Source organism: Balaenoptera physalus (assembly GCF_965194825.1).
Source record: "Balaenoptera physalus genome assembly, chromosome: 1".
Taxonomy (NCBI): domain Eukaryota; kingdom Metazoa; phylum Chordata; class Mammalia; order Artiodactyla; family Balaenopteridae; genus Balaenoptera; species Balaenoptera physalus.
The window spans coordinates 144,808,830-144,880,918 of NC_138882.1; the positions used below are offsets into that span (position 1 = coordinate 144,808,830).

Genomic DNA, 72,089 nt, shown 5'->3' on the forward strand with positions numbered 1-72,089 from the left:
TAAAAGAATTTATCTTATGTAATAATTTTGAACATAGGGAGTTTCTAGGGTTTATTAAATTCAGTAGCTCAATGATCTCACCAAAGACTCATGCTGGCTTTTGTCCTCAGCTGTCTCTCTATGATTTCAGGTCCACAGCAGGTTCAAGCACTACCATGTCCCTCAGCAGCCAGAGGCACAGACAGATAGCTTCTCTTCATCCACTCATTTTAATTTCAAGAGCAAATAATCTTTCCCCGAAGTTCTTTCTCCTGAACTCATCTTTTTTTTAAAACATAATTTTACTTTACATTGATTTTTCTAGGAAATGCAACTATCTTTTACATTGAAAAAAGTATACTTTGGTTTTCCAGAAATGTACCGATATTTTATCACCATTTTTGGAAAACACTGTCATTGATGACAACAGCACTTATGGAATCTGAGTTACCAATATAACATGTGTGTTAGTTTGCACTTACACCTGCTGCATTCACTGTGAAACTAGGCACAGATATAAGCAAATGGCTACTTTATTATATAGTCAGAGGTAGTCATGCTGAGAAGCAATTCTATATTGAAATACATATTATTTTATTATAAATTACTTTTATTCCTCCCTTATATTATGGTCAAGACTCTATTGAATATTGAATTTATGAATATAAATTTACATAAGATATATAATATAAATATAATAGGTATATGTACATAAATAAATATATGCATACATCTGGAGTAGGTTATAATAACTATGTATTTTATTTCAGAGTAATAAAGAGGAGCTACAAAATATTTGTTAGAAAAAGAGAGGCTTTGAAAGGATTAAAAATGACTGCCATAACTCTTCATACAGTTTACCATTTCAAGAATATATTGCATTTCTTCAAGTCTCTGGGACTTTACAGAAATGTTCCTTCTGTCTAGAAAAAAATCCTTTCCTGCTTGTCTGCATGATATACTCTTTCTTGTTCATCTATTGAGAAGGATTCACATCCTTCCTTGACTGTGCTCTAACATAACTGGGTACCTAATTACATCATAGGGCCCATCACATAGCATCATAATAATACGTGAATATATGCGAATATGTGAATATCTACCTCTGTGTTTATTTCCTATGGCTGCTGTAACAAATGACAAAAACCTTACTGGCTTAAAACCACACATACTTATTATCTCACAGTTCTGTGGTTGAGAAGTCTGACATGAATCTCACTAAGCTAAAATCAAGACCTAACAGTTCTGTATCCTTTCTGGAGGCTCTAGGTTAGAAGAATCCATTTCCTCTCCTTGCTTTCAAGTGCAACCTTCCACAAAACACTAGAACATGAACACAATTTAGCCAAGTTCTTTGCCACTTCATAATAAGGATCACCTTTCATCCAGTTTCCAATAACATGTTCCTTGTTTCTGTCAGAGACCTCACCAGAATGGCCTATAATGCCCATATTCTACCAACACCTTACTCATGATTTTCATACATTCTCAGAAGTTGGAAGCTTTCTCTCCAGCTCTTTTCTTTCTGAGCTCTCACCAGAATCACCCTTAACATCCATATTTTTAGCACACACCTCAAAACTGCTCCAGCTTTTACCTGTTACTCCTTTCCAAAGCTGCTTCTACATTTTAGGTATCTGTTACACCCGCACCCTACTTCTTAGTATCAAAATCTGTTTTAACTCAGGTTACCATAGAAAAATATTACAGACTAAGTAGCTTAAACAACAGATATTTATTTTCTCACAGTTCTAGAGGCCAAAAGTCCATAATGAAGGTGTCAGTAAATTCAGATGAGAGCTCTCTTCCTGGCTTTCAGACAGCCTACTTTCTTGCTGTCTGTGTTTGGAGGGTTGGGGCATGAGTTCTCTCCTTCTCATAAGGCCACTAACCCATCAGAAGGGTCCATGCTCATGACCTAATCTAAACCTAATTACCTCCCAAAGGCCCTGTCTCCAAATACAATCACATTGGAGGTTAGAGCTTAAACAAAGTATAATTTTTTAGGGAACACATTCAGTCTGTAACTGGTAATATGCGATAAAGCCAGTATAGGAAAATGTTAATTGTAGAATTTAAACGGCAGAAATATGAGTGTTCACAGTAAATTTTGTCAAATTTAATGTGTGTTTAAAACTTTTAATAAGATGTTAGGGAAAAATGTTAATGTAGGCCTCAGCATACCAAACTATCTCTATAAATAGTTGTTGAGAGATGGGTAAATTTAGTGGAATTCTGCTTGCCAGTTAGCTCTGAGGTTAAGACGAAGATCAGGACAATCTGTCCTTTTCATATTTCTGATGCACTGATCCTTTTCTGGAAAGCATTATGCAATACAATCAACACCCCATTTGGAGGTGCTTATGTGCTGGAGGCGCAGTTGCTGCAACAAGCTTGGTGATTAGAAGCCTGTGTAGCTGGTTATAGCAATCTGGGCTATTGTTGAACGTGAGCTGTAAAGCAGCAGGTGTCTTGTTGTCTGAAGAAGTCTTCTGGGATCCCTAAGGTTACTGTGTGTTACAGAGGATGGATTTTATCCAGTTATGTATATGATACTCAGATGGAAAGAGAATGAGTGGGAGTTTGGTTCAGTGATTTTCAAGTCCAATTACAAACATTAAATTATATGGTTTGTTTATGACCATATCTAAGAAAGTGAATAAACTCTTTGGCAGGGAATAAGCCAGTAATTACTTCATTTAGTCATTTAACAAGCATTGTCTGAACACCTACTATGGGCCAGGCCCTGGGTTAGGTGCTGTGATATATGTAGAGATAAATCAGTGATAGGCCTTGGTGTGGATCACCCTCTCTAACCTCTAGGGAGACCTCCAGGCCTATAGCTGCCCTCTACTTTTCCCCCACCACTGGCCACCATCACTGTCTTAGGTAAGAGGAGCTGTTATGTTTCAAGAACAAAACAGATATTTAAAGCTTGAACAATGGAATCACCATAGGCAGTAGTGCACCTTCCAACAGAAGCATATTTAAACTTGGATCCACTCTCTCAGACTAAGGTCATGGTAAGATGAGGTGTACTAGTGGTATACTGGGAACAGCCTTTGCCCTTGGAAGGACAAATATAACAAGGGGAGTCCCAGCTAGAAGACTGCCTGGAGTGGATATTTAGACCAGTTCTGCTTGAGATGATAGAGGGGCAAGATATAAAAAGGAATGAAAAGGGTTTCAGTTATTTAACCCAGCATTGCACAGTAGAGGAACCACCTAGGTATTTAGGCTGAGGATGGTGATAATAATAAAAAGGGAGTGAGAGAGTGGCATGGACATATATACACTACCAAATGTAAAATAGATAGCTAGTGGGAAGCAGCTGCATAGCACAGGGAGATTAGCTCGGTGCTTTGTGACCACCTAGAGGGATGGGATAGGGAGGATGGGAGGGAGACGCAAGAGGGAGGAGATATGGGGATATATGTATATGTATAGCTGATTTGCTTTGTTATAAAGCAGAAACTAACACACCATTGTAAAGCAATTATACCCCAATAAAGATGTTAAAAAAAAAAAAAGGGAGTTTTTTTTCTGGAGTATCCAGAAAAAAGGTATGTATTCCTGAGAGACTAAACTAGAGTCTCTGTAGAGATAAGCATCTCATCAAGACTCAAATCTCTACCCATGTTTTCTCAGGAGACATATCTTACACTTAGCTCAAATAGCTTAAGTTTTAAAAGGGGAAATAAGATGTGCACGCCCATAATCACTGATCATGTTAATTAAACCTTATTGTAATCATAGTAAGTATTATTTTGCATTCCTGTTTCCTTTACCAGTTTTTGAACTATTAAGATCAGGAACTATATTTATTCATCTTACTATTCCCAGCACGTAGTATAGTGGTGCATTGTTGCTTAATAAATATTTTTGAATTAATTAAAAAGAATAATTAGTAGGTACTTGTGGGCTGAATGTTTGTGTCCTCCCAAATTTCATATGTTGAAGCCTTAGCCCCCAGTGTGGCTGTATTTAGAGATGGGGCCGCTAAGGCAGTAGTTAAGGTTAAATGAGGTCATAAGGGTGGGGCTCTGATCTGATGGGATTAGTGTCTTTATAAGAAGAGACTCCAAACACCTTGCTCTCTCTTTGCACACACCTACTGAGGAAAGGGACATGTGAAGACACAGTGAGAAGGCTGCTGTCTGCAAACGAGGAAGAGAGCTCTCAAGAGAAACTGAATCAGCCAGAACCCTGATCTTTGACTTCTAATCTCTACAACTGTGAGAAAAAATTTCTGTTGCTTATGGTATCCAGTCTATTGTATTTTGTTATGGCAGCTCGAGCTGACTAGTAGTCCTACAAAAGTGTGAAAAATGCTAGAGCATTTAAAAGGATAAAGACATCAGTTCCAGCTGAGGGAAGGTAGAACATGTCACTGAGGAAGTAGCATCAGAGAACCTTGAAACATAACAGATGTTTTTTCCAGTAAGGGGGAGCATGATGAACAAAGCAGATGGAGGGAAAAGGATAGGAAATATCTTGTCTGAAAATGGGGTTTGTGAATGTCAATACTGGGGGATAATTTTACATCCAGTTAGGGGCTTTGAATTTATTTTCATAAGCATCAGAGAATGATCAAAGTTTGGGCAGAGATACTAATGTGGTCAGAGCAATGCTTTGAGAGGAACTGTTTCTGTGTTCAGGTTTCCTGTCTGAGGGTAAATGACATTAGGCATGACTTCACCATTGATGGTCCCAACAGGATAATCCTATCTTGTATATAGTACATCAGCCTCCAAACTTGTATGTGATAATCACATAGTTGCAGGGGAGTCATTGCTTACATCACTGCTAATACAAAGGTTAGTTTGGGGTCAGCTCTTATCCAAGCAACTTATCCACCAGGGTCACAAGGAATCCATTTCAGGAGAAAACAGTAGCTCAGGAACCTCTTTAAATTTACCACTGGATTTATTTCCAATTCTTTTGTAATCTCTTCCTTAGAGCAGTAAATTCTGAGCTCACGGGGCTTTGCATTTAATTCCAGTATTTGGATTGTGAGAGCTTTTAATACCTGTGGACTTGGCAGTTGCAGAGAGTAAAATGCATCCCCATTAATCAGAACTGGACTGAGTCATATTACACAAACCATAGATTTCTACAAGAAAATTAAAAGGCAATATCATTTCACTTCTGCTAAATGCTTTCTTATGATTCAGAGGAAGAAATGGGACACTCTATATTGTGTCCAGTGACGCTGCCAAAAATATATCACCAAGAGACACGACAAATGAATGTATAAATAAGAATTGCTCAGAAGGGGTTAGTCATAAATCACTGAATGAGCCAGAACCATGCTTCTTTTTTTTTGTGTTGCTTAACATGTGAAACGTTACTGGTGACTTCTAGAAAAACAATTTGATTTTTGCACAGTGGCATTAGAAGGTTGTGGAAAATAGGGAAGTATAATTTCCCTAGGTGAAATCAGAGGCAAGGTACAACATTTTCTGATGACTCTAGGAATGCATAAACTATTTTGAAAAAGGGAATGGAGTTTGTTAAATAACAGCAGTGGTATGGTTTCTACAATCATGAGTTTTCACTTTGAACATTTAAAAATCTGGGGTATGATGATGGACTGTCTTTGGGTCAAAAATGCACTATAATAAATTAGATTGAGGTAGCAGCAACAATTATGGGACTTTTCTGTTGGGGTCTTGTTATTCTTCTTTAATACTTACTCCTAAAAAAAACCTTTCTCCATATTTTAAAAGAAACTGCTTTCTGATGTCCTGAGTTGTAGTTCAATTATTTTTTCTTAAGGAAAAAAAAAGAAACCAAGTTTCTGTTTGTTTTAAAAATATTAAAGTGGAAACTGGAAAACTATGGCTAAAAGACACTAAGACCTTCACAGAAATGCTAAGCATTTTCATAAAACTGCAGATGTTGTTAATGTTAAACAGATAAAATTTTTCTTACATATAAAATTCCTATGACATTTCCTTTTGCTTAGGAGCACAGTGGTTGAGATTGCTACTTTTCACAAAATTTGTAAAAAGGCTCAGAGGGTAGTTAATTTGTTCAATCATCAAGCCTAACACATAATCCCTTAGAATACAGTCAGGATTTAGTGGAGACGGCATAAGGCATTGAATATGGTTCCCAAAGTGCTGTAACTTCCCAATGGCCTGATTTTGAGTTAGTTTTTCCTGTGTAATGAGCTATTCTGAAACTTGGTGGCTTAAAACACTCATCATTTATTAACTTGTGATTCTGTGGGGTTGGCAATTTGGTCTGAGCTCAGCTGGGTGGTTCTGCTGGTCCTATCTAGGCTCACTTATGTGGTTGTGGTCAGCTAGAGCAGCGGTCCCCAACCTTTTTGGCACCAGGGACCGGTTTCGTGGAAAACAACTTTTCCACAGACAGGGGTGGGGGAAGGTCCAGGTGGTAATGCGAGCGATGGGGAGCTGCAGATAAAACTTTGCTCTTGCCTGCCGCTCACCTCCTGCTGTGTGGCCCTGTTCCTAACAGGCCGCAGACTGGCACTGATCTGTGGCCCAGGAGTTGGGGACCCCTGAGCTAGAGGGCTGGTTGTAGTCAACTTGTTGGTCCCAGATGGCCTCACTCACATATCTGGAGTTTGGCTAGGGTAATAGAGGCCACTGGACCACCTGTTCTAACATCTACTAAGCTAGCCCTGGCTTCTTCCTTTGGTGGCTGTGTTCCAAAAGCACCATAAGGGTAAATTTTAGTGTGCAAGCACTTTTTAAGCATTGCTTTCATCATTTTTACTAATGTCCCATTGGTCAAATCAAGTCACATGGCAAGACCAGATTTGAGGAATAGAAAAATAGACTCCAACCCCAGTGTGGTTTGGCTTTTCCTCTTTATAGCTTTGCTGAAAATAATATTAGCAGTCTCGACCCCTGGGCTCTTGAAGAAAGGAGTTGCAACGTATTGTGGGTGTGTGTGTGTGTGTGTGTGTGTATATTGGTCAATCTATCTTATCCAACTTTTTCTTTAATGATATGATCCCAGTGATGGAAAGCTATCCAAGTTCTAATACTTACTAGATGTATGACTTTGGGAAATGTCCTTAGCCTCTCCATTCCCCAGCTTCCTCATTACCTCATGGGACTAAGAATAATATGTATCTCGTAGGTTTATTTTAAGAATTGAATGAGTTAGCAATTGTAAGGCTTGGAAAAATGCCTGGAGCACAGTGTGCACTCAGTAAATATTAGCTATTACCAATTTTGGTCTTGTGTCTCTGTATTAGTTTTCTATTGCTGATGTAACAAATTGCCACTGACTTAGTGGCTTAAAACAACACAAATTTATTATCTTACAGTTCTTGAGGTCACCACATGACCTCTGGGTTTCACTGCACTAAAATCAACATGTCGGCAGGTCTGTGTTAACATGTTTCCTTTCAGCTCTAGAGGTTGCATACATTCTTTGGCTCATGGGGTCTTCTTTGAAAGCCTTTATTTGCTGGTTGAGTCTTTCTCAAATCACCACCCTGACCTCTGCTTCCGTTGTCATATATTCTCTAACTGTCCTCTGCTCTCTTTCATTTATACGGACCCTTATATGGGGCTCACCTCAGGATAATCTCCCCATTTCAAAATCCTTAATTTAATCACACCTTCAAAGCCCCATTTTCCATGTAAGATAACATATACACAGGCTCCAGGTATTAGGAAAGGGACATCTTTGGTGGACCTTTATTCTGTCTGTCCCAATGTTCTCCATCCTGGGACTTGAATCATTTATCCATGAAGAAAAAGATGCTGGGAAGGCTTTGCTCAGCCATGGCTGTTTAGAGAATTGTCCTAGTACCAATGAAGAAATTCTGTCCTTTACAATGTTGAGAGTATCTTTTTCCACTCTAAACTGACACGAGGGAGAATGGATATTTTGAGTGAGTGATGAGACAAAAATGGTTATCCACCACCTATCAGTTACAGGGGTGTGATGGAGAAAATGCCCAATATTCACAAAACCTATTTACTTTTCCTCTGGCATTCAGCTTTATTATAATTCTATCCCTGTTGCTTCTAAGGGTGGTCATGAGGCAAATTCTCACCAAAGAAATGAAAATGGCAGTGATCACTGTCACATCTGAGATGAGGCAGTTAGGAGAGCTGTGCCTTCTCATGGTAACTTCCTTTTTGGGCGCCTGCACATAGGGGTTTCACCAGGGGACTCTGAGGCTCTAATGGTCAGGATACAAGATAGAAGGATCCTGGGTTCTCTGAGTGACTGTATGGTTCAGAGCCCCACCTGTTGTTAAGGCAAGGAGCGTTGCTTCCTTCAGCCTACTATGAGTAATACAAGCAGTTACCCACACACTGCTCTGCAGAAACATCCTCCGTTGTCATCCCTGAAGCCTTAGTGGACAGGGACATGCTTTGTTCTCCATCTTTACCTCATTCATTTCCTTCTCACTCCTGGACTTCAAGCAGAAACTTTAGATACATCAATAGACTATAATATAATTTGAATTAGAAAATACTAAAAAAGGGTAGTGGCTACTCACTTTATCATGTTTCTAGCCAGAGTGATCTTCACAGCATTACAGAATTTAAAGAGCCAGAAAGTCTGTTAGTAATCATCTCATCTTGTCTCCTTACTGAACAGATGAGGAAACTTAGGCCCATAAAATTTCAGTGATTTTTCTAAATTTTTATAGTGAAACTCAGCAGTAGAACTGGGATTTGAATCAAATATAGCACTGAGCTCAGCCCTCAGCCTAGTGCCTGGTATACCAGAAGATTTGTGAGTTGTTGTCAAATAAATGAATGGATGAATGATACACTCATTCTTCAATGTCCAGCTCAATGCCACCTTCTCCATGGAGCCTTTCTTAAAAGCCACCATTTCCAATTAACTTCCCCCATCCACTTTCTTCTTGAAAGATTATATTGATCCCCTGTATAGCATTTAATAAAGTCTGCCTCAGATGTTAATTTGCATGCATCTCTCCAACCCCAGGTGACAAATAGATTTTATTTCATGTGCCAAATTAGATTGATTGGTGGTAATGCCTGGATCACAATATTGAAATGGAGGATGAGATTTTTTTTTTTTTTCATTTTGGGGTTCTTTTCTTTTTAACATCTTTATTGGAGTATAATTGCCTTACAATCAAGAGGTGGAGAATGATATCTTGTCCAGCTCCGTACCATAAGTGATTAGTAATGTCTGTCATGGGAAAAGGATTAGAAAATAATGGAACATGTGCCATGTGTTTACCAATCCTAGTCTACTGTTGTATTAGAATAAAAACTCCTTTAGGGCAGAGGCACATGGCTTTTTTTCTCCCTTTTTATCTTGCATGGTACTGAGAAGAATATTTTGTATATAATAGACAGATGCCTAATATTTTTTGAATTAAACTCACATAATACTGGATCTATAGGTGTCTGTAAGCTTAAACCTTCCATCTATCCCTCTCCCACTTATTTTGCTTCTTCCTACATATTCTAAAATTTTTTTGAGGAGTTCTCTGAGTCTCTGGTTAGTTTCCATTTATCAATGAATCTCTTGGAAATATTTACTTGAAAATATTCACTAACTTTCTCTTTTCTAGTCTTTATATCACATAAGGGTATTCAAACTAGTATATCTTTCTACAAGAGTAGAATTAGTAACCTGGAGGATTACCGTGGTATATCAACAAGAAACTTGGCCAACCAAACCTACTTATTTAAAGCTGTATCTTCCTTAAAAAAAAAAAAAAGAAAGAAAAGAAAGGAAGTGGTACATATGAAATAGAGAAGGTAAAAATATTAACTAATGTTGCTTTAAACACGAATGAAGAACAACTTTAAAAAACAACAACAATAACAAAATCCGGGGAAGCCAGATGCACTATCTGATGTATTTTTAAAAATCAGAATAGATGAGTTTATGCTCTAGTATCCAATTTACATGCTTTTCTAGGGAAAATGCAAATTATTGGTCAGGGTATTCTGTCTAAATAATTACTTTACAAGGAAAGGAACTGACTTGGAGGCCCAGGGCTGTGTGGGAAATATGCTATAATATGTAAAGTATATACGGACTCTTCACTTAAAAGCAAGAGTAGAAGAAGCTGGAATGCATTATCCGGGGTGTTCAGGAATTTTAAATGGTGCTTAAGCACTGAGATTTTACTCTTATATCTATCTTTCTTTGAAGGTTAGATACATATGCCCATTTTTGTAATCCAAATTTAGTCCTCAGGGCATTTGAGAAAATGACAGTGTGGCTTTGGTCCTCCATTTGCAACAGCCTATTGAATACTTCTCCCTAGATGTACCACGGGATTTCAAATTTACCCTGCATAGCACAAAACTCATCGGTACCAGGAAATCTGTGACCCCACTTCTACTAAAGGGATGGTCAAGCTCTCAGTTATCTAGGGATAAATCTCATGACTCACCTTTGGCTCTTTTTTTTTCTTTTCTTTTTTAAAAGAAAAATGTTAAAATAATAAATTAATATTCTATTATATATCTATGTATATTTCTACTTTATTGAGGTATAATTGACAAAACAAACTGTAAAATATTTAAATTATACATTTTGGGTCTTCTTTCTTCCTCACACCCCTTTCAAAGCTCAGTAAGTCTTGTACATCCTACCTCCAAAGCATGAGAGCAGGATCTCTAGAGATGGTCAGATTCAAATTCAAGACCCATATCTGCCACTTAATAAGTGTGACCTTGTCTAAGGCACTCACTGTTCAAGGCCTTCGTTTTTAAATCTATTAAATGTGAGGAATACCTCATAAATTGGTTATCCAGGTTTTCAATTATTTAATTGATATAAAACACTGATACTATGCCTTTTACAAGTCTCAATAAAACCCAAATATGACTGATGATTGCTACCATGATTTCAACTTCTATTATTCATCCTGCCACCACCATCCTTCCTGTCCCATCTTTCTGCATTGCCACTCCTCTCAGCTAGGACCTCAGGACCTCTCACCTAGGATCTCAAACTTTGTTCCTCTCTGGTCCCCCGCCTCAAGGCTGATGCTCCAGTGCATTGTTTTGTATTGGTTTTATTCTTATCTTGCTGGTGTTTAACTCTGACCACATCACCTGCCATTTAAACACCTTCAGTGCTTCCCACTCTCATGTCCCCATTCCTCAGTTTATGCGGGTTCCCCAGAGTAGGAGAGGACATTCCACAGAAAGCTGTGCTTCTTTACTCTTCGTTCTGCCTCAGCAACTCCTACTAAGAAGACCTCAAATACTTGGAAAAATAAAAATCAGAGTTATAGTCTAAGTCAATCTTGGCTCCTTGAAAGGAATAGAGACAAGGGTCAAAGTCCAAATATAAAATGATGCACTTATATTAGGAGTGGAAATGTATGTGTGTATGTGTGTGTGTGTGTGTGTGTGTGTGTTGGGGAGTGGTAGTAATAAATTGCCCACAAACAAACAGTCTCTAGATATGGGATCCATTTATTATCCATTACCTCTGTGAGATCCCAAGGCTCAAGGCAGAAGAAATGGGTTAAATCTTAGGCAAGGTCTAAAAATGTCTTCAAACCTCACAACTTCAGCCTAAGTTACAAGGGCAGGTTTTGTAGGACAAAGCCGTATGGTAATTATTTGAATTTCACTGTGGTGCTCTGGACCTATTACATGTCTTTCAGGTGACTTCAGTGCTGGTAGCAACTAGTAAGTGATTCATGGTTTTGGAGTCCTAGTCAAGTGGCTTTCTAATTCATCACAAGCAACAAGGCACTTTCTTAATTCAGAGAATAGTCCTGGAACACTTCCCCTCTGGCAACCACAGCACATGGCCTGGGATATAAAGGTAAGTAAGGGTCAATCTTTGTCCTTGAAGCTTTAAAACTTATAGGAGAGACAGACACATAAATAATAAAGATACAGCATGAAGCATTCTATAAGAACATATAAATTTTTGTGGAAACATATATGAGAAAGCAATTAACTCTGTCTGTGAGGAAGGTTATATTTTCCAGGAAAATTAATCAGAATGCATGAAGACAGAGGAGTGAAAATGCAGCGTGTCTAAGAACATGAAGTTGGTCTGCATGTGGGGATGGGATACTTGGGGCCAGGCAGTGTGGGGAGAGAGTTTGACTAAAAATTAAGGAACGATGAGTTAACTAGACCAGATTGGTATGCATTGCATGCGAGTTTCTACTTTAGTCTGCAGATTTGTCTGGGCTATCCAGCCCTAGAGAACCCTGTCATTAACTATGGAAGTCTTAGATATTTTTTATGCAGGAGGTGATGTGGTCTTAGAAAGATAATATTTGTGGCAGAGTGGGCATGAACTGAGACTATGTAGGAGATTCTTGTACTAACTGAAAAGAGCTGATGAAAGCCAAGGAAAGGGAAGTACTAGTGAGCAGGAAGAGGAAAAATGATGTGAGAGAAGTTTCAGTGGTATCAGTGCAAAGACTTGATGGTTGATTGGCTGGGAGAAACACATCATGGACAACTGAGATTTTTAATGTTGACAGTTGGGGTACGGAGATGAAGATAATATAAACTAAATAGAAAAGGCAGAAAAATAAGCAACGTTTAGGAGGGAAGATGATGGTTTTGTACATACTGATTTCGAGCTTTTGTGTACCTTCTTATCAGAAATATCAGCTGGGCAGCTGGAAATGGGAAATGTGGAAATGGGTTAGGTCTTGGAATGTATATTTAACATAAAGGTTTAGCATAAAGGAGGCCTTTGAAAGGATAAGGTGATTGAATTGAGCTGAGAGAAAGAGTATGTATAGGAAGAAGAGAAGAAAGTTTGGGGCAGAATTCTGAGAAGCTCAGCATTTCAAAGGTGGGCATTCTTTCTCTGCTTCTTTAATTATTTCTTCCCTCAGCTGAGAACGTCACTCCTGGATTTTTGCACCTCTCCATTGACTTGGCATGCGTCTTGAATTTCATGCAATATTTTATTTCAAAAAAATGTTAGAGCTATTTTGTGAAAAGTCTGTAAAAAGCCTATTTCCCTGTCTCCTATGAAAAAAGCTGGTAAACTCTTATGTGGTAGATTTGGAACAAGACATAAATTGAGCCACGATTCCCAGCCAGGCACAAATCCACAGGCATCACTATTAAATATATGAAAATGGTGCCAGGTACAAAGAAGTGCACAGTGTGAACACACAAATGGCGATTCATTGGTTTGTGGCACATGAAGTACCATCATAAGGCAGCACTGCCATCTGCTCAGAGGTAGCTTGTCCACAAACCTACCCAGCACTGGAGAACAATGGAAGTGGTGGCAGTTGCTGGGCTGGTTTTTCCTTAGACAAAAGACTGATTCTTAAGACTGTGAAGGGCCATTTGCCCTCCAGCAAATGGCTGGGGAATGAGCTGGCCCCTTTATCTAGAGCTCAGGAAACCCCAAAGGACTGCAGAGAAGGTCGTCTTCACAACTGAGAAGAGGAAGTATCTTTAGGAGGGGAGGCATCTTCTGAGAATTTCACATCAGTGAAAGGAAAGCAAAGATAGCACCCATAATAATTCAAAATTTCATTATAAACATCTCCCTAGAGACCAGAATACCCCATCTCCCTGTGGCACTGGGCCTTAATCCTCACTCTGAAATGTTTTATTCTTTGGGGGTCTGAAACAAGCTGGTGCTCATTTGCAAGTGGATGGGATAGTTTGAAAAACAGACAAATATTGAATCCAAAGCAAGCAAACATCCACCCTTTCCTAATGGCGCTGAGCGGAGGCACAGAGGTGGGAGCTCCCTGCAGTGGTAATTCACGTGCCTCTTGCCAAAAGCCACAGGCTTTTCTTCTCATTTATTTTAAATCATCCTCTCCAAACTCACCTCATAGTTCAGATTGCCAAAGCCCTTAAGTTCTAGCAGTGTGCTTTCCTTTTCTCACACCCTTCTAAAACATTGTGGTGTTTGATCTAATGCCAAGACTGACCACTGGGGAAATTTAGAAATGGAGCCACTCGGTATTTTTGTAACCAGAAGGGGAGAGGGGGTATATATAATTTCAGCAGTGTTGCCTACCCAGACTATTCGTCTGGTTGTTGTGGAAACTCTGTACTTCCAGAGAAATACACAAAAGTAGAAAGGAAAAGAAAGAAAGCAGCATCCAAAAATCCCACCCATAACCCTATAAACCTGAAGCAACCATTGTTGTTGGTATCTAGTCCTATTTTCTTCCAGTCATTTTAAGTTTTCTTTCTAATGTGGTTCAGATTTGCTGGTTATTTCCTTGATTTATATACACTTTCCCAAAGGTTTAAACTAACTGTTTGCGTTTTATTCTCCCAATAGTTAGAGATCCCCATTTTGTAGATGGTTTCGTAGATGGGATCCAAGGAGGTTAGAAGACTCACTTAATGTCACACAGATAATGGAGAGTCAGGCTGGAATATGAACCCAGTTTCCCTGGCTTCGTATCTCCAATTCTTCTCACTACAAACAAAGCTGCAAAATTGTGTTGCTGGAGTTAGATGGTTAAGCTGTCTAAATTTCAACTGGCATGTTAGTGAATAATGTAGCCTGAACAGATTAAGATCCACAGGTGCTGAGCTTCAGTAATAAAGCTCTGGCTTCCTTGATGCCTGAAAACTTTGTTCCAGAATAGTATTCTAAGCTTTCTTAAAATTATTAATCTACCTTGCTCAAATACCCAATTTTCTACCAATGAGTTGTTGAAATGCTTTCATTGCATTCTGATGCAAACTGAATGAAAGATGACCCTTCATCTTGAAAATAGGTGGAAAATAGATAGCTAGTGGGTTTTATGAAGAGAAGTGTGTTGCCCTTGGCTTATGAACTCTAATTTATACCACCTTAGTTTTAGATTCTGTTGATTATTTTTTCAATCTGCAAGTATGGGTTGAGCTGTATTTGACAACTTGATCTTTGTTGCTGTTTCTTTGTTTGCTGAACACTATTTTCTTGGAATTAATGCAAAATTTAAAATGGATTCCAAAACCATAAATAAAATTTACTGATTTATTTTTCAGAGTAAAAGTGCTTCCAGAGCAAGACAGGATGTCCTGTTCCAAATTCTAGTCTAGTCTACATTTTTGTAATTGAGTTAAGACTCTACAATAGCTGAATTTTGTAATGCAAAACTCAGAAACCACCTTTCCATAACATATATCTTGCATATGTTGTTCAGAAAAATAGTTAATTACCTAGTTCCTCCATGGAATGTCATAGAGGTACTCACCATCCCTCATTAGAATTGTTGAAAACCACTGATGAGACCATAAGCACTTACAAACCCTTTTCCTGTTCTGGCTCAAAGTTTCTCCATTGAAGTTCGCAGTTGCAGCTGAAAATGTGCCTTCCATCATTCATCACCTAATTTGTGTCTACTAGAAAGGATTGTATCTCTTGATGACAAACTCTTTTGGACGGGATACACTGAGAAAGGGATATTGAGGTACTTTACCTTCTTACTTTATGTTCATTATGAACCCATAAACTAGGTTAGAAATTGTCCCAGTATCATTAGTTCATTCATATTCTGCTCCAGATAAAATAAATCAAACTTGTACCTATGGCTTGTAACCATTGTGTCTCACTTTTTAAACTTGACCCAACTTAGCTCTATGACCAAAATATTGCACATAAATTCATACATAACAAATCACATATATAAATTTAAAACAAAGCTTAATTAATTTGTCTAGTTATAAAAATAATAAGTTTAATTATAGATACCTGACAAATATAGAAAAATAAAAATAATCAATAATCCTAGCATCCATAAAAGACCTGCTAATAGTTTTGTGTACTTCTAGTTTTTATATGTGTTTGTATATATGTGTGCATATGTTTAAAACATCATATTGCGTATACATTTTCAGATAGTATCATATAAGCATTTTTATATCTTTAAAATGTTATAAACAATTGTTGATAGCTTAATCAAGTGCATTATTTACTTAGCTATTTTCTCCTATTATTGGCTAAGCTGTTTTTGGACATTTAACTATAATTGAGGTTTTGTTAATTTAGAACTAAATACAGAAATTGTTAGATATTTATGATCAGATTTGTTTATATCAATGAAAAGTCAGAGAATATTCACTGGTTTAGCAAAATGTAAGAAAACAAACACTGGATTAACGGAATCCTTTTGTTTTATGTTGTTTGGGTTACTGTCCCTCTCAGGAGACAAGGGTTTATAAATGGATTTGAAGTCAAAACTGTCTTGGATTCTGAGCTTGATTCAGATTTTTAAAGTTCTCCAAGTTTCTGAATCCTGTTTATGAAATAGAGTTAATAATACCTTTTCTATAGGAGAATTGTGATAATTGAGGAGATTACACATGTAATGAGGCTTAGCATTAGGAGCAGTGAGCAAGACAGATATAGAAGCAAAACAAAGCAGCAGCATCAGTGGTCAGGTAGGATGAGTACAGGGTCTTACAGGACTACACAAGAGAGGCACCTAACTCAGACAGGAAGGTCGGGGGCAGGGATCAGACCAGAAAAGTCTACTTGGTGGATATGTAGGGGGTAACCAGGAGTAATAATGGAATTTCGTGTTTTCCAAAGCCCAAAGAGAAGCAAGAAACAATTTTATAAGGAAAGGACTTAGGAAAAGATAAGACTGCTGTAACAAGTGTTTGGGGTCTGAGTTGAGTCAGGAGTGCCACAGGATTTAATAATCTCTAGGGATCAAGTCTCCAGAAGAAGGGATTAATAGCCATGTCTAATCTACTTGATGGAACGAACCATTTGGATCTCTTCCTATGCCTCCTGTAGAAAAATAGAGGAAAATTCTTACCTATAGTCCTAAGACCTGAATATAACTACTTTCATATTTTGATATTTGGGGGATACTTTTCCTATACATGGTTGTTTTGACATGGTATGATCATTCTGTGTCTGTAATTAACATCTTTTTATTCACAACTTCATGTTATACTGGAAACATCTTCCCATACTCTTATCAACTCTGTAGAAACATAATTTTTAATTTTTGCATAATAGTCAAATATATTTACCATAATATACTTAACCCTTCTCCTGTTTAAGTCTATTACAATTATTTTCTAGTATTAATAGTGTTATGGCAAGCATCTTTATCATCTTTATTCATATTTTACCATAACTCCTTAGGACAGATACTATGGACCCAGATTACTGTGTTAATGGGAAAGAAGATTGTACTCAGTTCTTCTGGGGCCCTGCCTCACATAACCTCTGCCAGATGTCTCACTACATCTGTGGCTGAAATGGTCTTTTCTGTGGATACTTCAACTCATTTTGTGCTGACAGTATCTCACCTTAAATGTACTGCACACTTTTGCTTTTCTTCCTTCAATTATAGGAGACTGGCATTTGACCTGTGTACATGTGAAGCTCAGCAGTGTTGGGGAAAGAGCACCCCCCAGGGCAACCTTTGACCAAAGATTTGCTCTAGGGTGATGTCATGATAGATACTGCTCCTAGAGCCTGGCTTTTCCTCTTTCTCTATCTCACTCTATCTAGTCCCTTATTCCTGTTCCCTGGAATCACTTTTCCACACATGAGCTCTTATCGAGCTCTGCTTTGAGGGAAACCTAAGCTAAGGCAAAGATTTCTAAGGATCATAATACATGCATGTTGTAAAGTTGCTTTCCAAAATATTCATCATTCCTCATAGCTTTATTCTAGTGAAATCTGATTAGCTTTCTCTGAGGGTGGAGCTCCTAAATTAAAACTAAACTTTGAGTAAGAGCTGAACAATAAATGCCTAAGTCCATCCAAGTACCAAAAATAATGATTTGTCCTTTTCAAGTAGAGTTTCATCTCAGCTCTAAAAGCAATTTGAGCCAGGACAAGTAATACATTAGGAGCTCTGCTCTACCAGTAGACCATATCTGCAAAGAGTTTGTTGCCATATGCCCAGAGCCCAGTGCCTGGAGGAAACAAAGCATAGTGCCTTTGCAAGCTTCGGGTCCCAACGACCTGACCTGCCATCTGCTTTGAATTTCTGAATTTTACATTCCACTCCTGGCCCTGCTTTAGTCCTGGAGGCTAGAATCCCACAGAAGACCAAACACAGTTCCGGGAGTTTTGCTCCTTTTATACATGGCCCACATGATTCTGGGGACTACCTCTGGCAGTATTCTGCTTCAGGGATTCCCAGAATTATTTCATCCATGTCTTCCTAATCCAGGATTTCTGCTCACTCCAAACTCAGGACCCCTTCTGTTATTGACTCCAGTTTGATTGGAATTGTAGTCATCTATATGAAATACAGTAACTAAGCACCACATTGGAAGACTATTTTAAAAGAAGTTTAGAGGATGTAAAACAGATGAAGATTGAATAGAGATATGAATCTGAGTGAAAAATTAAGTTCTGGGGAGTCTAGGAATGAAAATTCTAGGAACCCAGGCATGGAGTCCCTTTGATGTTCTTTTCATCAGGTAGATGTCAGGCTTTGTTCACCAAAGCCCATTTAGGTTTGAGGGTAAGAAGCACAAGCTCCATATTTCTAGGTGTGTCTAAAATGCCCTAGGTTAAGACAATTTCTGGAGGATAGCTAAAAATTACACGATATGCTTTACATTTTACTGAATAAAAGGCTGTACTTAGCTTACACATCACTGTACTCACCAAGATGAAAAATCTTAATTCTTTCACTCTTCCTTCATTTATTCACTCATTCATTTAAGAGATGTTCAGAAGAGTATAAAGAGGCCACATTCCTTATAGAGATGTCTCTCGTCTGATAATACTTTATGTAACTGCAGGCAGGTGACCTTGCTGGGATGGTGACACTGAACTATTCATCATCAGAACTTAAAACTCTTTCTTTATCTAGAAATCCAACGCTTGTTTTGCACAAAATACACTTGCACGTAACCTGCTTATGTACTTTAGAGACAACAATGTTATTTACTCTTCCAAAGTTACCTGGAGTCCATACCATTCATCACAGCTTGAAAATATATTTACTTTTTTCCTGATGGCTTTCATCTAATTTTTTTCCAGCTTCCTTTCCTCCAGTGAGTAATGAACTGGAAACAGAGACAGTTTCAGTTGTTATTCTGTACCGGGTAATCTCAAACCTGGGATGTTCTCTGCTGTCAGTGGCATTTGTACTATCATTAATTCATTTACTTAGTAAGTATTTATGGAATATTTTGCCAGGCAGAATACAACAGTGAAGAAAATAAAGGTGGTCCCTCTTTTCATAGAACTTATGGTCAGTTCTAGACATATCTAACCTTTGGGTTTAAGAGGGATATTAATCTAATTACTGGACCAAGTAGAAGTTGGGAGGGGGGTTTGGAATTAGTATTTAAACTTGGAAACCCAACAAGGGATGCTCATCCTCCTAAACCCATTGGCAAATTGTCGAGGGATTGATAGACTCCAGTGAGTTCCAGGAAGAATATGAGGGTTTTTAGTCATGCTGGGGAGAAAGAACAGCTTTTTCCTATTTCTGTGTCCTTGGCCAATCACTTCATCACCCTGAATCTCATTTTGTCTCAAGTGTAAAGTGAGGAAGATAATTCTTATTTCATAGAGTTGTGAATATTAAATGATTAAATACACGTAAAGCACTAGAATGGTGCATGGCACTTAACAAGCACTCAGAAATATTAGCTATGGTTGCTGTCATTGATGATGTAGCCTTGAGAAGTCAATACTTTGGATTTGGGATTCAGGTATGCAATTATCATTCATGAGTTTTGTTTAGAGGTAATATGATATTGGCTCTGTAGTTCAGCTAAAGGATAAGCAGAGTACTAATGAGAGAGGATGGGAGCCTGAATAGAAGCAGTTCAGGGGAATGGGGAAGGCAAGTGCTAGAAAGGTCCTGTGAGAAAAAGGCACTAATCCCAGAGTTGTTAAGTAAGACTTCCTAGAAGAGATGACATATAAATTGATTTCAGAGAATAAGGAGGATTTATCCATGAAGAGAGGGAGATTATAACTGTTAGGAAAAAGAGTAAGGTGTTTGAGGAACTGCAAATAATTTATTTTACTTGGGGTATAGGTGAGTAATGGTGAAAGAGGACACTAGAGAGGAGAACAAAGGCCATATATGGAGAAACTTCTTTGAAAATGACTAGTTAGGAAAGGCAACTAATGATAACTATCCCATAATGTTAATGGGTTAACCCAATAGAAGTTTACTTCTTGATAATTTAACAGTTTAATGCAGATATTCCATGAAAGATCTTCTATTCAGTGATCTGGGGATCCATAATCCCTCAATTTTCTTGCTTCATCATCTTAGATGCCTTAAGTATTGGAGTCTTCTGCTGAATTCTTGCATCTGGGGTGAAGACACAGGGTAGAGAGAGAAGGTCATGTGGAAGGTTTTTATTCCTAGGCCTGTAAGTAGTGAGGATCACTTGAAGTGACATTCCATTCACCAGAAGTTGGTCACATGGCCACATCTGATTTCGTGGGAGGCTGAGGACATAGTCATCCCATGTGTCCAAGAGGACAATGGACAGGTTTTGAGAAGTAGTCTCAGCCACACAGTGTATTTCTTTTAATTGGAAAATGACAGGGAGACTGAAAATGTATTAACTAGGAATGTGGGCTTTATAATCAGACAGAACCAGTCTTAAATCTTGCTTCTGCCATTTACCAAACCTCAAGTAAATTACTCAGTTTCTCTGGCTTTCAGTTTTTCCAACTATAGAGTTGAAATCACAGTAGTACCAATCTTATAAATGTATAGAATAAAAATGACTTAATGTAACTACCAGTTTATTGAATGTTTTCCATGTTTCATGCTCCAAGATGGGTCTTAGGGATATATTATATCACCTGTTCTGCTCATAAACCCATAGAATCAATATCTTTGGGGGCTCAAAGATGGAGCAATAATGTATTTCTGGGAGAGTGGTAGGAAGGAAGGATTTATAGAGGGACTACTTCAGTTCTTGCACATGAAGCCTGAGTGTAAGTAGTTAGACCTGCAGGGGTAATAGGGTCCTCCAGGTAGAAGGAAAGGCACATACACATTCATTAGTTTATTAGTTCAATTAAGCAAATATTAATTGAACACCAATCATGTGTCAGGCATGGTTCTAGACACTGGGTATTCAGCAGTAAACAAAATACACATTTGCCAATAGCATGAAGTTTATAGCCTAATGGGATAGATAAAAACATAAGCAAATAAATATATAATATCAACTACTACTAAGTGTTAAGAAAAAAAGAGAATATTTTGGATTTATCCGAATTGACACGGAGGAATGTCCATGATAGTTTTGAAGGAAAAAAAGCAAGTTACAGAGTAATATAAATAATATGGTCGTATTTAAAAAAAAAAAATCCTATAACTAAGGATACGTATTTGTTCATATGAGTGTGGAAAAAATTGTCAAGGAATGGGACTCCCCTGGTGACACAGTGGTTAAGAATCCACCTGCCAAAGCAGGGGACACGGGTTCAATCTCTGGTCCGGGAAGATCTCACATGTTGTGGAGCAAATAAGCCTGTGCGCCACAACTACTTAGCCTGCGCTGTAGAGCCTGAGAGCCACAACTACTGAAGCCTGCATGTCTAGAGCCTGTGCTCCGCAACAAAAGAAGCCACCGCAGTGACAAGCCCACGCACCGCAATGATGAGTAGCTCCCACTCGCTGCAACTAGAGAAAGCCCGCGTGCAGCAATGGAGACCCAAAACAGCCATAAATAATAAATAAATAAGTAAGTGAGTAAATAAATAAATAAATAAGATTGTCGAGGAAAACACACCAACCTGATAACATTAGTTATCTCAGGGGGCTGGAGCTGGTGAAGGAGAGAGGCATAGAGTATTAAGGTTTTAAAATATATTCTCAAGTAATTTAAGCAGTTGGTAAAATAAATCCAGTCATTAAAATCTATGCCTGTAATATTCATGGTCCATCTCAAACAAAATTGTGTCACCAATAGTCTTACAAGCAAAAGATGAGGGCATAGTATGGTTTAAGCCTGGGTCCTTGATGCACCCTCAGCACCATATCCATCAGCAGCTACACTGACCTGAGTGGGACCAGTCACACTAAAGGAGTAAGCTCTTTCGGAAGGTGAAAGTGAGTGGTTGGTGTCACTGAGTTCATCCTTTCCACTGCCCTCAGTAAGTCGGCCTGTTTTGTTACCTTAAGAGCCTGAAATCAGTAATGTGCAACTGAGTTTTTTCTTGTGACTTCTTTCATACTTGGATCTCAGCCCTTGATTTCAGAAACATTACAGTACACATAATAATTAACAAATCAAGGGCTCTGATTTCATTTAGAATAATATAATAGAAATATCTCAGATTTGGGGCTTACTCCATGACTCTTAGCAGCTTTGAGGACTTTAAAGGTGAAGTTTAAGAAAACACAATAGTACAAATCACAAAATGTAGTTGTGAGGGTAGAATGAAGTTATGTAAGGGCCAAGTGAGCATATAGCACACACTAATGACTGTTAACATTTATTGAGCACTTACTATGTGCCAGGTAATATGCTAAGTGCTTGACATGAGCCAGGTGTGCTTATTAAATAAGGCACAAATTGGTTAAGTAACTAGGATTCTAACTTATATAAGTGGTCAGACTATACTACACTATACTGACTCCCAGATAATTAGAAAGTCACTAAATACCTTGTTGTTTTTTAATTTTGGTGTTGTAATTGTTATTGCAGTGCTAGTCTGAATCTAATGCATCTGTTCTGCTTTGATCATGCAGATTTTGGTCTCTTTAGGGACTGTACTTGCTCCATCAACCATCCCTTTCTTTCACCTGTTATAGTGCAACCAATAACAGAGACAGCAAGCCTTGGAGCAACCTCCAAACCAGCATTATAACCTTATAAAATAAGGAAGGTTTTTCCATTTCTTAGAGAGGGCACTGTGGCTCAGAGAGTTCAGTCGCATGGCCAGTGTCACAGTGTCAATAATTATATCCCATTCTAATCCCCATTAGCTTTCCACTTCATCATAGACTTCTATTTTTAGAATGCCATTCCTAGGATTAAATACATTAAGCCTGCATTTCCCAAACTGTGTGCTGAGGCACCCCAGGGTGCTGCAGCTAATTCATAAAGGCCTTTTAAAAAATTTTCAAGAAAAACCCAGTGATACTCAACATCTTTCAGAGACCACATGAGTTACTAGCTCTGGACAGTTCAGAGTTTCAATATCAGATCACACTACATTCCTTCTGATGATGTCACATCTTTGCAAAGCTAGGATTTTTATTTAAAAACAAGTACTAGGTCTGTGGGAGGAGGAGCTATATGGGAACTCTCTGTATTTCCCACCCAATTTTGCCATGATCATGGCAGTCTAACAAATCTTCATGCTACAACTTAATCCAAAGAATCCAGAAGGATCCCAGGAAGTGTTTAAAGGCAATAAACTCTACCTGGAAGAAGTATTTCTTGTGGGATTATCTATTTCTCTTTGAAAAGTATCATAGCACCTCCTAAAAATATAATGAGAAATTGGAATATTCTGAGTGCAGCAAGGCCAGACAAGGGGTGTTAGTCAAGTCAATGCATCCTGCCTCTAGCACGGGGCCTAACACACCATGTCCACTCAACAAATGTTTCTATGATTGAAAGTATATCAATACATTCAGTAATGACTGTCTATTCCAGGGAAGAAGAATCCTTTATAGAAAGCATAGCATGTTTTCCTGAGATAGCCTGAAAGAGGCACGTTACCCATTTGAGTTTCTAACCCACTCTTTGGTTTCCAAATATGTTATTGGAATCTTCTTTTTCATTATTGTTTAATTACCATGGAACCTCTAATCCAAGCCAGAAATTCCTCATTGCCCACATTTCTTTCTACTTCAGAATGCATATCTAATAGCAACCAATTACTTTTCCTACTTTCTCACTTGGAATCTGGTGAGCTGGGAATTGCTATCTAGCAAAATCAGGAACATCTGTGAAGGGCAGCCTAGTGGGGAGAGTTAGCAGGGAGATTTTCTGCATGGTAACTCTCTTCTCCTCTGCAGGGATTGCTCTAGGACAGTTACTTGTAAGGCCTTCTCTGACTTTTCAAATGTCTTTCTATCCCTTCCTTCCCGCCCTTCTTCTCTTAGGGGGAAAAAAAGAGTTTTGTGTTTAAGAGGTCAAGTGACTTAAAGGAACCATTCCAGCCTTCTGAAAAGTTTCCATTTCAAACACATAATAATTCCAAAGGAACAACCTCAACTCTGTTTGGCTTCCAGGTATGGCTTTGATTTTCATGTTGGCTTGCACCGAACACTTACTATTTTAACTGGTCTTCCAAGAAGCCGGGCTCAGTGCCTGAACACTGGTACTTTTTCACATTTGGCCATAACAGAGCTGCTGCTGGAGCTGGAGCTTCAGAAGATTAGAAACCGCATTCATTCTTATACTCATCCTTAAGCCTCATGGCTATCAGTCTTCTATCATATTCAGAAACACAATTTTGTGCTTGGAAAACATATTCAACATGGAATGGTTTTGGATGATTTTAGGGAAACAAGGGAAAGGAAATGATCCTTTAAAATGTATTAAATACATTGTTTTGGATTCTTTTCCCTGTTTTTTTTTTTTTTTTGGAACAAAAATCTACTCTGTGTTCTTTGGCTCAACTGGTACCTTGATACATCTGCAATTTTCAGAAAAGGCAAGTTCAAGGGTGAGAGACATGGGCTTTTTTGGGGGGCAACTAATTTGTTGTTGTTGAACAGCCTCTCTGCTCTTTGAGCAGACAACAAAAGTGTCATGATCTGGTTTAGGGAGATAAATTATTCATACCACTAATGATGACTCTGAATCTTCCTGTGGAATGCTGTGACTTCATTTTCTTCTTTGTAAAAGACAAAAACACTTTTGTAGACATTGCTGGCCCACCTGCATGCTTGAGGCAATCAGTTGTGACGTATTCCTGACACACATCCCTTTCCTCCCATTCTCCAGGCTATGGTTGTTTTTTTTAAAAATTAATTAATTAATTTATTTATTTTTGGGTGTGTTGGGTCTTCGTTTCTGTGCGAGGGCTTTCTCTAGTTGCAGCAAGCAGGGCCCACTCTTCATAGCGGTGCGCAGGCCTCTCACTGTCGCGGCCTCTTGTTGCGGAGCACAGGCTCCAGATGCGCAGGCTCAGTAGTTGTGGCTCACAGGCCCATTTGCTCCGCGACATGTGGGATCTTCACAGACCAGGGCTCGAACCCGTGTTCCCTGCATTGGCAGGCAGATTCTCAACCACTGCGCCACCAGCGAAGCCCCAGGCTATGGCTTTAAAACAGAAACCTCTGCATATCTGACCTTCTTTTGTATGACAGACATAAGTTCTTAAATGAATTCACCAGGTTGAAGAAGTGGGAATTCCCCCATAAGCTCCTTATGATTAAGGATCTGACATCCTGGATCACATGAATATCTAAATTGCCAGGTGCAGGTGCGTATGCCTTTGAAACAGTAGAAATTTTAGAAGCTTAGGCAATATTAATAAGGAGACTAAGCTATTGAGGTGTGAAACTCTATGAATAGTCTTTATTGAGAGCTTACTCTATCCTAAGAATTTGGTACATATTATCTCATTTAACTCTTATAACAGTCTTATTTTGCTAATGAGGAAACTGAGTCTTAAATAGGTTAAGTAATTTTTTTCAGTGACACTCAGCTATTAAGTGGTAAAACTAAAAAGTGAATCAGGAATATTACTCCAAACCCCATGCTGTTAACCATACAGTTGTTTCTTAAGTCCTGTTATGTGGCAAGCAGGATGCTAAATGTTGGGAGTATAAAGGCATATAAGTCATTGCACTTATCCTCAGGTATTTTACATTTTAGACTCATATCCTTTGATTATATTATTTGTTCATTGGAATAGCATTAACTGAGTGTCCATCAGTAAGCAGTGCCAGCTTCTATTCTATGTTGTGCAATGTTTGGTGGCGTGACTCTATCTTCAGAAACAAAATCTAGGGCATGCCATCGACACGGAATCTGAATAATGAGTTGGGATATAATGGGATGGAATTTTTGAGTTGGGATGTTTTGCCACTGTGAAGAGGAAGAGAGAAAAGGAGAGGTGGGGTAGCCAGCTATCAAGAAAAGTGAAGCTTCTCTAAGTCTGTTAATCTGTTTCTGTTTTGTAAACAAGTTCATTTGAGAGAACGAACTTATGGTTACCAGGGTGGAAGGGTGGGGGGGGTAGTTATATTGATAGGGAGTTTGGGATTGACATGTACACGATGCTGTATTTAAAATGGATAACCAACAAGGACCTACTGTATAGCACAGGGAACTCTGCTCAATATTATGCAACAACCTAATTGGGAAAAGAATTTGAAGAAAAATAGGTACATGTATATGTATAACTGAATCACTTTGTTGTACAACTGAAACTAACACAACAATGTTAATCAACTATACTCCAATATATAATATTAAAGTTAAAAAATAAAAGACAAGAGAAGCTTTTAATATCTAAGGAATGACTGCCTTTGTGGTTTCCATTCTGAAGAAAAATAGGCCATGCCAAGATGAGATAGTTTTTGTCAGTTTCTGGCCACCTCACGGAGAAAAGAAAATCTTCATTTGGACTCAAGATTGGCAAGTAGAGAAGCTGGAGGACAGTAGAAGCCAAAGTTCTGCCAATGACTTTTGCTGCTGGAAACCGGGCACTTGGTGAGCAAGGAACTACGGAGGAGACAAGCACACAGATTCCCTTCTCCTCTGCCTGGAGCATCTGTGGAGTGGACTAACCCAGGACTGAAGCAGGGAGAGGTGTGATGTTAGGGCTTATGACAACCACCTCCTACTCCTTCCCATGCCTAGTGGCTAGAGATGGCAATATCTATGCCATTGAGGCATTGCATGTGATATTTTTAACAGGCAACATTTTTGTAGGAAAACTGTTTCTGCCATTTAATGGTAGGAAGTGTCACTTTCCTTCATCGTTAAGAATAAATTCTAGGTTCCAGTTTTTGATTCTGATTCTTAAAGAGCTTTTCTTGGAAGAGGAGGCCAAAGCTCTTCTTCAGTGAGAAGTCTTTTCTTTGTAGTCTCTGCTACCCAGTGTGTCGTTAAGCAAACTACTCTTTGCAACAGGATGTAGACAATTAGGAGGGAAATATTTCCCTCTGTCCTCAAGGAAGGAAGAGAAAATCGTGATAAAAAATTAGAAGCATTTGCCTAATACATCACAAGAGGCAATTGGAGGGGAGGCAAATTTGCTTCAACTCAAAGATAGGCAAATTCAGCCTGAGGTCTTCCTGGTGAGTCTAGGTCTTTGCAAGGAAATTAGTTCAACTCATTAGACTTTGATTGATCATCCACTCTGTTGGGCCCTGTGCAAGCTAACATGGGTGTCAATTAGGATAGACTAGGTTATGTGCAATAAGAAACAATCCTCAAATCTCAGTGGATTAAAACCAAATGGTTATTTCACACTCAAGGTATGTGTCCAATAGACGTTGACAGCAGAATCCTTGTAATCATTCAGGATCCATCTTGACACGAGCTTCCACAGTCACCACCACAGGAAAAGGAGATGTGGTGAGTTAGAACACTGGATCTTAAAGTGTCTGCCCACAGATGACACACATCTCTTCTGCTCCTATTGCCTGGATGAAGGAAGCCACCTGTAACTTCAAGGGGGCAGGGAAGTGAAATCCTATCGTGTGCTTGGAAGGAGAACCAGAAGTATTTGGTGAAAACTCTAAAGATCATCACAATAGGCAAACCTGATGATGTACCCCAGCCTCCGCTAATATAAAAAGCACATCAGATAGAGGATGAAGAAAGGGGAGGTATGCTTTGCTCCAGCTCACCTGCAAGAGGAGAAAACTGAAGCTGACTGAGGAGGGAGGAATGCGTGTAAAAAGTTGATGAACTGATTTTATCTTTCATTAGCTTTAGGAGAGCACTAATGAAATCCTCAATTTACTGCATATTCCTCATTTAGCTACCATGTATCATACAGTTACAACATAGACAAGAACTGTCCTAGAGGATTTACATGTATTATTTCATTTAATCCCCTCAAAGTCTTTATGTACAGTGTATTATTTTTATTTATATATCTTAACATCACTATGAACTAATGGATTCCTTTTTCATTCAGTTATTCATTTTTTGATGAGCAAATTATCTCAGATTTCACCAACTAATTCAGGCTAATTCCTGTTTTTTTTCAGTCAACTTTATTGAGATATAACTTATATACAATAAAATGTATCTATTTGAAGTAATCCTAGGACAGTTAAGCAAATTAAGAACATAATATTAGAATTTAATACTATGGGTAAGAATTTTATTCTTGTTTTTGAGCATGCCTAGAAACTTCAGCCATAGTAATGCAAAAATATCAAAACAGGTTTCAAGTATTTATCAGAAAATTTTTCGAAGGATAGGAGAAAACTTGAGATGTTCAGATTCTTTTGTTCCAGCAAAACAAATTTCTTGTCGTTTTACAATTCTAATCTGTCTTCTTTGGTTAACCATCTTCTGTCTGGCTTTACCCTATGATCCAGCTATTCTGTACACCTCATACCTCTGGGCCTTTGCACATACTATTCCTTTTGCTTGTGATGCCCAGTTTGCTTGTCTTCCTGGAAAAGTCCAACTTTTTTCTTTAAGACTTGGTTCAACCATCACTTTCTCTAGGAAACCTTCCCTGAACAGTTTTTCTCATATGCTGCTTTCACATATTTCCATCAGGACAATAATTATTCTCTGTCAAAATTCTTAGCCACTGAACTCTTACAGGGAAAGGCTGTATTTTTAATTTGTGTATCTTCAGTACCTTACAAATGGTCAGGGTCTCAATATTTGTTGAATAAGTTGAATGAATGCTTATGCTGATGTTATTACAGTACATTATTCTTTTTTAGGAGGGGTCCTCTGTAAATACAAGCTCTCTATCTCAAAAATTCTTCAATCAAAAAGAGCAGTTAGCCAATAGACTAAGGCAGATAAGGTCAAGGTATTTATATAAATGTAAATGTTCAGTCTGGCAGTAGAGTATGGATTCTCGGGACAGAGGCATGTCTTAGGAATCTAGTCCTGAAACTAAACGTGTTATCTTGGCTTAACTTCCTAATATTTTGAGGCTTAGTCCTTCCTCTTAAGATGGAGATGATAAGGCAGATATTTTTTGAGGAAGAAAAGTAATGTATATGCATATCCCAGCTCTCATGGGAAGTTCCTTTGCACTTTTAGAAGCTGTCCAAAGAAGCTGACCACTCTTTCCATCTTTATGGGCATTGTATGTACATTAAAGAATGACTTTTTATGCTTTGAAGAACTGGGCTGATGACCCTGTAGCTTAGTAAACACCGCACAAATGGGTAGATCATATGCGTATGAAGGGTATATGCATTTTCCCGTTTGGTTGGGCAAAAGGCACATCTCCCCACCCTTCCAGCTTTACAGAATGGATGAAGGATCCAACAGTGCTTCATTCCTTCTCTTCAAGCCTGACAGGGACTATGCCTGCCTTCATTGCTTTCAGAAATAATTACATGTTGAAAGCTCTGACTAGAAGGATTAGAGATATGAATAACAACTTGACAGATCAAATCAAATACATTCTGATTTGATTACATTACTAAGTCAGTTATTATTTCTTGTCACATTAATTATGGCAAGAGTTATAAAATGTGTCTTTCAATAATTCCCTAACTCAATCATAATGGCCACAGCCTTGTAGAGAATCTGTGTAACATCAAGGGTACCTATTTGTCTGACAGCGGAGGAGGGACTGGAAGGAGAGAAAGGTTTTTATATTAATTTATTTACTGAATATTTATTAAGCACCCACTCTGTGTTAGACACTGGACTTATTATAGATATTGGGGATACAAAAATAAAAAATTCAGCCCCTACTAGTCTCAAGGATCTCACAGCTCTGAGGGTGAGACAGTCCTACAAACAGATACACCCATTGTAAGTTGTAGGAGGAAAGTAAAAGGCTCAGTAAGAGGGTGGAAGAGGCTTAATTATGATGATATATTCAGAGAGGTCTTCACAGAGGATTTCCTATTTGGATCTCCTATTATCTTGCATTAATTCTACCCAGAAACTGGATAGTATATATTTTGCTGAACAAGATCATTGCTAGTAGAATAAATGACCCAGGAACATACTGAAAAGGTGCATCAAGGCCTAGCGAACAATCACATTATCACTCTGCCCCTAACAATACACATGCCCAAAGTTTTAAAATGAGACCAAGGGGTATTTAGTGTTGAATCAAAATATAAAGGGTTAAAAAATAAAAAGTAAATAAATAAATAAATATATACAGAGTTACTTTGGTGTATGATATGCACTTAAACATATACTTTAGCTTGAGGGTCCCTCCCATGAGCCAAGTACAAGGCTAAGCACATCCTACTACCTGAGCTCACTTAACTCTCTCATGCTCCTCTTGAAGCAGACAGTATTCTCAAGGATTTGCAGATAAGACATTGAGAGTTAGAGGGGTTGAGTAACCTACCATAATCACATGGCTAGCACACGGCAGCAGTAAGATTCAGACTTGGTTATCACTGATTTAAAAGAGCATTCCACTGTGATTATGGAGCAGTGTAAAATATACACACTATTTTTCCCAAGATGGGTCAGAACAAGTAAGAGAATTGCCCTAGATCATAACGCAATTTAGTGGCAGAGCTGGAATTTGGACTCCAGACACACAAGCTGACTCCAAGTAACTTTATTCTCTTTGCAAATGATATATTAAGCCACAGTGTGTATTCCTGGGCATCTTGTAACTACACACATTTGATATAAAGAAAGTGATGCAGAGCACACCCAAAGAAAAACAAACTGCTCTATCTAGAAGTTTTATAAGAATTCAACATGTCAAATTCCAGACTCTCACTAACTTTATTTTCTTGTTTAATGAAGAAAGGTGAGGGGAAGAGAAAGCGAATCAAGTAAGCACTCTGCTAAGAATAATAATAATAATTTACAGCAATAGTTGTCATGTACCTGGCATATTTTGTAAAGCTTTATAAGCATTTTATATGGATTAGTGTGTTTAAGCTTTATACAAACCCTAAGAAGTAGGTTCCATTATGATTTTCAGTCTATGGAAGTGGAAACTGAGGGGAGAGAAGTTAAATCTCTAGCCTAGGGCACAAAACTAATGATAATTGGATAGTCATCATTCCAATCCTCATGTTCATGCTTTACAAATGGTTTCTCATTTAACAGTGGATATATTCATATCAAATCTTTTTATTGCCATTTTCCAGATGATGAGCTGAGGCTCAGAGAAGGGAGAATGAAGTGCCCAAGTGGTCACCAAGAACATGAGGCAAAGAAAGAATTTTAAACCCATGACTCTGAGTTTGTTTTGAGCACTAGTAGACTGCCAGACCAGAAGTACATAGAAAAGTACACTAGGATATCAACAAGATCTTCATGAGATCCCTATAGCATGATGCAGACAGGAAGGGTGGCTTCTCTTGACTCTATTAGTCATAGGTTGAGTGAATCTTTTTGTCAGTTTCCTATTGTCCCCAGCTCCTTACAATTATGGACTGATGATTTCAATCATGGGGTAAGCCCCTCTGTTATCTGAATTATCCTTAACCAAAACAGACCACGTCATAGTAGGCTCACACTCACCAGCAGGTTAGAACTAGAATTTATCTTACTCATTTTAAGAGGCAGCTGTAGTATAAACAGTATGTGCAAGAACCTATAAAGTAGAACCTCTACAGCTAACTGAATGGGTTCAAATCTTGGCTTAGCTCATTTCTATCTGTGTGACCTTTGACAAACTATTGATCCTTTCTGGGATGCACCCTTTCCTGGTCCCATTATAGTTAAGGGCAATTTCCACCTCTAGCCATGGCCTCAGACCCTGCCTGATATGATCCCCAGACCACTCACAAGATTGTCACACACTGCCTAACCCTTTCTAGTACCCTCACAAACACTGCTTTCTATGTGCCTAGGACACTGGCTGGGACAGTGTCACAAAAAATTTCCTATCTGAGATCATGGTGAAACCAACTTTGTGACTTTAAGAATCTGCTCAGATTCTTGATTTCCATGGATATCACAATGAGAGAAGACAAAGCTGAGCTTTTATACCTCACTGACCATGTGACACTGACTCTTGTTGAATCCACTCAAAGAAGAATCCTGCCCTGTGCAGGACCACCTCAGCTCTGTGCTAACCTGGTTTCCTTCCCCTTCTCGGCACCTGCCCAAGGTACAAGTTACTTGCTGTTGAATGTATATGAGTTACCTATCACTTCAAGTATGTTGATAACCAGCCAAAGACAGTCCAGAGGAAGTTTTCTAGTGTTCTACCCTTGGACTTCTCTTAACCAGTATTTTAGATGAAACATTTCTATCTCTTGGTAAGATTATAAAAGGCATGATCCTAAGATTCCAGGAGATGTTTGAAGGTAAATTAATGTACTGGACAAAGATGGATGTGGATGGGAACTAAGATACCTCCTTATTTTAGGAACCCATTTTCTGTGATTCTACTCATTGGGGTTTTCTGGGAAGAAGTTAATTTATTCATAAAATAGAATTGTAAAACCTTACTGTTTGAAGTTAGGAGATCAGTAAAAACAATGTCTCAGGATTTCATCCAGTTCTAGGATGTACTATTATGGGACTGATAGTTTTAGTTTTGTGGTTTTTAATGACTGCTGTTGGCCCAACTTACTCCAGAATCCAAGATTATGCAGCTAATGTTTACTCACTTTTTAGTATTTATATAATTGGTCCCTAACAGAGTTAAATTTGCTCTAATTTGCCAGATTTTATACACTAATTATGTATTTTGCCAGAAGTTGAAGATTTTTCTAATAATCTGCACTCAAGAGGGAGGCAGACCTTTTATGCAGTGGCTGAAACAATTTGGCCCAAATGGTTGATGTCACAGGCAAAATATACAAAGATTGTTCACTTGAAAATTATGACTCTTTTTCAGGATTTTACGTTGCATTATTTGTTTTATGGACTATTCAGTATGCATTGCACCAACACTAATTACTGTACTAATAAGTCAGTGTGTTACCAAGATGTTTTGCCATTATAATTACAGCCACATGTTGTTGTCCTTCTCAGACAGTCCAGGCTTAATTGCATCATTTTTCAGGAGAATTTATGTGGTGCAACTTAATTCAAAATTAGCACATGAATATATGAAGTGCAAACTATTTTCTGCACTGACTCATATGCAGAATAAATGTTCTAGAGAGGGTAGCCAAACTTTCATGTTTCCAGTTGCCTGTGTAATTTCCATGATGAGCCTCCAGTGGTAATTCATGGAAGGGGGGCGTGTCACAAAATGGCAGAAGAATCTGGGTCAATATATAGAAAGAACATTGTGCAAAGTACTAGGAGCATGGGTTCTTGTCCCTGCCATTCATTTGTCATATGTCTCTTGGGGTTATTTTTCTTTACTGGGACCTCAATTTCCTCAACTAAAAATTTAGCAAGTTGTTCAAATGAGCTCTGGTTCTCTTTAGCTGTCTCTTCTAATAATGTTTTACTTTTATGAGTGTAGTTCTGTGAAGGTAATATTAAAAGTCTGCCTGTCCTTTAAAGAATGACTATTCTTTCCCATGCTTAAAATTAACAATGATGCCTAAGATGGAAATAACATAGATCATTTGAATTCTACATTCCATAAGCCACCCCCTTCCCAGTATTAGCCTATATAACTTCTTCCTTACCCTTTTATTACTTTGGGTTTTTTTCCTTCCATCTCTTCCTTTTTCCTTTCCTTCCTGGGTTCATGACCAGGTGTTCATGGATATGTACATATTGCTCTCCTGGTCTTTGGAAGTTGGGCTCCCACTGCTGATAGCTTTCTATATTTGTGTGGAAGAAAGGTCATCTTATGCCCCTGACCCTGCACGCTTAGATTGTTTTTTAGTTTGTGATGTTAAGTTCTAATACTTTAAACTAAATTCGACTGGCTTTCAGATGGTATAAAACTTGGCCCAGAAGGCAAGTTCTTCCCCTTTCTTGCATAGAACACTTGGGCTAAGCAATGAGCTGTGGTTGGATGAGGCAAAGAATACCGGTTCTTGTCCTAGAGTTCCTGTTAACCACTCATGTTTTATTTCTGCAAAGAACCTGGGTTTAAGAGAGATTTTTCTCAGAGAACTAAGTAGAGACTGGAAGGATAGGAAAAGAGAAATCAGTATCAAGAGCCATATGCTGTTGAAGCCTCAAATTGCATCCTGGCTCTGCCCCATTTGGGCAAATCTCTGAAACTTGGCTTCCTTATCTTTTAATTGGAGATAACCCTACTCACATGATTAAATGAATAACATATAAATCATGAGTCCTACAAAACCCCTAAAACATAATTATTTCCTATGTCCTTAAAGGCAACCCAATAAATACATGCAGTTGGTGATAAGAGCATTCCAGGTGGTGATAAATGTCTCTCAGGAGACACTGAGAGCCTTGGCCTGTGGAATTCTTTAACACCCAATGGTGGTGTGGAGCAAGGAGTGATGGATTCTTTCATTTCTTTCTTTCAAAACTATACTCCAAGGGCCTTTTAAGTGCCAGTCAGGATGTTAGGCACTGGAGGTACAGCAATAAAAATACATAGTCCTCGATCTTGATGAGCAGAGAGGCTACATTAAGACAGGATAAAATATCTTGATTGGTCACAAGTTTGCCCCATAATCTCAAGAACGATGACATGTATGGTGAGTATCTGACATTCTTGATTTAAAACAGTGGTTTTCAATCAGGGAGATTTTTCCCTTCTGGGGTCAGTTGGCAATGTCTGGAAAAATTTTTGGGTGTCATCACAGGGCAGGGGTAGGGGGAGGAGCGTTATTGGCATCTAGTGGATAAAAGCTAGGGATATTATTAAACTACCTATAAGGCACAGAACACCCCTCTCCTTACTCCTCAACAAGCTATTATTCAGTCCAAAATTTCAATAGTTCTAAGCTTGAGAAATCTTGGTCTAAGTAAATATTATCCATGCTACTGTAACAGTTCATATTCGAGATAACAGAGCATGAGATAAAGTTGCAGCAACAGCACTACATAAGAAAGGAACGTAAGAGGGAAAATGAGACCATAAAGAATAAGAAGAAAATTACTTAATTGATTGGAAATGGAGGTGAAGCAAGGGAGAAGAGTCAAGGATGGGTCTAAGAATTATAGGTTAATGACAAGAAGGATGGTGATAACATTGTTAGTTATATATTGGTTGTAGGGGAAGAAGAAATGATGGATTTGGTTTTCGATATGTTGGCAGTCAGATGGACACATCTAGGAAGAGTCGGAGTGAGGGCAGGGGCGGGGAAGGCAGTTTAGGCCACTGGAAACCCTAGGGTCTGGGAGGTATAGGAAGCGTACTTGAGGATGTGAGATTGAATTGCATCTTCAGACAGCCACTCTGCACATGACACATTCAATGAAAAGAAATGCCCCAGGGCTTCCCTGGTGGCGCAGTGGTTGCCACAACTACTGAGCCTGCGCGTCTGGAGCCTATGCTCCGCAACGATAGGCCGCGATAGTGAGAGGCCCGCGCACCGGGATGATGAGTGGCCCCCGCTTGCCGCAACTATAGAAAGCCCTCGCACAGAAACGAGGACCCAACACAGCCAAAAATAAATAAATTAATTAATTAAAAAAAAAAAAAAGAAATGCCCCATACGCTGTGGTTTTGGTGGCTGAAGAACTTGGACATTTCCCATCCCCCCACCCCTGCTCTCAAAGAACCACAACATCTTATGCCTTTCTGCACTCACATTTGCTTCCTTCCAGGCTAAATTCCTTTGAAGTTAATGGGTACAGTGGATGGGGAGATGTGGGGAAGGAGTGGAATCTGTCCCACACTTCTTCAATTTCCATTAAATTACATGGGTCTTGAAAGATAAAAGGAAAAGGTCTGGGGGCAAAACACATTTTAGGTTTCATTGAACCACATTTTGGGTTTCCTATTCCAGGGCTTGGGCATTGCATTCATTCAGCCAGACTGTGAAGCAAACCATTTCAAGGCTGGAATCAGTCGTGTAGAATCTGGGACCCACAAGACAAAAGTCAGGGATTGTGAGTCTCCCTTCATCACGGAGGAATGTGGCAATTGCATTTTATGAGTGTTTCCATTTTTATGAGATTAGAAATTTACCATCAATGAGATAGGAATAGAATTAAACCTGTCTGCCTGTCTTCTTTCTTTCCTTCCCTCCCTCCTTGCTTTGCTTTTCTTTCTTCAATAAACATTTATTAAATGGTGACGATAGAGCATTGTTTTAGGCTCAAAGATAGATGATGTTTTATAGTAGTCAAAGCAGTTTTGCATTTTACTGTTATCTGTTCCTCACAACCACTCTCCACAAGGCAGTCCAGGTATTGTTATCTTCACTTTTCAGACAGGAAACTTGGAATCAGAATAGTTGTATGTTGCTTAAAGTTATATAGCCAGTTAGTTATATACTTGAGACTAGAAGCCCAGTCTCCTGATTTACTAAACTTAGTGAGAGTAGCAAAGGGAATTTTGCAAAAATGATCTATATGCTTTAGGAAAAATTTACTACAAAGTCTAAGCATGTAATGAGGAGGAGATGATAGGCAAATAAGTCTTGTAACTGGATTGACCAGCTGTATGAGATTTCCCTGGGTTTGGTTTTTTCACCTGTAAAATGGGATTGCAAGATGAAATAAGTGGTTTTCAAACTTGTTTTTTTAACAGCTAAAACATATTTTCAAATGAAACCTTGATATGTAAAACAGATTAAAATGGGTCTGCTTTTATTGAAATGACAGCAAGGACCCCAAAAGAACCCTAATTGGTTCCTTGCCCTATTACCCTCATTTTACCTCCAGTGGCCATTTAGACACATGTGCATCTTAGGATTCTGCAGAGCACAGTATGAAATCCCCTGGGCTACATCTTCCTGACCTAAGGTTCTGTGTTTCTAGTTATGATCATCCCTTGTCTGGTATGCACATTGCTTTCAGATCCATAATTTCACGTTACAGTTGAGGAAACTGAGAGAATGAACAGTTAAGCAACTTTCCCAAGATGATTCAACTAACACAACAGGGCTCCAATACCTAGATCCTAGATTTCTTTGAGCTGGCTCCAATGAATCTGAAATTTCCTGCTACAGAAAGGTACTCCTGTACAGTAGCTGTGGTGCGTGGGGCCTAAGGCCTTAGGGAGTTGGTCAGCTTACCCTTTCTGCTCTGCAAAGGAAAAGGCTCTCTGTGTTATTCCCCGTGGAGCAGCATGCCATGCCAGCCTGTCCCATAACGCTATGTGAAGCATTATATATTGGGTTGGTCAAAAAGTTGGTTCAGGTTTTTCCCTACCATGAAAAACCTGAACGAACTTTTTGGCCAGCCCAATATAAATCAACAGAAAAAAGATTTGGACCCTTATATCAGGCTTGAACCACATGGTTATGACAGAGTAGAGAAGGTGGGATGGGGGGATTCATTCACTAATTCATTCCTTCATTTGTTCATTCAACAACATGCTTTGTGTTGGTTACTCAACTCTAGATACTGGCAATATGGAAGTAGGCACAAGAAATATGGTGCCTGCCTCAAGCTTACAGTCCAGTGGTAGAAATAAAGCATTAATAAAATTATTATTTGTGAGAGAATGAATCAGTAAGTGATAAGAAGGAAAGATACTGTTTCTGTGAGAATATAAAACACTTAAATATGAGAGATCAGAAAAAGCCTCCCTGAGGAGGTGGGATATGAGAAGAGATGCAAAGGAAGAGGGTGAATTAAGGATTGAGATAGAAAGTGGTACAGGAAGAGGAAACAGCAGGCATATGGAAGGAGATGAGTGTGGCTGGACTGGGCAACAAGCTGTGGATGGCATGAGATGAGCTGGGGAGACCGTCAGGGTCCAACCCACTGGGTGCCTGGCAGGCTATGTGAATTGTCTGGATTTCATACTCAATGTAGTGGGTACCACCAAAGGGTTATAAACAGGGGGTGAGAGGATCAGATCAGGTTTTTAAAATTTCACCATGGCTGCTGCATGGAGAATGGGGCACAGGCCTGAAATATTTTGGATCCTTCTTGCTTTAAAAATTATCAAAAACCACCAGGCAGTCAAATAGGATCTAATCTAAGATTTGATGAACACATAATGAAAGCAAACTTTTTGTACTTCAGGGGTTAACATATGTGTATGTAATTGAAAAAATAGACCCTATTTTAAATCTGGGTTCATTATCTGTGTGACATCAGACTAATTATTTCACTTCTCTGTACTTCAGTTTCTTCATCTGCCAAAAGGTAACGATATCTACTTTACAGAAGTGTTGTAATTTAAAAGCAATGTTTTAAAAGGGCAAGACTCCCCACACAGAATATTCATTCAATACATACTAGTGATTTACATATAATTTAAATTTTAGGTTGTAAGCTGACAATTCCTTAGTTTATAAATGAATTAAAGGGCTGCCTGACACCCAGATATTAACATAAGAAAACTAAACAGATGATTAAAAATTGCTTATTAACCTGAACAATGACAGTTGATATTACATATATTAACAGGTGCTTAATTGCCATTTCCTGCCCGAGAAACACGTTCCCAGAAGCAATCTGCTCCACTGGGTCCCTGAGGCTGTACAGGTGGAGCCCTCCTTGAATGCCTCACCTAGAAGGGCCAAGTACATATTTTGGCAATCTGAGCCCAAAGTGCCCCAACATTTTCAGCAAGCTTCAGAGCCAGAGCCTCTTTTGCAAAAACAACCAATTTAGTTTAAAGCTAGAAGCTGTGCTGACCCAGAGGAAAGACAGCCAATACTCATTTGGCAGCTGGAGTACACATCCAGTCAAAGCCAAAAGACTATAGCCCCATCCACAAAGAGGTGTAACCATTGCATCTTAGCTCCTCCAGGAAGGATGCTCTTAGTACCCTACCTGGGTCCCTTTACGAGGCCAACACAATCAACTGCTGGCTCTATGACTGTTTGCTAACAGCGCAGAGTTGACCCCTTCCCTGGAGAAATGCCCTTGGATCCTAGGACATTATGCCCCCTCATACCCTGGGGTACTACTACAGAAAATGAATGATTGACGTGGGGCTGCGGAAGGCTGGACCCTTGCCTGAAGATGGGGCTAACTCTGTAGTGTAATTCATGCTCCAGAGCTCACCATAGGATCAGGCTGAAGCTAGTTTTCAGTCGAGAGCACACCCTTGGCTCCCCACCCCTGCCCCCTGCCTACTTGGTCCTCACATTCCCTTTCTCCTGAGACTAAGCCCTTCAATAAATCATTTGCATGAGAATCTCCATATTAGACTGTTTCTAGGGAACCCAATCATGTTTAAAGCGTTGAATTGTTTCTTGGGAGCTTATCATGGAGTCATAGTTAAAAACAAGAGCTGCTGGGCAAGACAGATCTGAGTTTAGATCCAAACTCCATCACTGACTGGCTGTGTGAGCTCAGAATATTTCCTTACCTCTCTAAGTATCAATTTTCCCATGGGGAAAAATGAGACAAGTGGCTCTACCTCAAAGTACTATTGTAAGAGTAACAGTTTGAAAAGTGCTCGGCCTTTGAAATTCTCTATGATTGCCTTGTACACAATACAATTGCTCAGTAAATATTTGTTCATTCATTTATTTAATAAACTCTAACTTATCACTTGTTTTATGCCAGGAACTGTATTTGAACTGGAGACCAATTCTAGGTAGATCAAAAAATATTATGGGAACGTGAGGTGACACTGAGGAAGGGTGACCAACTATGCTTGGGGGACATGGGAATGATAGTTAAGAGGAAACCAGGTAAATATTTTTGTTTCTTCATGATCATATACTTTCTCAACAAAAACTTACTTGCGACCTGGGTAAAGGATGACTGACTAGCCACCATAAAATAGTGAGATAATCCAGAGAGTTGGAGGTTTATCTCAACTGGATCTAGTTGTTTAAGTTTCAAAGGAGGATACAACCAGGAACCATTTGGTTACATTCCAAAGGGTTGTAACAACTTTGAGACCTTTTCCAGAGAGTTATTTGTTTATACTAATAAAGTTTTCTCTCCCTCTCTCAAAAGAAAAGCAGGGAAACTGTGCAGTGGTTCCTATACGAGTTCTCAGATTCATAATTTTGGGATTCCTCTCTCTATACATGCAGTGTGACATTTGCTCTCATCACCTGGCCCTAAGGAGCAGAATGGGGCAAAAGGAACCAATACAGTTATTGCTGTAAATAATAGTAAGCCTAGTATTTGATCCACAAACCTAATGCTTGCTTTCAGAATAAAATAAATATGCATACTCAAAATTCATCAGTAGTATAAGTTATTAGATTACAAAATCACAAGTGGATTATTGATATAAGTCATGAAGAATGAACAGGTGAGAGTGAAGAAAGATATTCCAGGCAGAGGAAGCAAAATGAGCTAAAAGGCAGTTACATGAAAATAATATATAAGCATTTCAACTACTCATCATTTAGGATTTGTGTTTATTCCCCATTATGCACGACCCATCTCCCTTTTGCTCTTTTAAAGTAATAGTGTTTGGCCATCATTAGTGATGTCTCTATGGTATCCTATTTTAGAGAGAAAAATATTAAGCAAATATCAACATTATGTCTTGAGGTGATATGTTATAGAGGGCAGAATATTTTTTTCTTAAGTGTTGAAAGCAATGTGAATTGAAATAGAGAAGCTTTGCTTGCTCAGGGGGCATTAAAAGCCAGCAAGGTGCCAACCTGTACACATGCATGGACTGGAGCGAGTTGGTCCACACAGCCCCAATAGAGGGAGATTAGCATCTGTAGAAACAAAGAAAGTGATTCAGAGGAGAAAAATCAGGGAGCATGCAGAACGCAAGGATTGACGAAACCCCATTTCTGTCTGGTGTCATTTTTCTCCATTCCAGTCCTAATTGTAGCTGCCCAGGGCTAGGGATTATCAGGGGATATTTCTGTGGTTAAGAGGTTTGAGCTTATTTAATACCATATTTGGAAAGCTTTCTAAAGTTGAGTTTAAATGAAAAAACATTAACTTAATGACATAAGAAGACAGACTTTACTCTTCAAATAATATCATTTTTGGAAGTATGCAAAACATATACAGAGTTATGATGTTGGCAGGCACAATCATAGAGATGCCAGAAGAAAGTCTCTTACCTGCAGTAATAATAATAATACCTTTCATCTCAGTAGCACTTACAGTGTGAAAATATTGCCACATACATGGCCTCATTGGTTTCTCCCACAGTCTTTTGAGGAAGGCAACCTGAAATTATGAGAAAAATAGGAGTTTTGGAATGAGACAGACATGGGTTCAAGTCCACGCTCTTCTCCTGCTGTTAGCTTCAGCAAATTTCCTCACCTCTCTGGGGCTCAATTATTCATAAAGATAGGAAAACCAGTACCTTGCAGTCAGTTGGAAGATTAGACCATAAATGCAGCTATCACCCAAAGTAGGTCAGCATAATAGGTTCTTAATAACTTGATTTTTTGTTAGATGCTGGTGGATTATAATAGGCTTTTTTAATATCTTTTTTTCTGGAGAGAAAAGTAAAACTTAAAAGAGATAAATGATAATACCAAGGTCTTCAAATAGAAAACAAATGAGTTTAAAAACAAGCTGTTATATCCTCATGACAAATCCTACCCATGACACTGTGTTGCTAAACGTTCCTGGTTGTGTCTACTTTTTGAGCAACTCATTTGAGGGTAAAGAAAGTGAGTTTGTAAGGTTAACCTGTGGAATGTTGAATAAATCTCTCCCTCCCAGAGATATTCACATCTTAGTCCCCAGACCCTGTGAAGATGTTACCTTACATGGCAGAATATACTTTGCAAGTGTAAGTTTAGGATCTTGAGATGGGGTGTTATCCTGAACTATTGGGTGGGCCAGATATAATCACAAGGATACTTATAAGAGGAAAGCAGGAGGTAAAAGAGGATATGGGCTGCTATGCTTCTGGCTTTGATGGGGCCACAAGCCAAGGAATGTAGGCAGCCTCTAATATTGGAAAAGGAAAGGGAACAGATTTTCTTCTAAGTCTCCAGAAGAAACACTTTAGACTTCTGACCTCTAGAACTATAATATAAAAAATTTATGTTGTTTTAAGTCACTAAGTTTATGGTAATCTGTTACAGCAGCAATAGAAACTTTTAACCTGGGGAGTAGTGGGGAGAAGTGGACTTTCTGAATCTAATCTGCACATATATCAATATTATTAGTGGTGATGTTTCAAAAGTAAATGCCTGATACTGCCTCTTCCTGCCACTTTTCAACACAATTCCAGGGAAATAGCATTGCATATAAGACTCTCATTTCTCTCAACTGTAAAATGTAAACAGTTATAATGGGTGTTAGAAAACTAAATGAGATAACATAAGTTAAAATACTTTATGAATTATGATACACTATATTAAAGCCTGTCATTATTACATATGTGACATTTAGAGTTAGTAAAATGTTCCATATTAATCTAGCTGGTTTAGCTCTGGGTTAGAATACTAGAGATAAATTTACATCAGAGAGGGAGATTTTTAGTTACCGTAAAGAAATGTTTTAAGATGTTTCTTTTTCATGCTTCAGTAGGAGCACCTAGGCATGTGTAACTCCAAAAATATTGAAGTGATTGTTAGAATTATAGAATCATAGGATCTCACAGTTGGAGTGAACTTTAAAGGACGCTGGATATAATCATTTGGTGAATGCCTACATCTTCTTTTTTTTTTTTTTTTTTAAGATTTTTAGAAATTTCATATAATGTCTGAAACATTTATATTAACATATTTCCATACATATTTCCATACAAATATAAATATAAGATTTTTAGAAATTTCATGTAATGTCTGAAACATTTATATTAACATATTTCCATACAAATAACCCAATGAAAGTTTAGTATTAGTTGTTTTGTTTGTTAGTTTTTTTATACTGCAGGTTCTTATTAGGCATCAATTTCATACACATCAGTGTATACATGTCAATCCCAGTCGCCCAATTCAGCACACCACCATCCCCCAACCCACCACAGTTTTCCCCCCTTGGTGTCCATATGTTCATTCTCTACATCAGTGTCTCAACTTCTGCCCTGCAAACCGGCTCATCTGTACCATTTTTCTAGGTTCCACATACATGCATTAATATACGATATTTGTTTTTCTCTTTCTGACTTACTTCACTCTGTATGACAGTCTCTAGATCCATCCACTTCTCAGCAAATGACTCAATTTCGTTCCTTTTTATGGCTGAGTAATATTCCATTGTATATATGTACCACAACTTCTTTATCCACTCGTCTGTTGATGGGCATTTAGGTTGCTTCCATGACCTGGCTATTGTAAATAGTGCTGCAATGAACATTCGGGTGCATGTGTCTTTTTGAATTATGGTTTTCTCTGGGTATATGCCCAGTAGTGGGATTGCTGGGTCATATGGTAATTCTATTTTTAGTTTTTTAAGGAACCTCCATATTGTTCTCCATAGTGGCTGTATCAATTTACATTCCCACCAACAATGCAAGAGGGTTCCCTTTTCTCCACACCCTCTCCAGCATTTGTTGTTTGTAGATTTTCTGATGATGCCCATTCTAACAGGAGTGAGGTGATACCTCATTGTAGTTTTGATCTGCATTTCTCTAATAATTAGTGATGTTGAGCATCTTTTCATGTGCTTCGTGGCCATCTGTATGTCTTCTTTGGAGAAATGTCTATTTAGGTCTTCTGCCCATTTTTGGATTGGGGTGTTTGTTTCTTTAATATTGAGTTGAATGAGCTGTTTATATATTTTGGAGATTAATCCTTTGTCCATTGATTCATTTGCAAATATTTTCTCCCATTCTGAGGGTTGTCTTTTTGTCTTGTTTATGGTTTCCTTTGCTGTGCAAAAGCTTTGAAGTTTCATTAGGTCCCATTTGTTTATTTTTGTTTTTATTTCCATTACTCTAGGAGGTGGATCAAAAAAGATCTTTCTGTGATTTATGTCAAAGAGTGTTCTTCCTATGTTTTCCTCTAAGAGTTTTATAGTGTCCAGTCTTATATTTAGGTCTCTAATCCATTTTGAGTTTATTTTTGTGTATGGTGTTAGGGAGTATTCTAATTTCATTCTTTTACATGTAGCTGTCCAGTTTTCCCAGCACCACTTATTGAAGAGACTGTCTTTTCTCCATTGTATATCTTTGCCTCCTTTGTCATAGATTAGTTGACCATAGGTGTGTGGGTTAATCTCTGGGCTTTCTATCATGTTCCATTGATCTATGTTTCTGTTTTTGTGCCAGTACCATATTGTCTTGATTACTGTAGCTTTGTAGTAGAGGCTGAAGTCAGGGAGTCTGATTCCTCCAGCTCCATTTTTTTGCCTCAAGACTGCTTTGGCTATTCGGGGTCTTTTGTGTCTCCATACAAATTTTAAGATGATTTGTTCTAGCTCCGTAAAAAATGCCATTGGTAATTTGATAGGGATTGCATTGAATCTGTAGATTGCTTTGGGTAGTATACTCATTTTCACAATGTTGATTCTTCCAATCCAAGAACGTGGTATATCTCTCCATCTGTTTGTATCATCTTTAATTTCTTTCATCAGTGTCTTATAGTTTTCTGCATACAGGTCTTTTGTCTCCCTAGGTAGGTTTATTCCTAGATATTTTATTCTTTTTGTTGCAATGGTAAATGGGAGTGTTTCCATAATTTCTCTTTCAGATTTTTCATCATTAGTGTATAGGAATGCAAGAGATTTCTGTGCATTAATTTTGTATCCTGCTACTTTACCAAATTCATTGTTTAGCTCTAGTAGTTTTCTGGTAGCATCTTTAGGATTCCCTATGTATAATATCATGTCATCTGCAAACAGTGCCAGTTTTACTTCTTCTTTTCCGATATGTATTCCTTTTGTTTCTTTTTCTTCTCTGATTGCCGTGGCTAGGACTTCCAAAACTATGTTGAATAATAGTGGTGAGAGTGGACATCCTTGTCTCATTCCTGATCTTAGAGGAAATGCTTCCAGTTTTTCACTGTTGAGAATGATGTTTGCTGTGGGTTTGTCATATGTGGCCTTTATTATGTTGAGGTAGGTTCCCTCTATGCCCACTTTCTGGAGAGTTTTTATCATAAATGGGTGTTGAATTTTGTCAAAAGCTTTTTCTGCATCTATTGAGATGATCATATGGTTTTTATTCTTCAATTTGTTAATATGGTGTATCACATTGATTGATTTGCGTATATTGAAGAATCCTTGCATCCCTGGGATAAATCCCAGTTGATCATGGTGTATGATCCTTTTAATGTGTTGTTGGATTCTGTTTGCTAGTATTTTGTTGAGGATTTTTGCATCTATATTCATCAGTGATATTGGTCTGTAATTTTCTTTTTTTGTAGTGTCTTTGTCTGGTTTTGGTATCAGGGTGATGGTGGCCTCATAGAATGAGTTTGGGAGTGTTCCTTCCTCTGCAATTTTTTGGAAGAGTTTGAGAAGGATAGGTGTTAGCTCTTCTCTAAATGTTTGATAGAATTCACCTGTGAAGCCATCTGGTCCTGGACTTTTGTTTGTTGGAAGATTTTTAATCACAGTTTCAATTTCATTACTTGTGATTGGTCTGTTCATATTTTCTGTTTCTTCCTGGTTCAGTTTTGGAAGGTTATACCTTTCTAAAAATTTGTCCATTTCTTCCAGGTTGTCCATTTTATTGGCATAAAGTTGCTTGTAGTAGTCTCTTAGGATGCTTTGTATTTCTGCGGTGTCTGTTGTAACTTCTCCTTTTTCATTTCTGATTTTATTGATTTGAGTCCTCTCCCTCTTTTTCTTGATGAGTCTGGCTAATGGCTTATCAATTTTGTTTATCTTCTCAAAGAACCAACTTTTAGTTTTATTGATCTTTGCTATTGTTTTCTTTGCTTCTATTTCATTTATTTCTGCTCTGATCTTTATGATTTCTTTCCTTCTGCTAACTTTGGGTTTTGTTTGTTCTTCTTTCTCTAGTTTCTTTAGGTGTAAGGTTAGATTGTTTACTTGAGATTTTTCTTGTTTCTTTAGGTAGGCTTGTATAGCTATAAAGTTCCCTCTTAGAACTGCTTTCGCTGCATCCCATAGGTTTTGGGTCGTCGTGTTTTCATTGTCATTTGTCTCTAGGTATTTTTTGATTTCCTCTTTGATTTCTTCAGTGATCTCTTGGTTATTTAGTAACGTATTGTTTAGCCTCCATGTGTTTGTCTTTTTTACGTTTTTTTCCCTGTAATTCATTTCTAATCTCATAGCGTTGTGGTCAGAAAAGATGCTTGATATGATTTCAATTTTCTTAAATTTACTGAGGCTTGATTTGTGTCCCAAGATGTGATCTATCCTGGAGAATGTTCCGTGCGCACTTGAGAAGAACGTGTAATCTGCTGTTTTTGGATGGAATGTCCTATAAATATCAATTAAATCTATCTGGTCTATTGTGTCATTTAAAGCTTCTGTTTCCTTATTTATTTTCATTTTGGATGATCTGTCCATTGGTGTAAGTGAGGTGTTAAAGTCCCCCACTAAGATTGTGTTACTGTCAATTTCCTCTTTTATAGCTGTTAGCAGTTGCCTTATGTATTGAGGTGCTCCTATGTTGGGTGCATATATATTTATAATTGTTATATCTTCTTCTTGGATTGATCCCTTGATCATTATGTAGTGTCCCTCCTTGTCTCTTGTAACATTCTTTATTTTAAAGTCAATTTTATCTGATATGAGTATAGCTACTCCAGCTTTCTTTTGATTTCCATTTGCATGGAATATCTTTTTCCATCCCCTCACTTTCAGTCTGTATGTGTCCCTAGGTCTAATGTGGGTCTCTTGTAGACAGCATATATATGGGTCTTGTTTTTGTATCCATTCAGCCAGTCTATGTCTTTTGGTTGGGGCATTTAATCCATTCACGTTTAAGGTAATTATCGATATGTATGTTCCTATGACGATTTTCTTAATTGTTTTGGGTTTGTTTTTGTAGGTCATTTTCTTCTCTTGTGTTTCCCACTTAGAGAAGTTCCTTTAGCATTTGTTGTAGAGCTGGTTTGGTGGTGCTGAATTCTCTTAGCTTTTGCTTGTCTGTAAAGCTTTTGAATTCTCCATCAAATCTAAATGAGATCCTTGCCGGGTAGAGTAATCTTGGTTGTAGGTTCTTCCCTTTCATCACTTTAAGTATATCATGCCACTCCCTTCTGGCTTGCAGAGTTTCTGCTGAGAAATCAGCTGTTAACCTTATGGGAGTTCCCTTGTATATTATTTGTCGTTTTTCCCTTGCTGCTTTCAATAATTTTTCTTTGTCTTTAATTTTTACCACTTTGATTACTATGTGTCTCGGTGTGTTTCTCCTTGGGTTTATCCTGTATGGGACTCTCTGCGCTTCCTGGACTTGGGTGGCTATTTCCTTTCCCATGTTAGGGAAGTTTTCGACTATAATCTCTTCAAATATTTTCTCTGGTCCTTTCTCTCTCTCTTCACTTTCTGGGACCCCTATAATTCGAATGTTGGTGTGTTTAATGTTGTCCCAGAGGTTTCTTAGGCTGTCTTCATTTCTTTTCATTCTTTTTTCTTTAGTCTGTTCCGCAGCTGTGAATTCCACCATTCTGTCTTCCAGGTCACTTATCCGTTCTTCTGCCTCAGTTATTCTGCTATTGATTCCTTCTAGTGTAGTTTTCATTTCAGTTATTGTATTGGTCATCTCTGTTTGTTTGTTCTTTAATTCTTCTAGGTCTTTGTTAATCATTTCTTGCCTCTTCTCAATCTTTTCCTCCATTCTTATTCCGAGGTCCTGGATCATCTTCACTATCATTATTCTGAATTCTTTTTCTGGAAGGTTGCCTATCTCCACTTCATTTAGTTGTTTTTCTGGGTTTTTTTCTTGTTCCTTCATCTGGTACATAGCCCTCTGCCTTTTCATCTTGTCTATCTTTCTGTAACTGTGGTTTTTGGTCCACAGGCTGCAGGATTGTAGTTTTTCTTGCTTCTGCTGTCTGCCCTCTGGTGGTTGAGGCTATTTCTGCCTACATCTTCTGTTAGGCATTCTGACAAAAGGGGTAACAAGACTTCTCATTTGTGTAGCATGTTTGAAAAATCTATTGCTCTTTCACTCACACTAGATTGAATCTCACCACAACACTTTGAAATAGTTGGGTCCATATCAATGGCCTCTTTTTATAAGAAGAGGTACATTTAGAGAAGATAATGCTTCTTGCCAAAGGCTACACAGTCGGTTAAAGTAATTTCATGCCATTTCTTGGTAAATCCTTTTGAGGTCTGGTTTAAGTGTGTTTCATGTAAGCCTAGGGTTCTAAATGAGAGCTGGGTACTGTGTTGGGGCTGGAAATTAACGCTAAGAAAAACAGGCATAGTCCTTATCATCATGGAACCCACAGTTCAGTGGGCAAGAGAGATAATTAAGCAAATGCAGTACCATCTGGTGATTGCAGGTGAATGGACCAGCACATGACGTGTGGGATAGCATGGGAGCAAAGTCTTGACACGTGAAATTTTGGCTCTGAGTCCAGGTTTTGTTTCTCTATGTGGCCTCTTCTGGATGGTAACTAATTTGCCAACTTAACCAGGACTGACCTGTCTTTGAACGTCATTTGCCTGTTTCCCCCTTCTTCCTGAGACTGTGTGCAGTGAAAGCTAAATGAATGGCAGAGGCAGTCAAGACCAAGGCTAATTTTGCCAAAATTCAAAAATCACTCCAAAGAATCCTACTGTAGATAAGGATCCTAAAGCTATTTAGAGATCCCTAGTAATAATGCATTCCTTGTAACTTAAACTTCTTGAAATAACCAAGTCAGAGAAACTCAAATTCATTCCTGGTATAGATAAAGGGAAAGAGTAGGACTCTAAAAAATTCTAGATTCTATTCTGACGAATCACTACTTTGTGTGAAGTTGTACTATGTAAAAGAGATTAGGAAGGTGATTAATTCCATAAAGTTCAGGCCAGAATTATTATTACTTCAATTAGAATTAGAAGCAAACTATAAATCACAATGTTTCTTGAGTATATTTAAGAACCTGGAAGAGTATTTCATTCTCTTGTGAGTGTGCATGTGTGTGAGAGAGAGAGAGAGAGACTCAATCAACCATTTTCCTTCACTGTGGGAAATGTGCCTTGTTCCAGTGACATACTTTGCCATACGGGCTTAGAGAAAATGCTTTTTTTCAGGGGTTATTCTGGAATTGGGACTTGTATATCAACATTTCAGTCCCACTTCCCCACCCTCATATTAACGGAAGAAGCTAAGGAGCAAAAAAGTGCAGATTTTAGTTCCAGGTCAAGGTTTATTTGAAGTATTGACTTGAAGCTGCTTTAGGAGATGAAAAGAAGGAAAGAGAGGGTAGACAGGAAGTAGTTGATTTGAAATACATGAAATTGTATGCTGAGATGAGCATCTCTGAGATCATCTCTGGTATTAATTAACCAACTTATGGGCTTTCCCTAAAACCTCCATCAGGGCACTGGTTTTCACTTTTGATCAATCCTTCTTCCTTGCATTCCTTCTTCAGCTTCTGAGCATTGTCTTCCCTAGTTCCCTTCCTGTCACCCCGTTTGCTCCTTCTTTGTCTCTTTTGCTAGTTCCTCTTTCTGTCCTTCCTCCTCAAATCTAGTCTTTGGCCCTTAGATAATTTCTTCTCTGCTTGTTCCGTAAAAATATTACATACAAAATGCTTTAAAAGTATGAATAAGAATCTGGCGCCAGACTATCCAAATACTGGTTCTACTACTTATCAACTGTGAACAATTGAGAAAGTTACTAATTTCTCAGTCCTTCAATTTCCCCATCTGTAAAACAGGGCATGTGTCCCTTATAGATTTAATGTGAAGATTAAATGAGATAATACACATGAGTCCTTTAGCACAATGATTACACGTGGAAAATACAAAATAAAGATTTATCATCATTGTTGCCATCAACATCAGCATTGTCATCAACATCATCATCCCCATTTTCTTCTCTGGAATATTGCCACAACCTATAGCTCTAGTCTTGGCCACCATCCTCTCACTTTTCCATCTGTCAGTAGAAGTCCACTGGAATTTCCACTGACATCTTCAAATCCACATACTGAATTCCAAGCTCATTCTTTCCTTCAGAAATTCTAATTGGATCTAAATTCCCAGGTGTTTAGGTTCAATAATGACTGGAACCTAGTAATAATTGAGAAATTGCTTCTCGTAGTATCTGAATAAATAGGACTATGTATAGGAAATGAGGGAGTTCAGACTTGTCAAGGGAGGATTTGATAGCCACAGGGGATGTGGATGGATAGAAGATACAGTAGTAATTGTGTTGTAAGGGATTTGAATGACTAGTATTTTATTTCTCTATCTGAAGTTCCCCCAGTGCATGTATTATCTGAATTGAGACCACAAGGCAAGGCACAGTGCGGACTAACAATCAGTTTTCTCACAGGTAATTCTCTTTCTTCTGTGGCTTGGGGTGGTTTGCCTCATTTGGAGCCACAATCCTGGGATAGTTGCTGAGATGTTTCTAATTTCTATTCAATGAACTTGGCAAACCCTCTTGGCTCCCAGCATTAGGCAGTAAGCTCAGTACTAGCTCTGACTCATCTAGGACACTAATACCCTAACCCTTTCTTTATTGATATATTTTTGTCTTTTCTCATTTGCTTTTATTGGCCTAAATGTCTTAAAATGATAAATTTGAATGCTTTTTACATATCTATTATTATCTGTCTGTACATATTGAAAATTATGAATTCACACTGATTATTCAAATCCAATCCAACAATAAATGGCCCATTCTATTTTATTACTGTCTGTGTTTGGAACTCTCTTCTCCAACAGTGAGTTATCTGGCTTCCATTATCCTTAGCATATTTTCTTTTTTTTTCAATCAAGCAAGATAAATAATTGTATTTTTTTGAGCAAATGTTTTATTTTTTATGGAGGTAACATTGATTTATAACATTAACTAGAAGAATAATGTTCTACACATGAAACAACATATTTTCTTATTTAATCAATTCATCTGTTGCTACCAGTCTCCCATTGCCATGGACCTCTCCCTCTCCATGCAGAGGTCCTTCTTACCCACGATGGGTTCAACATCCTGTTCTGGGTTTCTGCTGCCTCCCATTCACTTGAATCTTCTCCTTACCCTCACCTTATTCTGACACCTGTATCAGACTCTCCCAGTGTGTGGAAACGCTCCTCAGTATGTACAGACTCCAACACTTTCCTTGGCTGTCCTCTCCTCCCATTCTCCTTACTATGCTTGTCTCTAATACCCCAAACCAGGCATCCTTCCCATATGGATGCATTCAGGGTCTGATACTCAGCACTGGACCAACCCTCTGCATGGAGGCTCACCCCACTCAGGCTCTGACACCATGCAAAGCTGACTCTTTAAAGAAACACCCTCCTCATCATGCCTGGGCTCTGACATCACACCCCAGGCTGTACCCTTGCATGTACCCTCACCACATTTGGATTCCATCTCCCTATTCTGGGTTCCCTCCGATGCATATGTCCTTCCTAGCCTACACGGGCTTGAACACCCTATAGCAGCCTACCCCTCCCCCCAACTGAGATGACTTCTTTACCCTGCTTAACTTCGGACCCTCTACACAGGTCATTCCCAAATGTAGAAGCCATCCTCACCTGGTTCATGCTCTGAATCCCTATGCAGAATCAGCCTCCTCACATGACACCCTCTTCACCCTTTCAGGATTCAACAGCCATCATCAAATACACCCCTCACTCTTCTTGGGCTCAAATCCCCCTCTCTGGGTCACCATGTCAATCTCTTCTTTACCAAGCATATTTATCTTACCTGCTGGGTTCCCAACTCATAGTTACAGGAGTGAACTGTTCAGCAAGGGAAGGAAAGGGAAGGAGGAAGAGAGAAGGAAGTGGAAGCAATCCCAGCACTTCAGATGAATATGGAGTTCTGATCCACCCATGAGCTGTTGAGCTTTAGCTCCTACTTGAGGCCATGGCTTTGAGTCTCCTCCTTGTTTCTTACAGTTAGAGAGGGGAGTACAATCTTAAGCATGCATTATTAAAAGAATTGTTATATTTTATCTGCCATATTTTTGTGTGTTTTGAATAGAAGCAAAGGCTTCCTGGATCAACATGGTCTCTTGCATTGAATAGAAGATAGTAACATGAACTGAAATCAAAGAACAGATGAGGAGTTAAGTAAATGAAGTAGGGAAGGAAGACTGTTATAGTCTTCCTTTGAGAGTGGAAAGAAGTAGAAGTTGGGAACACTGTGGTTGAAATAGAGAGTGAAGGGGAGAGTAAGGTTTAGGATAAAGCTGGAGAGGTAGGAAGGACCAGGCCACACAGAATCTAAAAGCAAAGGGAGACAAGATCTGATGTTTTGAAGACTTCCTACCAGTCACCTTTTACAAGCAATGGGGTGTCTCTAGCAATGAGGTTTTACCTTGTCCTACCACATAACTAGGCCAATGAAATCTGGCTAAAGCAGTGGCAAACACCTAAGGAAAACTCAGCAGGTATTTGTTTTGTGCCTGATCCTCAGACTTTTGTCTTCAGTTCTCACTTACTCCTGGTTCCTGACTCTGCCTTGTTTCTGGAGTTCAGCAGATTTATGACATTCCAGTACCTTCTCAAATGAACTCCCAGGGCTGGTTTGACTGTCTGCCCCAGTGTTGTGTCTGAAATCTCAGACAAAACCTGTTTCCCAAACCCGCATTCCCATTTTAACTTTGGGCTCCAACCAAGTCCCATTATGCTTAGATGAAATTTCACTCAACAAATTTCAGCTGGCAAGATGGCCCTATGAAGCAAATGGCATTTTCTGTCAAATCAAGAGGTTTTTGTCATCATTAATAAATGCTTTTAGTATCATATGAGGTTTACCCCCATCAAGATTCTCTATGATGGCAATTATACTGTGTTCATTTGGCTTTTTATGCTAATTTCAACTTCAAGTCATTGATGGTGCCTTTCCAAAAAGCCCTTCTATCTTCTATTTTTTTAATCAGAAAGTCTTAGAACTCACAGGGAAATGTGGATCACGAGTACATTAAATCTCTTCTGAGGACAATTTTAATTAACAAGCATCTATAAATACTCAGTGATGGCTAAAATGCTTGCAGGCTGTGCCATGGTGCATGAATACAATTAATTACAGAAGTAGGGTTTTTTTAAAGAGATATGAAATTGGAGAATAGAGGAATGACCAAATGTATAGCACCTCAACTGTGTCCATATGTTGAGGTCTTTGGTGGAAAATTCAGATAAAGTTTTCAAAGTGAGATGAAAACTCTTGAAGTGGCTTGTTAAAACCTTCAGAATCATCAACAGTAGACTGATCTTCCTTCCATAGGGGAGAAAAGTGCAATGGATACAATACAAACTGTGAAGTCTAAGAGAGTTTGGTTTTCTGATCCTGGCTGCTAGCTGTGTTATTACAGGTAATAACTTAATTGCTCCAAGTCAGGAAACATATATGTAAAATGTGGAAGAATATTCTAAATGATTAGCAAAAATGCCATGGAGTAGGCACCCAGTGAATATTAGCCTTGTCTCCTTTGTGTGGGTCACAATGAAAAACTCACTTCATCATAAAGTTTAAATCAGTTCTTGAAGCTGTCCTTTGAGAATGGATAAACACTGACTTTGTGTGATTAATTCAATAAAAGGAGAGAAGCCCCTTCAGTTGTCAGTGGCTTTCCCAGTTTTGAGAAACTCTTTTTGCCAAAGAATATATATAAAAAAGATATATTAAGCAACAGAATCTTTACTTCTTCAAACTATTTGCCTGCCCCCCAATCAAGACTCATAGGAGCTGACATGCAGTCATGAAATTAGAAGGTAGGATGTAACTGCCCCTGTCATTCCAGTTGGGCACAGCACAAGCCACAGGGCATAATGGTTTCTTTTCCTTCCAAGTGTACAAATTTCTCCTTAAATAACATTCAGGAAACTTTTTTTTTTTTTTTTTTGAGAGCAGGATCTCATGCTTTTTATTTGTTCATTCAATATCATTTAAAATGTTTGTTGTTCTGGATTATAAAAATAACATTTACCCATTTTAGAAAATTTGAAGAACATAGAATATCCTCCAAAAGAATGTAATTAACTAAAATCCTACCAGACAAAAAGCTTTTTCTTGCAAAAGTATTCACTGAATGCCTACTCTGTACCAACACTTTGCTAGGCACTGGGCATCAGTAATAAATTAGACAGATAAAATTGTTGCTTTTGTGGAGTTTGTTTCAGTGGAGAGAAAGAAACTATGTAAATAAAGAAACCAGTCAATTATAAATTGTGATAAAAAGTGTGAAGAGAATAAATAAGGTGGTGTTTTGGAAAGTAATAGTACATTAGATAAGGTATACAGGATGGGGTTCTAAGGTAACTTCCATCTGAGTGAAATCTGAAGATGAGAATGAGACAGCCATAAAAAGAGTCATGGATAGAGCTTCCTGGCTCTATTGTATGCTAGGAGACAGAAAGAAGCTTGGTGGGAAAGAAAAAGGAGGTCAGGTTGAATGGAATGTTATACATGGTGGGGGGGGGAAATGATATAAAGTTATAATGTGGGAAATTAACATTTTGGTATATATCCTTCCAGTGTTTTTTTATACGTAACATTAGGTTGATCATTTGTTCATAATGGTTGTTTTGCTAAAATGACTAAAGGCCTAAGCCAACCCAGTAGAAGATCCAGAATAAATATTGCCTGTTGAAGTTGTCCTTTGTGAGTACAGAAGGATCTGACCTACTATATGCTCCTAATTTGCTCAGTCACTAGATGTGAAGTATCCTGGGAAGAGTGCGATCTTGGATGAGGTGACCCTGTAGTTGAGGAAGACCCTGGGGTTGCTGACAACAGCTGAATGCTGTCTGTTGGTTATATGTAAGCATAGTTTAGAGAATCAGATGAGGCACTATGTAACAAAGTGTGTAATGCTAAAACTTTAGACATATATTAGCTTAATAAATAAAATAGTAATAAAGATATACCCATAGTGTGTTCAGCTTTAAGATTTATTTGGTATCAGCCAAAGATGTATTAGTTAGATTTGCTACCTTACACACAACCCCTAAAAATAGTGATTTTAAAACAGCAATAGCCATTTATTTAGGTCCTAAGTCTATGGCTCAGCAGGGTGGTTCTTCCGGTCTGGGCCAAGCGTGGCTGATACCTGCCTGTGCATCTGCCCTCAGCTGGTGCGTTGGTCAGTAGTTAGATAGTTCAGAATAGCCTTACTCACATATCTAGCAGTTGGCAGGTTGAAGGCTGGAGCGATGTGGTGACTGGACTACATGTCTTTTGTCATCCAGCAGACTAGCTTAAAATGTTCACATGGTGGTGATCACAGAGTTCCCAAGAACAGTATAGGGTAAGCCCCAGTGTGCAAGCAAGCACTTTTCAAGTCCCAGCTTGCATCATGTTTGCTAACCTCTCATTGGCCAGAGAAAGTCACAAGGCCAGCCTAGATTTAAAAAGTGGAGAAATAGACTTACCTTATAATGAAAGAAGAACGATTGAGGAGAACCATATTTTGTAATATATCACAAAAGGACTCCTTCAGATGAATATGCACTGGCCAGCTGGATCAGGCAGGATCCCAGCTGGAAGCCATTTCACCATAGATGGTTCCAATGAACGGAATCTAATAAGACTACTTGCAGAGATGTGGGCAGGGTTAAAGAAACAAACAAGAGGTATAAGGGACCCAGAGAGTAGCAACATCAAGAAACCATTATCACCTCCAGGGCAGAAGGGACAAGGGGAGAAAATGGAAATACTGATCCTAGTGAGATCTGGAGTCCTGATCCCAGTGAGGGCTGGAGTGGGGAGACACCAGTTTTGCCTGGGAAGTGGCACTGAGGCAGGGTGGAAGCAGAGAAGAAACACTTTTCTCTTAGAAGTAGAGCCCAATACAGTGATCTGGATACTCTTGATTTATTGAAGGCATGCTTTCAGGAGAAAGAGAGTGTGGGAAGTAGAATGGGGCTGGAGAGGAGTTGAAGGATATGCTGGAGTCTAGCTTCACTCTGATCTAGAACATGAGAGTTGATTCCACCCTGAGACACAGGCTGCTATGTCAGCCAGCTAGTGGAAGTTGGGTAACCACCGGGTGGGATGGAAGCTCTTATACTAGATGACTTTTCACTCAGCCAAGGATGAGGCTCTGGAGAAAGGAGCAGCAATGAGTCATGAGAAGCCAATCCTCACAGAGCTCTGTGGGAGCCCTGCCCATGAATGGGATCTGGATGAGGCACCCACAGAGTCCTTCCACACTCTGGTTTCCCTCCAGTGCCTTTCATTGGCTGAACCCAACAGATGCCAGCCAAACATACAGCAGGGATTTGCCTTCGTGTCACACAAATTCCAACACAAAATGTATCCCAGTATCTAGAAATTGATCTCAGGACAAACTTTGTGTTCAGCCTTGGACACCATACTTTCAGAAGGACTTTGTTATAAACTAGACTGTGATCATAGGAAAAAAAGGAAAATTTAAAACAATGTCCTCAGAGGTATGATAGAAGGAATTAGTGATATTCATCTGGAAGAAGGAAATATTTAAGGGGACAGAAAAGAACTTGTCTTTCTACACCTCACATCCAAGGCTGTCATGTGAGAGAGTGTTCTTGTTCTGTGTGGCCTTTCATGTAAAAGAACTGGGACCAATGAAGGGACAAAAAAAAAAAAAAAAAAAGAACTACAGATTTCTGGTCAATCTTGGGAAGCACATTCTCACAGTCACAGAAATTTTAAAATGGATCAGGGTACCAGATGAAGAAGTAGGTGTTGCATGCCTAAAGATAGGCAAGTTAGGCTTGGGAGGTTATACAGATGATCCAAATATGAAATATGTGATGGGAGTAGACCAGATTCATGTGCCCTTTCAGGCCTGAGGCTATTATTCTAGTATGGAATCCAATCTATATTATTCTAATATGCAGATAGTAATCGGCATGCATGTGTAGATGTGTGCGGAAGCCAGAGAAGTGCTTGGGTTCAGGAAAGAAGGATGTCTGGAGTTTAGCTTTGCTTTGCCAAGAAGAAAAGGGAAGGAGTTAAAACACAGCACCAGTATTTTAAAAAAGGGATTTTGGTGGGAAGATAAAGGGAGGAAAGGGGAGAAAAGACATTTAACTGACCTGGGAAATCCTACTGCTCTCAGATTAACTTAATAGCATCCTCGGTGACTCATCAGAACAGGACCCTATAACTTATTTATTTAGATTATTTGTCAATATATGAATATAAAAACCGGCTGTCTTAAAATTATGACATATGGCTTTTCCTAATTCTTAAAAATGTATGCTTGTTTCTGGCAACTCTAAATTATAAAAAACTTGCAGATTTTATTTGTATTGCTTATGGAAGAATGATAACCTAGAGTTGGACACCTTTAAGATAATTTGGCCCAACCTCCTGTATTAATTAATGTATTTGCTCTACAAACAGTAGCCTAGCCCCTGTTCACACACTTACGTGATAGGGAGATCCATAATGCCTGAGGCAGATTGCTCCAATTTACATTAAGGATGATCTTCCTGCTAGCCGAATTTACCATTCCGGACTCTACCGTCTACTTGAGAATAGCCTTTGTTTCCGTCAGGATGTTTTAGGCTGCAAATAACAGGCAGCCCTTCTCAACATAGCTCAACAATAAAGACAATTATTATTTCCCATAAGAGAAGTCCTGAGGTAGGGCAGGCCCTCCTGGTTATTTCAGTGGTTCAAGAATGTCATCAAGATCCAGATTCTTTCCATCTCTTGGCTCTACCATCCTCAGGGCTGTAACAAGATGTTCACAGTCTGGTAACAAGATGTTTATCACAGTCCCATGCATCACATCCAGATATAACTATATATAGAAAAAAAGAGTGACTTTTTTTTAAATTCTTTTTTAATTTTTATTTATTTATTTATGGCTGTGTTGGGTCTTCGTTTCTGTGCGAGGGCTTTCTCTAGTTGTGGCAAGCGGGGGCCACTCTTCATCGCGGTGCGCAGGCCTCTCACTATCGCGGCTTCTCTTGTTGTGGAGCACAGGCTCCAGACGCGCAGGCTCAGTAATTGTGGCTCACGGGCCCAGCTGCTCCGCGGCATGTGGGATCTTCCCAGACCAGGGCTCGAACCCGTGTCCCCTGCATTGGCAGGCGGATTCTCGACCACTGTGCCACCAGGGAAGCCCCAAAGAGTGACTTTTTATGGATAGAGCAGAATCCTTTCTCAGGAGCAACCCAACAGACTTCCTCGTACATTTCATTTGTCAGAATTAAAATTGCTGCAATTGCCTTAGACCAATCATCTGGGGAAGAAGGGACACAGAGAAATCAAACCTGTGGGCCCTGTTTACTTCTCTTCTAATTCTCCTGTGTCCCTTCACTGTACATAGATGGGTTTAGGGAAGGAGAGTATGTGTGGAAGGAGGTAAAGGGAAGAGTAATCATGTAGGGTCTTTTCCTTCAATTCAAGCATCAAGGGTCACTTGGCACATATTAGGTATGGTGGTGTGGTTTGGATTTTGGCTAATGGAGTTTGACCATTAAAGTTTGATTTCCAGTTCTTCTTTTCACTAGCTGGATGATGTTGGATAAGTCACTTAACCTCTCAATACTTCTCTCTCCTCTTTTGAGAAGTGGAAATAATAACCATACCCATCTCAAAAAAATTGTTCTGGGGATGAATACATAAATGCATGCTAAAGTGCTTAGAATATCACCTGCCATGTTGTAAGTCTTCAGTAAGTACATTATTATTAATAATTGTCTTTGCCTCTATAGAGAACCAGCTTTTAAAAATAACCCCTCTCACCTTTCCTACAAAATAAGGATAATATTACAAGTACATTTCCTTCAGGATGATTTTAAGAGTTAAGTGTATGTAATAACCTGCACTAAGCTCATGTTCAATAAATTGAGTTAGATAGCATGAGGCAGTGGGACAAACGTGAACTTTGAAATACGATGGATTAGAAAGAGTTCGAGGGAATTACCTGGCAGTCCAGTGGTTAAGACTCCATGTGTCCACTGCAGGGGGCACGGGTTCGATCCCTGGTTGGGGAACTAAGATCCCACATGCGGCATAGCCAAAAGAATAAAAATAAATAAAAATAATTTTTGCTGTACACCTGAAACTAACACAACATTGTAAATCAAATATACTCCAATAAAAATTAAAAAAAAAAAAAAAGAGTTTGAGTCCCAGCTCAGCATCTTATTGGGGGCAAGACACTCCTCTCTGAGGCCAGTCTCCTCATCTTTGAAATGGAGAGATTGGTTTCTCTTTCAGGCGTGTTCTGAAGGTTGAGTGAAATCATACATCTTAAGCAACTTCCTGATGGTGTGCAGTGGGGCTTATCATATATGCCAGGTGACAGTGCATGTTGGCTCACGCTTATGTAGGTGTCCTATCAACTCATTTTTGCTGAGTGCCTGCCTTAATCAATGGCTTTCCTCTGTGAGAAACTCAAGAAGCAAACGACATGGCACATATGAACTTGCCGAGGAGGGCTTAACACTAAACTGTGGTGTCAGTTGCTTTGCGGATTCTCTGACTAATATTCCCAAGGAACCCACAACACTACCTACAGGCACCTTTGCACAGATTTTTAAGGACTCTTTATCATGTGCAGGTAATAGTGACTATCAAAAAAATATTTTTATTTCTTCTCTTTTAACATGTCTTCCAGTGTTCTCTCAAATCACAGCCTGAAATGAAATTTAACCCAGTTTCTGCAGGGTTAGGAGCTGTATGAACATGTGATCTTCCAAAGGGACACCATTTTCTACCCCCTTTGGAATACTTCCATGACAGATTATTTGGGAAGACCTGGGCAGGCCCGAATCCCTGACTATGGCTCCTCCCCCTGCCCACACAGAGACAGGTTCTGGAAGGGGCCCACCTGGTATCCACACAGCTCTCTGCTCCTATTACAGGGATGTGCACACTCTGGTTTTCTCATCCCCGCATCTTAAAAGCGAAAGAAATGCACTGCAGAGAGCTCAGCTCCTCTGCCTCAAACCAGTTACTGAAGATGGTAAGACAGGAGAGTGGCAGAGCCAGTTACTGAAGATGGTAAGACAGGAGAGTGGCAGAGCCAGAAACAGAAGCCGCCTTGACTCTGCCAAGAACGTGCTCCTGCTGCCAATTGCAACTCTGTGTGTGTAGACAGTCTGTGCAGCAGATGAGGACCTGCTTCCAGTACTGCATCTGCCCAGGGCTCTTTCCCAGTATAGTTTACTGCTCTCCATCCCACCCCTGAGTATATCACCTCCCCATTCCCTCCCAGCCCTCCATGACAGCTTCTTGTCAATTGACTCTTCCCCACAAGTCTTTTTTTTTGACAAATCTCAGAGATGCAACAGCTGGTCACCCTTCAAGACTTCCACATGTCTCTGTTGCCACTTATGCAGATTTCTTTCTTCCTCGTTGATTTTCTTTCCATTTCTCCTCTTCTGTTCTGTGGGTATCAACTAACAGTTTACATTCTCTTGTATTGCTCAGTTCTCTCTATTTAAAGTCTCTACCTTGTGGCAGCTTCTGCACATATGGACCTTCCAATTATAAAATTATAAGGAACAATAATAGATACCAACTTGTCTCTGTTTACATTCTGTTTTACTGATCAAAAAGTTTTTGCACAAGGGATTGTATTACAACTTCTCTCTGAGGCAAGCACCTGATACAGGGGTTTATTTTTTGATTTTTATGAAAGATTGAATAGTGGCAAAATAATCATTATGACATATATTTAATTAAAAACAACAAGCATCCATGTACCCACCATCAAACTTACAAGATAGAATATTATCAGCACCTTTGAGTCCCCCAGAACCAGTCCTCCATCTCAGTCCCTCCACCCCAGACATCACAACCATCTGGATATTGGGCTTATCACTCCATCACTTTTCTTTGTAGTTTTACCACATATCATATATCCCAAATAATATAAAATTTAGTTTTGCTTACTTTGGATGATGGAATATAAATAGAATTTACCGTTTGCATCTTCTCAAACGGTGCTGTTCAATATGATGGCAAGTGGCCACATGTGGTTACTAGCACTTTAAAAATGGCTTGTCCAAGTTGAGATGCCCTGTACATATGCAAACCAGATTTTGAGGATTCAGTATCAAAAATGTCATACGTCAATATTTTTATATTGACTACATGTTGAAATAATAACTGTGGATATATTAGGTTGAATGAAATATATGGTTAAAATTAATTTCACCAGTTTTTTGTTTCTAATATGGCTGCTAGAAATTTTAAAATTAAATGTTTCTCACCTATTTTTAGTGGACAGAACTACGCTAGAATTTTTGCTTGCTGCCTTCTTTGTGACAGTCACCCACGTTGGTGTCAACAGCAGTATTCACTGTGTGTGGTATTCCACTTTATTCTTCCATTCTGTGGTTGGTAGACATTTGGATTTGTTCCATTTTTTTCCCCAGTTGTACACAGTATCATTCAAGTAGGCAACTGTTTCTCCAGGGTACTGCTAGGTCCTGGGGTTTGCACCTATTTATCTTACTAGATAACACAAAATGTTTTCCGAAGTGGTTGTGTCATTTTCACTCTTACCAGAAGTATAAGGGAATTATTTTCTTATGTTCCATAGCAGAGGTCAGCAAACTTTTTCCATCAAGAGCCACGTAGTAAATATTTTAGGCTTCAGCACCAAATAGCAAAATTGAGCAACTATTCTCCATGAAAGGTTAATAGTCTTTTTTTACACTTTTCATTAAAACATGTAAAAACCATCTTGACTCATGGGCTGTACAAAGGGAGGTGGCAGGCCAGATTTGACCCATGAGATGGAGTTTGCCAATCCTGCTCTATATCACTGTCAATACTTGATATTGTCAGATTTTAACTTTAGCCAACCTTATGGGTGCAAAATGATGGCTCACTGTGGTTTTAATTTGCATTATCCTGATTACTAAGATGAGCATTCCTTCATTGGTTTATTGGCCTGTCATGTTTCCTTTTCTGTGAAATGCTGGTTTAGTTCTATTGCTCATTTTATTGATCTGGTATCATTTTATAGGCAACGAAACTGCACTTGCCTGAGAGAAAAGACTACATGAATGTCCTAAGGTCACATAGTTAGGAAGGAACAGAGAGTGGACCCATGCTCTTTCCTCTAATTATAATGTCTTTCATGTTTCATTAAAAAAAAAGCATAAAAGCAAACTCTAACAGTGTTATAATGATATACACTCTTATTAATACTTATTAAATATATTTAATAATATCTAATGTCTTATTTAAGATATTCATAATGTGTTTTCTTCTTAGCTTCTAATAGATTTCATAATGATAATGAAATCAACTTTTTTTATGACTGAGTTTTGCTTTAGGACCATTGCATTGCTGGGATTGTGTAGCTGATTTTCTCAGTGCTGATTTCAGAGTGTATCATATGTGTTTTTCCTTTCTTCCTAATCAAGAAAACCTAATAATATATAGACAGTACTTTGCTCAGTTGGAAAGCTTGATTTCCCAGACTGTCTTGTGGCTTCTGATGGCTTTATGACATACATGGAAGTCCATTAATTGGGCCTTCTGGAAAAGTTAATGTTCTCCTGATAAGAGGGAATAGATTCAGCTGGCACCAGCCTTAGGTCTTCTCTCTGCTTCTGCTGCAATTTAGCCTCAATGCCCAACAGTGCAAAAGCCATTTTGCAATCATAGAAGCTAGAATGATCCTGGGCTTTCAGTGACTCACTTGAGCACCGGAACCAACCTTGGACTACCTCTTGAGCACCCGAACCAACCTTGGACTACCTCCTGATGTCTTATTACTGGAGAAAAATAAAAACCTCCTACTGTTTAAAAAAGTTACCGTACTCAGGTTTCAGCTGACGTAGCTAAAGCCAGCTTTAATTTATGAATGCAGAAGCACAGACTTACAGAAGGTCTATCTCATGTTTGAATCACTTTTAGTGAATAATTTTTCAGAAAAAGAGGTAAATTCCACAGAAGACACATCATAGGGACTCTTAAAAATTGTTTAAAATTTATCCTATATTTCAGGAAAACTTTTCTTTTCCCATTTCCTAAACTACATTTCATTCTATTAAAATTGAGGTGCTAAGCTATGATATAGAAGAACAATGTTACTTAGTTCTTTATCTTCATTTATCTGTTAAATGAAATAAAGAAGACTGCAATAAAATTATCCCTAGAATCTGGGATAGGGCACCAGGTCACCATCTAAAATCGCAAAACGACATTAGTGTGATATGGGAAGAAAAGCATGGGGTTTTGAGGTCTACCAGACAGACCTGTATTCAAAGTTTGACTGTGGTATTTACAAGATAGTTGGTCTTTGGCTTTCTGAGTTTGATTGAGTCATCTATAAAGTAAGGATAATAACATTGTCCTCATAACAAAACTGTTGTAAGGATTAAATACCTTTTCAGCGTCTAGCACTTCCCTTAAATCCTCTTTCTTCTTCCCGGAGTGATTTTGATAAATATATGATGAGTAAAGAATAATAGCTTCTAGACATAACAGCCTGAAACATGAATTGCAAATTGTTGTAAGGATCTTTACTATTTGAACGATTAGGACTGAAAATAAAGTAATAAATATTTATTGTTCTTTAGCCTTAACTGGTGCTTGGAAGACTATTATAACAACACCCGCCCCGCTTCCCTTCCCCACACAGAGTTTACCTCACTAAGTCCCCCTCACTTTTCTAGGCTCAGCATTGATATCACTCTCTCAGGGTTGCCTTGCCTGACTTCACTCTTCACTTTGCTTACTCCTGATTTGCCTTTTAATTTCTTGTATGGTAATTGCCTGCTTCCTTGCTGTTTGTTTTGTTTTGTTTTGTTTTGTTGGATAAACTGAGAGTTGCTAGAAGGTAGGGAGTGCGTTTAATTCACTGTCTTATCCTCAGTACTGAGTGCTGTGTCTGACATGGTAGATGTTTAACAAGTACTTTTTGAATGAATGAATGACCTAGTTTGCCAGTGAGTGAATGGGTGACTTCTACATGCCAGGAATCGTTGGGTCCATTTGTATGCAAGGCCAATCCAAAGGAGTTCAAATACAGTCACTTGCACTGCACATTGACTCAGTCAAGGAAAATGACGTAACTAAAGACAAGTGGGTTGCATGAAGCCAAGGAAAAACAGAGACAAAGAATAGAAATGTGTACCTCCATCCCTCCAACACCTCTTATGGGAGTGGGAAATATTATTCAAAGAGACATAAATGAGACAGCAATCCTAGAATTTAGGATTTGAATATTCCTTTGATTGAAAAACAATATTTCTCGAGCAGTATCTCTGAGGCTTAATAACCATGCTTTACGGAATAAATGTGTCTTTTGTAGATGACGAACCCTGAGGTTTGATCCATATATTAATTTAATATTTATATGAATATAATACAATAGAAATAAAATAAATATACTATATTTATATATTTATACTTATAAAATAAAAATCAACAGAATAAAATAAAATGACAAATTTTATATTTCAATTAACATTAATGTTTATATAAATATTATATATTAATAGATTGTTTCATATTGAAATTTTTGGTGAATTTAAAAAGTAACTTTTTCAAAATGTATTCAACCAGAATTCTAAGCAGAATAGCCATATAATCACAGATGCCCTGGCAACCTCCCCCTCGATCCTGATTACCTGAAAATCCATCACATTTAGATGACCATTACAACATCCTTATAACAGATGGAAACAAAAAATTGTGTTAAGTTTTGGAATAAAGGCTACGGACTGATCATGCACAAGAAACTGTTAAGAATTCCTGCTAAATATATTCTGTTAAGAAAAGTCTGAGGAAGAAAAGTACTTGATGGACTTGGTACCTTTCATCCGTAGAGTAATAAAAGTTGGACCAGCACATTAATAAGAGGAATGCCTAGGAAATCTTAAATGTTTCAAAATAAATTTCCACTGGATTGAAGAGGTAAATATAATTAAAAAATAAAATAATAAATACAAAAGAAAATAGACGTAATTTTAAAAAATCTGGTCAGAGATGGAAGGCTTTCTAAGCTTAAAAATACTTTAGTCAAGGGGACTTCCCTGGTGTCACAGTGGTTAAGAATCCACCTGCCAATGCAAGGGACACGGGTTCGGGCCCTGCTCCAGGAAGATCCCACGTGCCGCGGAGCAACTAAGCCTGTGAGCCACAACTACTGAGCCCACGTGCCACAACTACTGAAGCCCGCGTGCCTAGAGCCCATGCTCCACAACAAGAGAAGCCACCGCAATGAGAAGCCCGCGCACCACAATGAAGAATAGCCCCCGCTCTCCTCAACTAGAGAAAGCCCACGTGCAGCAACAAAGAACCAACACAGCCAGAAATAAATAAATAAATAAAAATTTTTAAAAAAGATAGTTTACTCAAGAACAAGAACAAAATAATGAAGAAGAATCGTGAATTCAGAAAGACCCCAAGTGAATGTGAATTTTACAAAATTTGAAAAGGATGTCAATTCAAGACAGTAATAAAAAAGAGTTTTGGAGAAAAAATATAAATATTTATATATATATAAATATATATATACTTAAAACTTTACATTAATTATTTTATTAAAATGAATTCTAGATAGATACATATACAATATATATGTACAAAGTCATAAAAGTACTAGAAGATAAAATGGGTAACATTTTTATTTAGTAATTTTAGATGATTCAGTAATATTTAGTATCCTTAGAATAGGGAAGGCTATTATAATTATGACAGTCCAATTATTTAAAAAGGAGGGATGTACAATGGAGAAAAGACAGCCTCTTCAATAAGTGGTGCTGGGAAAACTGGACAGCTACATGTAAAAGAATGAAATTAGAACAGTCCCTAACACCATACACAAAAATAAACTCAAAATGGATTAAAGACCTAAATGTAAGACCAGACACTATAAAACTCGTAGAGGAAAACATAGGAAGAACACTCTTTGACATAAATCACAGCAAGATATTTTTTGACCCACCTCCTAGAGAAATGGAAATAAAAACAAAAATAAGCAAATGGGACCTAATGAAACTTAAAAGCTTTTGCACAGCAAAGGAAACCATAAACAAGATGAAAAGACAACCCTCAGAATGGGAGAAAATATTTGCAAATGAAGCAACTGACAAAGGATTAATCTCCAAAATATATAAACAGCTTATGCAGCTCAATATTAAAAAAAAACAAACAACCCAATCCAAAAATGCGCAGACCTAAATAGACATTTCTCCAAAGAAGATATACAGATTGCCAACAAACACATGAATGGATGCTCAACATCACTAATTATTAGAGAAATGCAAATCAAAACTACAATGAGGTATCACCGCACACTGGTTAGAATGGCATCATCAGCAAATCTATAAGCAACAAATGCTGGAGAAAAGGGAACCCTCTTACACTATTGGTGGGAATGTAAATTGACACAGCCACTATGGAGAACAGTATGGAGGTTCCTTAAAAAACTAAGAATTACCATATGACCAAGCAATCCCACTACTGGGCATATACCCAGAGAAAACCATAATTCCAAAAGACACATGCACCCCAATGTTTATTGCAGCACTATTTATAATAGCCAGGTCATGGAAGCAACCTAAATGCCCATCGACATACAAATGGATTAAGAAGATGTGGTACCAATATACAATGGAATATTACTCAGTCATAAAAAGGAACGAAATTGGGTCGTTTGCAGAGACGTGGATGGACCTAGAGACTGTCAAACAGAGTGAAGTAACTCAGAAAGAGAAAAACGAATAACGTATATTAACGCATATATGTGGAATCTAGAAAAATGGTACAGATGAACCGATTTGCAAGGCAGAAACAGAGACACAGATATAGAGAACAAACATATGGACACTAAGGGGGGAAAGCAGTGAGGTGGGGAGGTGGTGGTGGTGGTATGAATTGGGAGATTGGGATTGACATACATACACTTATATGGATAAAACAGATAACTAATAAGAACCTGCCGTATGTAAAAAAATTAAAAAGAAGGGATGATTCTGATTCCATATAGATAAAAAAGAAATTGTGTATAGAAATAGGTATCATAAATTAAAAGACAACTGTTAACTGAGGAATTTTTCAAACACTTAAGACAAAACACTAATCATTGTATAACATAGTCTTACAAATAAAAATAGAACAATTCTTTTTAAAACTAAAAACCAAATAACGTGATTCTAAAGTTCCCAGAGTTTAAAAAAAAAAAAGCTAAAAGGTCTTAAAAATCTATGAGTAGAAAAAATTTGAACATGGCTGTTTATCTAAATGAGAGGCATGCAAATTAAAGCAGACTTGCTTACTTTACCTACTGAAATAACAAAAAATGAAAAGCCCGAGAAAACCAGTGTTGGCTAAAGAGTAGGGAGACAGTTACTCAGCAATGCAGAAGTAAAATTGGGATGATCATAGTGGAGAGCAACTTGGCAGTCCCTGTTAAATTTTAAAATGCATGCATATCTTTTGACTCAATTTTATTTTTAGAAAATTTAACTACAGATATAACAGATACATTCACACGTGTAACATGTGTAAATGATATATTTGCAAGGATGTTTGTTACAGTTTTGTATGAAATAGACTATGACTGATAATAATGTAAATGTCCATGAATAAAATTAATTGTGGTACAACTGTACTATGGAATTTTATACTACTGTTAAATTGAGATTAAAAAAAATAACAAGATACATGTATTATGCTTACTATATTCCATTTAATCTTCATAACAATTTTATGAAGTATGTACTATTATTATCCCCATTTTATGGGTAAGAAAAATGAGGTATAGATAGTTTAAGTAACCCTCTAAAGTTTGCAAAAGTTATTATGCATTGAAGCTGGAATTTGATTCAGGCAACCTGGTTCTAGAATCTGGGCCACTACCACAAAATATGGTGTCTATGAAAATTATATGCTCATTTATACTTTTTTTATAACAAGGTGCAGAATATGGTTATCATGAGCCCATTTGTATTAGATATACACACATACGTTTATGCTTCTAAATTAATAGACACTTCTGGAAAGATACACAAACAACTAGTAACAGCAGGTATCCCTAAGTACTATGTTAGTAGCATTTGTGTTTATTATCATAGCAAAATATTGGAAACAATCCAACTTTCTGAAAATATTTAGGTTATAATATTCTCCAGTATTATAGCTATTAAAATTTTTGTTTAAAAGAGTTCATAATAGTGTGGAAATACACTTCTATTGTCATGTTAACACGAAAATAGCATATATATCAATGACAATATTATATTGAAAAAGTATACATAAAATCATTACAGTAATGAATGCACAAAAATTTTAACAGTAGTCATTTGGGGATAGTTCAATTAAGGGTTTTCTATCTTCCTACTTTAAAAATTTTCTGAATTTTCTGTATGTATTACATTTACAGTAGAATATACTTTGTTTTACAAAAATAATGTCACTAACTCTGGGAAAATCAGACTTATAAAGCAGAGGATTAACCTTGGGGCCATAGAGACCTCATTAAGATCTATTAAAGGTGTTGTTTGGCCAAGGGATTTCAACAATACCTAGCTCCCTCAACCCTGCAAGAAGAGACACCTCCCTACAGTCTTGGGTAGAGGAGGGGAATCTATGTACAAGGAACTATGGCTATGCTCTAAAACCTCTAGTTAAAATCCGTTAAAGAGAGGAAGGAAACCCAAGGCTAACATAAAATATCACAGAATTCACACTTAGTTGGGACAACATGTCCCAACATCTCCTACACTAGACTGGTGTAGAAGATCATTAGAACAAATGAAATGCCAGTGAAAAATAGGGTTGAAGAACATTCTCCATGGTCCATTTCAAAAGTTCTAGGGTAGGTTCTGGCATTAATTGTGCTTTCTTTGTTATGCTACTTATTGGAGCGGCATATGGTTGTTTTGTTAAAGCCACATACACACATGTCTGCTCAAATAAATTAATGTTCCATTTCAACTGGATGATTTGGCAGGAATAATACACTCACCAGCCAATGTGTAGACTGACCCACGTGACTCCCTCACTGAAGGATCTAAAGTAGAACCTTGTATATTTCACTAATAAGCAGTTAGAAGCAGTACGATTTTCTTTTAAATATTCTTCATAGTAACATCTATTGATCTTTACCTAGCACCCTGTATAATGCACATGCATCAGATTTTGAAAGTGCAGAAGAGAAGCTGGGGAATGGTATGCAATTTGGGAAGGTGCACTAGCGGCATTTTTCGAATTAACAGGATGAGAATACTGAAATCTCAGTACTTAACAAAAGAAACTTTGCTTAAAAGATGAGCTGCACACACACATACACATGCATAAATTTATATACACCATTTTCTAATTGTGAGATTATCTGGAAAGTTTGGAAAACTTTCTAGATCTATGTAATTGGAAAACAAGAAAAATATTTCGTGGTAAGATTATTTTTATCCTGTTTGATCCTACTCCAACTCCTTCTACACATTATTGCCAGACTAAGCAACTTACTTAAAGCATCCTTTGCTCCCTTACTCAAGGGAGTATCAAGGTATTCTGTAGTAATGGTATTTTCAGTTTATCTATTCTACTATATTGCCAGAAATGGAAACACTTCTTTCCATTCTACATGGGAAGCACTATCCAGCTATAATTAAATACAATTAACATGTATAGTTTATGACCTGAGAGACATAGTTATATTTTAGAGGGAACAGAAGTTTTGTTGTCAAACCTCAACTATTATAGCCCACTATAGGGTAGCAAAATGGTTAAGAGAGTGGGCTTTCAATTCATTCTAACTCTGGGTGCAAATTCTCACACCTTTCCTTATCAGCTGTGTGGTCTTGGGCAGTCAGTTTATTCTCTGAGCCTGTTTCCTCATTGGTAAAGGAGGATATTCAGACTCATACCAGAGGATAACTATCAAGATTAAATAGAGTAATATATAAAAGCATTTGTCAAAATGCCTCACACATGATGATACTTCAGAAACAGGTTAGAAGACCTGACACTGAGCACAGTACATTTGAAGAACAGAGATAGGGACATGTGAGCCTGGAAAGTTAGTGACCATGTTGAAGATTCTCAACTTTAAGGATTTGGCTGTTGTTCAACTTGGTTAACAAGTAAGTTAAGGATTTTGGACTAGATCCTAATGGTGTGAAGAAGCTGTTAATCTACAGGTATATTCTTTTTAAAATTTTTATTTTAATAGATCTTTATTGGAGTATAATTGCTTCACAGTACTGTGTTAATTTCTGTTGCACAACAAAGTGAATCAACCATATGCATACACGTGTCCCCCATATCCCCTCCCTCTTGAGCCTCCCCTCCATCCTCCTCATCCCACTCCTCTAGGTCATTGCAAAGCACCGAACTGATCTCCCTGTACTATGCTGTTGCAAGGTTTTTTTGCAGGCAATATTAAAATGTATCTAATATAATATGTGACAACACTTTTCTAGGCACTCTGGAGTTCAAGAAAATCAATCAGCCAGGAAATCTTCCAAATTGTCTGAAATTCAAGTTTACTTAAATTTCCAATTTCACAACTTATTAACCATTTTGATATCACTTAGGAATCACTTATTGGTAAGTTTAGATTCACATTTTAAAATCAGTTTTCATTTTGTTTTAATAATATAAAAATAAAACACCTCTCTGTCTTTTGTCTCTCTGTCTCTATCTCTCAGTTCCCTCCCTCCTCCTCCTCATGGGCTACATACAGTTTCCTGTCCTCCATGCAATAAAACCAAATGTCTGCCATGGTCCTTTGGCTGTTGATAGTCATGTGGTTCTGAAATGTACTATATGTATCGAGCTCTGTCAATGTAATTTTGCTTGGGATAACTGTTATAGGACTGAGGATTTGCATGAGGGATTTAAAAAATTCTTAGATGCTATTCTGGTGCTTAAATAATCTTTATTAAGGCTTTAGATTCTGAATGGTGAGGCTTATTAGAAACTTGGGGTTGTAATGTAAGCTTTGGAAACTGCAGCTACTGAAGAAATGATTCTGCCCCAGTGGATTGAGACTGAACAGAAAAATACATTTAGGAGAGGAATCCTTTTGGACTTGAATTCTTTTGAACTGTAATGAAAAATGGTAATTTAATTTCTGGAATTCCCTTCCACTCTGTGAATTTAATGATTGATTCATATTGTCCAAATCGGGGAGCTTTTTGTATTGCAGGCACTGCATTAATTTATATAGTTTTTTGCTATCACTTGGACGTATTGCATAACCTCTGGTTATATCAGAGGTATATCAGACACTATATCAGTGTATATCAGACAATGTGCCTGTACATAATTTTAAATGGGACTCAGAACAGGGAATGTAGTTCCAACCCAGGGCACAGTGTGGCCTTCGGTCAGTGAAACTGATGAATTATACTGATCCAAATCCATTGAGGTTTCTGGTTGGAAGGCTGCTGTGTAGTGTGTATAGATGGGGCGTAGGAGCCCAGTTCACATGGATGAGAACAAGCACAGTGGTCAGCCCTGCTTCTGGGGATAAAAGCCAAATTGCCCACCATCCCAGAAGCAGAGGTTGCCCTTGATGGGGGAACCACTATAAGAGTATTATTGTCTTACTGAATGGCAGGCCTCTGCCTCCAAGCAGGACCGTCTACTGGGCATTGACTTGGGTATGAGTGTTAAGATCAATGAGCTGAGGAAACAAAAATTCAGCAACTATGGGAAACAATATTTTTCTTTCTCTTTTTTCCTGCTTCTGCCCAAAAGATAGGAATCCTTTCCCTCGCATAAATATTGGGAAGCAGTCTTGTGCTTTTCTTCTCTCCATTTCCATTTTGCCCTCAGGTTCAAACCATTTTCTCAATTACAGCTTTATCTATAGTAAGACTAACATTTTGATCATTAAAAAGTCATGCATATTCAAAAGGATATGTGTACAATTTAAAAGTTTAAACTCCATTCTGCTCAAAAAACCCAGGCGCACTCCTTCTAGGACATTTCCATGTATATGGAAGCTCTTTCATACATACAAAAACCAACATACCTTACACCTACAACGTATGAGAGTCCTCGATCCTCATACCTGCATCAGATATCATCTAGTTAGGATGATAATAGCTGTTCTAAAAGAAGAGTTGACTTCTGAGATGAGATGCTATATACACTAGAAATGATTTAGGACACGTGAAACAAATTGAGGTGCTATTACCATTCCCACTCTAAAGATGGAAAAAAAGAGGAACAAGGGGGTTAAGTGACTTAGTAATGGTTGATATGGCTAGTAAATGACTAGAACCCATGACTTCTAAAGTCAAAAATTTTTAGCACTATTACACTGC

The 72,089-nt window shown here is 38.2% G+C and overlaps 1 long non-coding RNA gene across 1 annotated transcript; it reads right to left on the reverse strand.

Annotated features, from left to right (window-relative positions):
- Positions 1–24,807: 24,807 nt before the first annotated feature.
- LOC309655654 lies at positions 24,808–42,520 on the reverse strand. Its single transcript, XR_014260915.1, has 2 exons — positions 35,503–42,520; positions 24,808–35,280 (listed from the first exon to the last, which is right to left on the reverse strand). It is a non-coding gene; the product is annotated as an uncharacterized lncRNA (long non-coding RNA).
- Positions 42,521–72,089: the final 29,569 nt, after the last annotated feature.